Here is a 66,771-nt window from a genome sequence, read left to right on the forward strand (position 1 = left end):
ACAAGTTGAGAGAAGAAGGCTTCAGTCGATCAAACTTCTCAGAGCTAGAGGAGGAACTACGTAACCAGCGCAAAGAAACTAAAAACCTTGAAAAAGAGTGGATGAATGGATAACTAGAATAATCAATGCAGAGAAGACCTTAAAGGAACTGATAGAGATGAAAACCATAACACGAGAACTACTGACAAATGCACAAGCTTCAGTAACTGACTTGATCAACTGGAAGAAAGAGTATCGGCGATTGAAGATCAAATGAATGAAATGAAGTGGGAAGAGAAGTGTAGAGAAAAAAGAGTAAAAAGAAATGAACAAAGCCTCCAAGAAATATGGGATTATGTGAAAAGACCAAATCTACATGTGATTGGTGTACCTGAAAGTGACGGGGAAAATGGAACCAAGTTGGAAAACACTCTTCAGGATATCATCCAGGAGAACTTCCCCAACCTAGTAAGGCAGGCCAACATTCAAATTCAGGAAATACAGAGAATGGCACAAAGATATTCCTCGAGAAGAGCAACTCCAAGACACATAATTGTCAGATTCACCAAAGTTGAAATGAAGGAAAAAATGTTAAGGGCAGCCAGAGAGAAAGGTCGGGTTACACCCAAAGAGAAGCCCATCAGACTAACAGCAGATCTCTTGGCAGAAACTCTCCAAGCCAGAAGAGAGAGGGGGCCAATATTCAACATTCTTAAAGAAAATAATTTTCAACCCAGAATTTCATATCCAGCCAAACTAAGGTTCATAAGGGAAGGAGAAATAAAATCCTTTACAGACAAGCAAATCCTGAGAGATTTTGTCACCACCAGGCCTGCCCTACAAGAGATCCTGAAGGAAGCACTAAACATGGAAAGGAACAACAGGTACCAGCCACTGCAAAAACATGTCAAAATGTAAATTCCATCAATGCTAGGAAGAAACTGCATCAACAAGCAAGCAAAGTAACCAGCTAATATCATAATGACAGGATCAAGTTCACACATAACAATATTAACCTTAAATGTAAATGGACTAAATGGTCCAATTAAAAGACACAGACTGGCAAATTGGATAAAGAGTCAAGACCCATCAGTTTGCTGTATTCAGGAGACCCATCTCACATGCAGAGACACACATAGGCTCAAAATAAAGGGATGGAGGAAGATCTACCAAGCAAATGGAAAACAGAAAGAAGCAGGGGTTGCAATCCTAGTCTCTGATAAAACAGACTTTAAACCATCAAAGATCAAAAGAGACAAAGAAGGCCATTACATAATGGTGCATGGATCAATTCATCAGGAAGAGCCAACTATCTTAAATATATATGCACCCAATACAGGAGCACCCAGATTCATAAAGCAAGTCCTTAGAGACTTACAAAGGGACTTAGACTCCCATACAATAATAATGGGAGACTTTAACACCCCACTGTCAACATTAGACAGATCAACGAGACAGAAAGTTAACAAGGATATCCAGGAATTGAACTCAACTCTGCACCAAGCAGACCTAATAGACATCTACAGAACTCGCCACCCCAAATCAACAGAATATACATTTTTCTCAGCACCACATGGCACTTATTCCAAAATTGACTGCATAGTTGGAAGTAAAGCACTCCTCAGCAAATGTAAAAGAACAGAAATGATAACAAACTGTCTCTCAGACCACAGTGCAATCAAACTAGAACTTAGGACTAAGAAACTCAATCAAAACGGCTCAACTACATGGAAACTGAACAACCTGCTCCTGAATGACTACTGGGTACATAACGAAATGAAGGCAGAAATAAAGATGTTCTTTGAAACCAATGAGAACAAAGATACAACATACCAGAATCTCTGGGACACATTTAAAGTAGTGTGTAGAGGGAAATTTGTAGCACTAAATGCCCACAAGAGAAAGCTGGAAAGATCTAAAATTGACACTCTAACATCACAATTAAAAGAACTGGAGAAGCAAGAGCAAACACATTCAAAAGCTAGCAGAAGGCAAGAAATAACTAAGATCAGAGCAGAACTGAAGGAGATAGAGACACAAAAAACCCTCCAAAAAATCAATGAATCCAGGAGCTGGTTTTTTCAAAAGATCAACAAAATTGATAGACCGCTAGCAAAACTAATAAAGAAGAAAAGAGAGAAGAATCAAATAGATGCAATAAAAAATGATAAAGGGGATATCACCACCGACCCCACAGAAATACAAACTACCATCAGAGAATACTATAAACACCTCTATGCAAATAAACTGGAAAACCTAGAAGAAATGGATGATTTCCTGGACACTTACACTCTCCCAAGACTAAACCAGGAAGAAGTTGAATCCCTGAATAGACCAATAGCATGCTCTGAAATTGAGGCAATAATTAATAGCCTACCAGCCAAAAAAGTCCAGGACCAGATGGATTCACAGGCAAATTCTACCAGAGGTACAAGGAGGAGCTGGTACCATTCCTTCTGAAACTATTCCAATGAATAGAAAAAGAGCAAATCCTCCCTAACTCATTTTACGAGGCCAACATCATCCTGATACCAAAACCTGACAGAGATACAACAAAAAAAGAAAATTTTGGACCAGTATCCCTGACGAACATCGATGCAAAAATCCTCAATGAAATACTGCAATGTATTTTACACGAATCCAGCAGTACATAAAAAAGCTTATCTACCATCATCAAGTGGGCTTCATCCCTGGGATGCAAGGCTGGTTCAACATATGCAAATTAATAAACGTAATCCAGCATATAAACAGAACCAAAGACAAAAACCACGATTATCTCAATAGATGCAGAAAAGGCCTTTGACAAAATTCAACAGCCCTTCATGCTAAAAACACTAAATAAATTCGGTTTTGATGGAACGTATCTCAAAATAATAAGAACTATTTATGACAAACCCACAGTCAATATCATATGGAATGGGCAAAAACTGAAAGCATTCCCTTTGAAAACTGGCACAAGACAGGGATGCCCTCTCTCACCACTCCTATTCAACATAGTGTTGGAAGTTCTGGCTAGGGCAGTCAGGCAAGAGAAAGAAATCAAGGGTATTCAGTTAGGAAAAGAAGAAGTCAAATTGTCCCTGTTTGTAGATGACATGATTGTATATTTAGAAAACCCCATCATTTCAGCCCAAAATCTCCTTAAGCTGATAATCAACTTCAGCAAAGTCTCAAGATACAAAATCAGTGTGCAAAAATCACAAGCATTCTCATACACCAGTAACAGACAAACAGAGAGCCAAATCATGAATGAACTCCCATTCACAATAGCTTCAAAGAGAATAAAATACCTAGTAATCCAACTTACAAGGGATGTAAAGGACCTCTTCAAGGAGAAGTACAAACCACTGCTCAGTGAAGTAAAAGAGGACATAAACAAATGGAAGAACATACCATGCTCATGGATAGGAAGAATCAATATCATGAAAATGGCCATACTGCCCAAGGTAATTAATAGATTCAATGCCATCTCCATTAAGCTACCAATGACTTTCTTCACAGAATTGGAAAAAACTGCTTTAAAGTTCATATGGAAGCAAAAAAGACTCTGCATTGCCAAGACAATCCTAAGCCAAAAGAGCAACGCTGGAGGCATCACGCTACCTGACTTCAAACTATACTACAAGGCTACAGTAACCAAAACAGCATGGTACTGGTACCAAAACAGAGATATACAGCAATGGAACAGAACAGAGCCCTCAGAAATAATACCACACATCTGCAGCCATGTGATCTTTGACAAACCTGAGAAAAACAAGAAATGGGGAAAGAATTCCGTATTTAATAAATGGTGCTGGGAAAATTGGCTAGCCATAAGTAGAAAGCTGAACCTGGATCCTTTCCTTACTCCTTACACGAAAATTAATTCAAGATGGATTAGAGACTTGAATGTTAGACCTAATACCATAAAAACCCTAGAAGAAAACCTAGGTACTACCATTCAGGACATAGGCATGGGCAAGGACTTCATGTCTAAAACACCAAAAGCAATGGCAACAAAAGCCAAAATTGACAAATGGGATCTAATTAAACTAAAGAGCTTCTGCACAGCAAAAGAAACTAACATCAGAGTGAACAGGCAACCTACAGAATGGGAGAAAATTTTTGCAGTCTACTCATCTGACAAAGGGCTAATATCCAGAACCTATAAAGAATTCAATCAAATTTACAAGAAGGAAACAACCCCATCAAAAATTGGGCAAATGATATGAACAGACACTTCTCAAAAGAAGACATTCATACAGCCAACAGACACATGAAAAAATGTCCATCATCACTGGCTATCAGAGAAATGCAAATCAAAACCACAATGAGATACCATCTCACACCAGTTAGAATGGCAATCATTAAAAAATCAGGAAACAACAGGTGCTGGAGAGGATGTGGAGAAATAGGTACACTTTTACACTGTTGATGGGATTGTAAACTAGTTCAACCATTGTGGAAGACAATGTGGCAATTCCTCAAGGATCTAGAACTAGAAATACCACTTGACCCATCCATCCCATTACTGGGGATATACCCAAAGGATTGTAAGTCATGCTGCTATAAAGACACATGCACACATAAGTTTATTGCGGCACTCTTCACAATAGCAAAGACTTGGAATCAACCCAAATGTCCATCAGTGACAGACTGGATTAAGAAAATGTGACACATATACACCGTGGAATACTGTGCAGCCATAAAAAAGGATGAGTTTGTGTCCTTTGTAGGGACATGGATGCAGCTGGAAACCATCATTCTCAGCAAACTATTGCAAGAACAGAAAACCAAATACTGCATGTTCTCACTCATAGGTGGGAATTGAATAATGAGATCACTTGCACACAGGAAGGGGATCATCACACACCGGGTCCTATTGTGGGGTGGGGTGGGCAGGGAGGGATAGCATTAGGAGATATACCTAATGTAAATGACGAGTTAATAGGTGCAGCACACCAACATGGCACATGTATACATATGTAACAAACCTGCACGTTGTGCACATGTACCCTAGAACTTAAAGTATAACCAAAAAAAAAAAAAAAAAAGATAGTTTTAAGAAACATTGAGTTCATATCCTAACGTGAACATTAGGTTTTCTTTCACTTAGACTTATTATCAAGAGCACCATTTTAGCAGACTCTTTTAAGGTTTACTTAGAAGGCATGTCTAGGAAATCAAAAATCTACATTTAAAAAAAAAAAAAAGAAAGCGCTAGATAAAGGTGAGCCATTACCACTCTTTCAATCGTTGCTTGTCTGGGAAGGACGAGGATGCAGGTAAAAATGGAAAATGAGGCAAAGGGATGAGGTCACTCTGAAAAGAAGGAAAAATGTAGAGTTCGTGAGGCCTTAAATTTTGTCAAGCCATTTTGTGATTAGACTTCAGTTATTTAAAAATATCTCCATCTTGTAAACTTCTCTGTATTTGAACCTCTGCATTTTCAGACTTTGTTTTGGATTTTGATTTTGCTTTGCTCCTTGGGGAAGCCTGTATGAAAAATATCAGCATTGATATAAAGGAATTAATGCCCCAGATCATTAATTCTTGGGCTTCAGAGGGTTTCTGAAATAAAAATTTACTGATACTAGATATTTAAGTGCATTTACAGATCTTAGGTAAAAATATTTTCCCCACCAAATTCTGTAAGAATACTGGGACACCAAAAGGTTAAAAATTTTCCTGTAGGAACCAGCTTCTTTGTGGCTTCTTTCTGACCCCACTGTCTATGACTCCAGATGAGCTGGTACTCAAACAAGGGTAGTCTTGACCCCCTCTCCTCTGGAATCATTTGGCCATGTCTTGAGATATGTTTGTTATCACAACTAGATAGTGCTGGTGGCATCCAGTGAGTAGAAGTCAGAGATACTACAAAAAATCTTAAAATGCACAGGACGACCACCCCCAACAATGAATTATCCAGTCTAAAATGTTGGTATTGTTGAGGTTGAGAAGCCCTACCTTAGAGGTAACATCAGCAGAAGTTCATCTGAAGACTGGGGGCAGCTCTGGTGAAGCTGAGCACTTAGTGGCGAGGAGTAGCAGAACTGGGGACAAGAGAGATCATTATTTGATGAGCAATGGCATAGGCTTCCTGTCAGTGCTATGCCAGATGCCAATGGCAACTTATCTTGGTGAATGTAGGAGATACTCCTGCCAGGACCCTCTTTGGGTCTTCATGACTTGGTACTACAGGGGTACACTCCTACCATGTGAGTCTCACCACTTACTCCATTCATAGATGAGATGTCAGGCTCACTGAAAATGTGGATGTTTGATTGAGAAGCAGACACACTTAAATTCTTTTTCTGTAGCACAGACTTTATCAGGGGAGACATTTCCTCACGTGGGTAATGAAGTCCTTATAATAATTAGCACTAATTGAGATCAGGTAGGCAGCTTAAGTAGCAAGGCTGACAACTAAATCACTGATAGTGGTGACCTAGGGGACTAGTCTCACAGGTCCTCATTTAGTCAGAAAGAGGGAAGCAGAATTGAATAACATTAGTAAGTTTTCAGGAAGCATTACATTTGTTATAAACAATTAGCAAAATATTTATTTGAGCTAAATGCTGTGAACAAAACACACACATACACATACACACACATATACACACATCTCTCAAGAAGAGTCTGATCTTTATCTCATCATATAGAGAGATCAAGAGCCAGCAGGATTATTCTTTGAATAATATATAGGTTCTGTCTAGTAGCCTGGGGACAAGATCACAGGGGTCCCAGTTGTGTCCCTAGAGTGTCTTCCTGTGACTCTCACTTAACTTTTCTACAGTCTCTTCATCATTAAAATGGCCTAAACCTTTATTATTTTCTATTCTGTGGAAGCCCTTCCTTACCTCTGGAGAACTACATTTGAAGGTGAGGCTGCATCACAGAGGGCTGTGCAATTTAAAGAGATGAGTTCATTAACTTTCTAGAGTTCTATCCTAGTTTGTGGGATAAATAGAATGAGTATAAGAAAGAAAATCATGAAAAACATTCCTTTTAGATGGATCACAGATTAGAAAAAATTCAACAAAAAAACTAGAAGAGACCTGCTTTGGAAAATAAGGTGTACACTGTTTAGACCTTAGCTTTGTCGTACAGACTTAGGGAATAGAAGCCAATTAAAGTTTGCAGGATTTTGACGTTTCTCTCTAATCTTTCTGCTGAGAGTACAGAATAAAGAGTGATCTAGACTACACAGGGGCGAATTTTCCATAATCCAGGACTAAATGTGGCAGATGCCAAATTTATGAGTGTTAGTAATATTCACCCTGTTGTTCTTGGGATTTTTCCATGAGGAGAGAAAAGAAAGAATTATATGGATTCTAGTTCCAGCCTTTCCACTACCTAAAAATAAAAAAGTTTCTTTATATGCCAAGAAGAAGGAATTGAACCAGTTGACTTTTAACTTCCTGTTCAGAATTATGTTTCTATAAACTCAGCTCCATGATGTTTCAAGAACACTAAATTCAATCCAAAACAACTTTCTATAATAGAAGTGTCGTTTTTTTTTTTTTTTTTTTTAAGTCTTGCTCTGTCACCCAGGCTGGAATGCAGTGGTGTGATCTAGACTGATTGCAACCTCTCCCTCCTGGGCTCAAGTGATCCTGCCACCTCAGCCTCCTGAGTAGCTGGGACTACAGATGCATGCCACCATGCCAGGCTAATTTTTGTATTTTTTGTAGAGATGGGGTTTCACCATGTTGGCCAGGTTGGTCTCAAACACCTGGACTCAAGTGATCTACCTGCCTTGGCCTCCCAAAGTGTTGGGATTACAGGAATGAGCCACCACACCTGGCCTATGACAGAAGTTTCTGTGAAAAACAGAGTAACGTCTCTGTGATCTATAATCCTGGAACTCCTCAATTCTGAACAAGATTTCAAACTCAGATCTTATCCTGGCCAAATATATCATCAGAATTAACTTACTGCTAGTGCTCCAAGCTTGAGCCTACGCTGCTGTCACCTCAGGCCATTGGTCACATCTGCTCCTGTTGGCAAAGCCAAGCCAGTGAGGTCACTCACCAGGAAACTATTTGTACAAGAGACCTATGAACTCTGTGCATTCTCTGTCCAGGCAAGAAATTCTTGGAGAAGAGGGTGCTAGGCACCCAAGCTTGCTCTAACTACTAGCCTTGGTAGTTGAAAGAGCTTTGAGTACATACATAGTAGTGTCCACTATTTCTATTTTCCCGTTTCCACTAATATCTCACAAGACCTGAGAGTGCCTGGCTGCTCTGCTTTGGTATTTGTGTGGCAGAGTGGGGCACAAAATGGGCAAACCCTTCAGCAGGGAGCAAAATTATGGCTTTGGGAAATTGAGGGCTTCAGAATATAGCATCAAAAAGACTCCAGCAGAGTGACATTGTTTGCAGTCAAGATATCTAGGGGCTCTGACAAGGTTCTCTGGCAATGGTAATACCTGGGGTGGTCTTTGGAGCATTGGGAAGCAGGACCCTTGTGGTTGTCTCACTGTGGGTGCATGCTGCAGCTGTGCTAACAGGAATCTCTTGAGTGGCTTTTTAGAGAGTGTATGTGTTGGGGAGGAGATGTGACAATGTGACACAACAATGAGGTACTCCACATGGAGTGGAGAAAGCTCTTCCTTGAGAACTTGTAAAGCACCCTTGGGTGGGATGTTGGAGTGGGACCGGAGCTCCCATTAAAGTAGGTCCTGGGAGGAATCCAACAAACACAGTGCATAACTGTAAATGTGGCCTCCTGTTTTCACTCTTTCTCCTCTGCTCTAATTCCACCCTCAACCTCCTTCTGCTAACCATCTCCATCACCAGGCTGGTACCCTAAAAACCATTCCATCAGACGTCACATCTCATGTTAAGTCTGAATAGAACAGAGCTAAAACCATTGCTTTGCTGGGTACTGCAGTGTTTGAAAGCAATTCTTGTATAAAAGTTGGAAATAGAAATGATTTTGAGGGGTTTCAGGATAACTTGATGCTAAATTTGGAGTGATAATGTCTAGAATACAGGGAAAATGCTAAAAAGAGCACCCAAATGGAGTATCTTGGAGCAGAATTTGTACACATACCACAACTTCTTGGAAAAGAGCCACAGCATATGTTGTGCTACTAACCTTACCTGGTGGTCCTAGCTTGGAATGGACAAATAATCAGCATAATTTCTATCACTTTTCCAGTTCCAAAATCAAGTACAATTGCTTAATTGCACTAAGCTTCCTACCCTGACATCCCATATCTGGACCTCTGTAATGGTCTCCAATATTGATTTTATTTTGCTTCCTGGCATCCATTTACCCTATTTTTGGCAACTGTACTCCAATTTTCCTCTGGTAGACTACTCTATTCACCTTTCTATTCACAGTCTTCATTCCTCTGTAGTTGTCTCCATCTCCGGCTTCAGAGACAGGCAGCAGGATAGAACCCTGGGTAATTAGAGAATTATACTGCTCTGGTCACAGTGATTGGCTCAGAAATATTCCCATGACCCACTGGGATCAATGAGAGGTACTGAGACAGTTGCTGGAACTTGTAAGAAAGAAGCTCTCTTTAGCTTGTTTTCTGCAGCCATCTGGTGACCATGAAATAAGAGCTTGGCTGAACATGAAGCCAACATAGAGGAGAGTAGAGGCAGATAATGGAAAAAGAGGCACTGAGTGCTGGCTTTATCATGAGTTTTCCATAACTCAAGGGACTGGGACTGGCTTCACCATCATGCATCCTGTGCAGTTTGCACAGGGCTCCATGATCAGAAGGGCCTTGTGCTTTGTTTAATGCTCTGCTGTTGCTATGTGGACAATCTTAATACATTTTGTCTTTGAACTTGTATTGTGTAAATAAAATCCAGTGAGATAATGGAGCATGTGTGTGAACAGAGGAGCACATGAAATCAGCATGCCTGCCATTCCTTGCCATGCCATTTGCATATAGTGACCCATGAGTACAGAACTCCAGCTATAGCCCCCAGTGTGCAGAGGTTCAGTGACTCAAAGTAAGTAGGAGGTATGCTGATGGCTGAGTAAGTGGTGTGCTGACAACCTGGAAAGCCATGCTTTTTCTTGGAATCAGAACTTGCTTCAAATGCAGAAAGAAGGCCATGACATTTTAAGAAAAACAAATGGCCAAAGAGCTCTGTTAGAACCTGTCTTTTATATCACTTCTCTATATTACTCAATCCTTTTCAGTGAAATTAATGACACAGATGGAAAGAGAAAGAAAGAAAAACTCAGAGCTGCTTATCCTTTTAAGTCTTTCTTCACTCACAGATGAATGTAGAATAGAGGATGTTGGCAGGATGTGTATCAAGAAGTGAAATAACATCACAGTTGAGTTAGTTTTTGAAGCTTTTCCACTATTCTGGTAAAAATGGTATATATATGTACATACGCATGTATGAGCTATGAAATATAAATTCTGCAATGTTGGTGTTCTGCACATGACTTAAGAGCCCTTGTATTTACATTTAAAACTGATTTTGCACAACATACAGATAAGTGGTAAAATTCATGCTGATAACTAAAAATTTTAGTTTTTCTTTGCTTAGAAACACTTACGTAGCAAAACCAAGTCATCCCTAAACTCCAGAAAACTCGCACAACAAAACCACCATTACAAGTAAGAGCGAGACCGCAGAAGGAAAAAAAAGCCTTATATTTCAGTATCGTGAGTCACACTTTTCTCTTACTTTTCATTTTTCACTGGATTCTGCAAATTTTACAGCTAGCCCTACAAGGGACTTGTATTGATTTGCTCGGGCTGTCATAAAAAATACCATAGAATAGGTGACTTAAACAACAGAAATTTACTTTTTCACACTTCTGGAGGCTTCGAAGTCCAAGGTTAAAGTTCTGGCAGGCTTGGTTTCCTCTGAGGCCTCTGTAGTTGGTTTGCAGGTGGTTGCCCTCTTTCTACCTCTTACCATGGTCGTTTCTCTGCACCTGCGTGCCTCTGATGTCTCTCCGTGTGTCCAAGTTTCCTCTTCTTTAAGCACCCCAGTCAGATGGCATTGGGGCCTCTCCATATAACCTCATTTAACTTTAATTATCTCCTTAAAGACCTGATCTCCAAATATAATCACATATTTGTGAATGAGGGAGGATTAGGGCTTCAACCTATAAATTTGAGAGTAGGGCACAATTCAGCCTGAATGGTACTTTTCAATGGCATGAACCAATAAATACCATTTTTCTTTATGCCAGGTTAGATTGTATTTTTTTAAATCCCTTAGCACTTAAAAGAGCCCAATTGCCACAACTTCATAGTGTAACCCCTTAGCATCTACTCCTCAGTATTCTGCTACCCATGGACAGGATATTTTCAACACTCTTAAGCAACTCAGAAACGAGGAAAAGAGACAGCTAAAGTTGTCAAGAAATGAAACAAGATGCTTGTGAAAGTGTATATTCACTCTTTATTCATGAAGCCTAGAACATATTAGTGCCAGTGAAGATCAGCCCCTTTATTTTCACAGTTTATAGAATTAGGACATGGAGGAGTAAAGTAAAATCTGCATAGCTCGGGAAACCAGTATCAGAACCCAAAGCCCCTGGTGGCTCCGTCAGGGTTCTTCTCAGTCTACTTCATGGTACTTACCTGAATCTTTCCTAGTACGGAGATGAGGGGTATAATTTTAATCTCTGAGTTGGTTCACCTGTTTGATAAAAACTCCTTTGAAGTTGTTTTTGTGTATTTTTTAAACAAAAGGCCATTTATATAAAATATGCACCCATCTACCAAGATCCCCTGGTAAGTCCAAACTTGCAAAATAAGTGGTGTAGAAGAGTGTTTTTTCATTTAAACAACTTTTAAAAAATAGAAGTGATGCAAATAAATGCATATCTCATTCTGGAAACATCACATATGCTGCAATCTAAACTGAGATCTTTCTAGATGTGACTTCAATTATAGGATGTATGAGGTAATCAATAATTATAGAAGGCAGCTTCTCAAAGGCAACAACAGGCCTCAGAACCAGGATTGGGATTTGAAATTTAGAGCACCTTTTACCCATCCCCTAATGCTAATTCCACATTCAGGGCATCAACTTTTAGTCTGAAGAACTAACAGGGAGCAGAAATAACACTATTTTACTTGCACAAATTTTTAAAGAGGAATCACGTACAGGGGGATGGATATTTTTTATTTATTGAATGTTCTCAGTATTTCTCATTGGTGTCTCTAAGCAGCAGAACTAAGATCAATAGGAAGGCATAAAGTTGCAAGATGGGAATGAAAAATGAGATTAAGAGTAATGCTTGTAAAAATGCAAAGAGACCTGCTTGAGAGACAGCAGGGGCTGCGTGACCCAGGCCCTCTTAAGCCGTCTTCTCTTCTTACATGGCAGTCCCAATGTTGCAGGCCCTTGGAAAACGCTCCTTTCAAAGTGTGGAGAAATAGAAGGCAAAGTGGAGACAGCGACAGAGAGCAGGAGACTTCAAGGGAAATAACCATTCGGTTGGAGATGAGATGTTTCTTGCTGCCTTAAGTACACATGACAGTGATGTGGCTGTTTTTGAGTTGTTCCTTATTTTCCCACAACTGTACTAACAAATCCAAATGAGTGTTTTCATTCAGAATAGTCATCTTAACAGTACATGTATTGCAACACAGTAGCCATTGCTTAAATACCTTTGGGATTGCTTTTATCCTTTTAATATATTCAGAGCTAATAAACATTTGTCAGTTGAGTTTTGGGAACTGCCAGAAGCCTACAAGTGCCAAGTTGAATAAAGCCATTATTTGAGTCTCTCCCTCCCTCCCTCCCTTTCTTCCTTCCTTCCTTCTTTCCACAATTGGTAATCAAAAATGGAGACTCGATATAAACTACTAGAATTACTTTTCTTGTATGGTTTATAAAATGATGTGGAAGGCTTAAGAAAGAGTGCAAAATGACAACGTCATAAATAGAGGCTCCCAAGGTAACTATTCTGAAGATTCCAATATTCAGGAACATTTGGTTATGCTTGTAAAATACACACACACATACACACACACACGCACACGCACGCACACATACCAGCTTGTGAGTCGGTGTTTTCAAGTATCTTTGTTGTGTAAAAAGATACTTGTGTAGCTTTATTTGATGTAACTCTACTAAATACACATTCAGAGACACTATTATTCCATGGTTATAAATAATACCAGTCAAGTGAATTCTGAGTCTGCTCTGTTTCTGATCTAAGCTCCATCAAGTCATTAATTTCTCCTTTTTCCTGGTGCTAATCTAAGCTGTGAGATTTTCAGTCTCAAGCAAGTGAAGAGGAGAGTTAGTATCTATCTTTGGTCATTCCCTGTCCTGCACTGGTCTCTCCTGAGATACACAATTCTTCCATTTGGTCCTCCACGCTGCTCCCTGCTGCTTTGCCCCTGCGTCATGACTACAAGCCCATTTGGGGTCACTTGTTCTCTCTCTCTCTTGCTCTCACTCCCACTTTCCTCTCTCTTTTAGAGCTAACTTCTGTTTCACAAAAATGTGGGGAAGGGGGAAGGATCAGTGTGTCTCCCACAGCTTTTAGAGGTGCTGGAGACTTAGGGAACTCTTGGATCCTCTGCCCCAGACATCTCTTGAAGCCATTTGGCTCTATTGCTGCCTTGCTTTAGTGATGTAGAAAAAACAACAACAACCCTGTAAAGGTTCGCCTGGCACACAACAGGATCTCTCTGAATATTTATTGATTGATTGGCTGGCTGACTGAATGAATACAAATGCTATTTCCTAGAGTTCCATGGGGCATATGTTTTCTCTTCTATTACATTCTCCAAATAATGTAAGGATTCTATTATCTTCTCTACTCTCATTGAAACTCATCCTGGATGGGGTGGAGAGAAGAGGATAAGGCCCCTTCACAGGGACCCTGCAAGAATAATTCTAGATCTCTGAGGAGTTTCTGTAGTCATGTAAGGAGGCTGCCAAGTGTCTCACCTCATTTGGTTAAATTATGCTCATCTTTTAGGTGTCAGATGAGACCACCTTGGCTTTTCTTTAGACTGTGTGCTCCATGAGGAGTCTTTTCTGTTCTGTCCTCATCACCATTTTATTACTAGGTATTGTGCTTGGCATATCAGGTTGTCAATATTTTTTTTGTTTGTGTTTTTGAGATGACCTCACCTGTTGCCCAGGCTGGAGTGCAGTGGTGTGATCATAGCTCACTGCAGCCTTGAACTCAGGCAACCCTCTTGGGCTCAGGCAACCCTCTTGCTTCAGCCTCTGGAGTAGCTAGCAATATAGGCACACCACTATGTCTGACTAATTTTTTCTTTTTCTTTTTGTAGAGATAGGATCTTACTGTGTTGTCCAGGCTGGTCTCAAACTCCTGGCCCTAAGCAGTTCTCCTGCTTTAGCCTCCCATAGTTCTGGGATTATAGGTGTGAGCCACCACACTCGATCGACATCTTGGAAATAATTAATGTGAATATGAATAATCGAGCTATTTGAGCTAGGCTTGGTATTTCTGAGTGTTAACTGGAGTTTTCTAGATTTTGCTAGTTTAGCTGTCTCAGAAGACTGGAAATATTGTTTTTTTACTGTCTGCATTTTTGCAAACCTGGAGATAATGGGTTAAGAGGGTTAAAAGTCACATTTCCCAAGTAAACATCCTTTATGCTATCAAAAACTAAGGGAGGTAATCTGGTTTTAAGATGCCATTTATTTAACTTTTCAGATAGTTTCTTAAACATTTTTTTGCACATATTAAATGTCCTGTTAGAGTGCTTTGGGACAAGTTGAGATCTAACAAAGTCAGTAATCATATGTAAATTTTTGGTTTTATAACCAACAGCCCATTTCTTACAATTCAGATTCCTCAGTGACCATAAATGACTTTGAAAGGAAGAGTACTCATCACCAACTAGTACAGGGAAATCTCCACTGGACATTTTGCACAGTGAAGATTAGAAATGGCTGGTAAATCTTTAATGGACAATTGGCTTTATTCTTCATGGGTTTGTGAGAACAGCTGCACCAAACTTACTAAATTAAAATGTTCTATATTCTGCTGAGAAGAGTCAATTTTTCTTCCCTTTCACCCTCCCTTCTTCTGTCACTCCCTTCCTTCCTTCCTTTTCCTTCTTTCTTTTTATTTTACCTGTAATATTTCCTTTTTTTTTTTTTTTTTTTTCGGAGACAGAGTCTTGCTCTGTCACCCAGGCTGCAGTACAGTGGGTCTATCTCAGCTCACTGCAGTTTCCGCCTTCCGAGTTCAAGTGATTCTCATACCTCAGCCTCCCAAGTAGTTGAGATTACAGGCATGTGCCACCACACCCGGCTGATTTTTTTATTTTTAGTAGAGACAAGGTTTCTCCATGTTGGCTAGGCTGGTCTTAAACTCCCAACCTCAAGTGATCCTCCCACTTTGGCCTTCTAAAGTGTTGGGATTACAGGCATGAGCCACCACCCCTGGCCCATTCCCTGTAATATTTCTAAGCCATCATGTCTTTAACCTTCAACTAGATTTGCACAGAAGTAATTGTTTTTATGATTGGCATATGTGGGGGTGAGAAGAATACTTATTTCTGGTTGTTTAAACCTCATCCATATCCAGTTCAGCTATACATAGGAGCAAAATTCTTTTCAGGATAAAGAATAAAATCCAAGAAATATACTTAATAATATGGGACTTCCTCTGGATACATGCCTTCCTTCATCAGACACCAAAGAGTTATTGTATGTCCTCAGGGTAAAAACCAAAATTCATCTGGTGCATGCAATTTTTGCTCTTTATTAACTTGGACTCATCACTTCAAGGCAGCACAGTCAATAGGAAGGGTGTGAGTTAGATGTTGTTCCTTTATCTTAGATTTGGGGAAGATTATTTAACTCTAGTTTTGAAATCTGGGGCAAGCATACATTCAATGTGTTTTTTATTTCTTCTTCCTTCTCCCTTAGTTTTGACAGTGGATATTCCAAACATTTGATGAGAAAATTGGATTATCAAAAAAAATCTATTAAACAACTAATTGCCTATGTCATTGACATACTGATCGCATTTATAGCACACTAAAAAGTTTCTATTATAAAATATCTAAAATATGCAAAAAGGACTGAGGATTTCACAGTAAACTTCTATGTATTCAAATCCTAATTTCATTTATCAATTCACAGCCAATTTTAGTTTATCTAAACTCTCACTCACTTCCCCTTAGGTTAAATTATTTTGAAGCAAATCCTAGACATTGCGGTATTTCTTTCATCAGTGTTTCTATGTGGATATACAAAAGATAAGATTCCTTTAAAAAAGCCATAACCACCACATCATTATCACATCTACAATTATCAGTAATTCCTTAATATTATCAAATATGATCTCTTGAGATTTACCCATCTTTAAAAACATTTCATTTATTAAAGATCTAAATAAATCTAAATATTGGAATTGGTTGAGGTAGTTTTAACTTTCTAAAGATGGCTCTTCTCTCTCTTTTTAAAAAAATGTGTTTGTGACAGAAATTGAGTTTTTCATCTTGTGAGTCTCCCTTAGTCTTGATTTTGCTTAAAGTATCCCTGCAGTGTCATTTAACATGTTCCTACCTGCCCTGTCTTTCCTGTAAATTGGTAGTTGGATCTGGAGGAGGCTTAATCTACTTCTTAGATGGTGGTGTGTGCTTCTATTAGGTGACACCTAATGTCTAGTTTTCTTTCTTTTGTTATGGCATGCATTTTAACACTTGATCATACAACTTATTTTTTATTTATTTCATTAATGAATATTCAATCTGGCAAAGGAGATTTTTAAGTGCCTTTAGGATGAGATTGGTTTCTTTGATATGCTGTGTAGTGCTTTATCAAGGTTAGACTCACAGCATGTGGGCTCAATTCTGTTGATTGACTTGCTGCCTGCCTTCCAAACAAGAATGGGGGCATAACCATTGGCAAGCATGGCAGATAAGTGGACCTAATTTCACTCATTATTAAGAGGCTTAAGAGGGAAGATAGATGAATTCAACATCTGCTGTTCACTAAAGAGGAACAAAGTGAATGCTACCAAAACTTGAACTCTTTTAAAGAACGACTCTTCTGCAAGCATTCAATGTGCAATCGAAAACTTATTTGCTTCTTTGCATCTGTATGTGGTGACTGTATGATGCTCTAACTCCATTTTAAATTTAATTATCAGTGCCAATGAAGAAGAGACCTGTTATTTGTGTATTTGGAGCAATTCCAAATTCCATGGACTGAAGACTTGTTGTGATGAATTGACCAGGACATTTTGTTCTGATAAATAAGATTTCTGCTGCTTCATCTCTTTTAGCCCCACAATTGGATGCACTTAGGGTCTGGTATCAAAGTGATTGGTATTGATGGATAAAAATTTTGTTTGGAGTAAAATAAATAGAAAAGACAGATGCTTTTAGTTTTTCTTAAATAGTAGTAAGAAATATGTTAAAAATTAACATATATCCATGAATGGGTTGGAAGCATAGAAAATATCAAATAAATATTTGCTGATTTAGGAGAAGGAAAAAATAGTAAGTGACTAATTTGTATTGCCAGTCTCTATGTCTGAGGGTCTTTGCCACATGTGTTATGTATGTTAATGTACAAAGTGCTGTGATGGCTAGATTCTTACTTGTCTTTTGCAGATAGGGAGACTACAGTTCGGAGATTAAATAACATGCCAAAGTCTTCCCAGCTGTTACCTGGTAGAGACTTAGTTGAAATCTGAACCTATCTGATTTCCAAGCCAATGCACTTTCCACCCTACCAGCTTTTCCAAAGTGTCTAGAGAAGGCCAGTGCTGAGAAATGCTCCCTGAGTAAAGGATTATGTCGCCCTATGAATTTGGAAGACTGTGAATAGCAAACCCCTTTCTTAGCAAATTCCCAATGCATATAATAAAGTTTCTGAGAAGTCCTATGGAAATTAAACTAAATTAAGTTTGTTAAATCCAGCATTGGATTATGAAAACTTTTCTTTTTTCCTTATAATTCTTTGGGAAATACATACTTTACTGAGTTGTACTGAGAATCAGTGGTCCTGGAAGCTTTACCAGCTAAGTAGGTAAAACTGTTTACCTGTGGGTAAGTCACATTACCTCTCTGGGCCTAGAATTCAACATTTATAAAATAAAACTCTGGCTAGATGTTTTCTAAGATCTTCTTGAGTATAAATGCTTGATGACTCCAACCCATTTCCATATGAACAAAACCCATTATGCTTTGTTTAGATTACCAACAAGATACCTGAAATCTCCACTCAATTTCCTACAGACATCTCAAATTCATTATGTACAAACATGTTCTTATCCATTCTGCTTCCCCATCCTCCTGCATTTCTTTATCTCTGCCACATTACCAGTCACTTAAGTTGTTTAATCTAGAGACCTAGTAGTGATCCTGGACTCCTTTTCCCTTTGTCACCATCACATCCAATCAGTACAGCTTAGTAATTAAATGTGTGGGCTTCAGTACTGGAGTCTACAAACCGTGGCTCTACTTGTAGGAAATTGTGAAAGCAGCTTGACTTCTCTATGCCTCAATTTCTTTATACATAAAATGCATACGATAATTCCAAGTTATAAATTTATTGTGAAAATTATGCAAGAGATAATCACATGCAGAATGGAAATTCAATAAATGGTGCCTTCCTGTTATTCTATCTTTAAATCTCTTATGCTCTTCCCCTCTTCTCCATCCAGAGTAATACCATCCTAACCCGGACCTCATTGTCTCTTACTGATATTGCAATAGTCACCTAATCGGGCTCTGTAACTCTCGTCTAGTCCCTCCCACGTTATCCTTTGCATTTTTGGCTGGGTGATCTTTTTGAAACAAATTCTGTCATATTACTCTGCCCTTGAGTCTTGTGGTCCAGTGACAGCAAATGACTCGAAGGTCCCAGAAGAAGCTGTGCCACTTCGCGCTTTGGTATTTTGCTTTGTTACTTCCTAAGGTGACCCGGAGTCTTGCCACTGCCCTTCGTTTGGCTAGCAGATATCTGTTCATCTTTCAACTTAAATAATGTTTCTGGTCCCAGATGAATTTCTAGAATCTTGCTGCTTCTCTGAAGAGACAGGACTTATTTTCTCTCCCTTTAAATCTAGATAGAGCGTTCAGATTGCCTCAGCAAATAGAATGCAGTGGTAGTGATACTGTTTAGCCCCTGAGGCTAGGACATAAGAGGCAATGGGATTTCAGCCTGGCTTGCTTTCTTTATTGGGATGCTTGCCCTTGCATACCAACCACCAAGCTTGGAAGAAGCTCCAAGGAGCCCATCTAGGGAGACAACATGAAGAGACCATCTGGGATGCAACTCCCATGTGGCGAGTCTTCTAGATGATAGCCAGCATCAACTGCTGACTGGGACTTCATAATTATACATGTGTGTGTATCTGTATTTGTGTATATATATGGATATATGTATATACATGTGTGTGTGTGTGTGTGTGTGTGTGTGTATCTTCACAAAAATCTCTGCCTTCATGGACCCTACATTCTCTGTAGCCTTGTGGCCATGTATTGGAAAGGTAGTGAAAGAGACATCTCTGATGAGGCAAGAGGACAGACCTCAGGAAACTGTACTATTAGGTAGACTTACTCACTAATGTGAAAATCCATTTACTATTTAGCATGAATTAGAAGAGAAAGCTTGAACGAGAGGGTCCCTTTGAGTTGTTCCACCTGCTTATCTAGCCAGTGAACTTCACAGCCAGTTCTACATTCAGGCTTCTTTGTAATTTAAACGTTCTCTTGTGTGTTGCATACGGCAATCTGGGCTAGCCGTCTGGGATGTGACTCCTGCTTCAAGAGCAATGAAAAAGTTTCTAGCACTCACTGTTGATGTGGGAAGCAGACTGTTGTTGAAGTGTTATTATTAATGAGAATTACTGCTGGACAGCTTGAAATGGAGGATAATTTATTCTCCGTGAACTTCTAATTGCGGTAAAATGGTTTATTCACTGCCATGCTTGTCCATCTTGTTTGTTCCTGTCTTTCAGACATGGTTGGCTGCAATGAAATAAGGCAGAACTGCACAAGCTGCACTAGAAACAAAAGTCTGTATTTCTGGAGACACAGTGGAAACTGGTCATGCAGGGTTAGCTCGTGTAAGAGATGCTTGGGAAAATGGTCAAAGCAATATGGCATGCTCAAGGTGGAGCCAGTCATAGTCAACTCAGACGAAGCAAGACACCTACTGTGTGCTATGCCTTATGCCAAAATGGGAAATCAGTATTTCCAGATGGCTACTCACTGCTCTTACTTTTGAAGTTCTCATTTCCCCTCTGGCATTTCTGACAGAGAGCTCTTTCACTTCTTTTAAAATTCGGCATGTCTTCTCCTCTCTCCTCATTTTGCTTCTATTGATTGCTTGGGGAATACAAAAACTGACCATGATGAGGAGATGTAGGTTTTCCTGGTAATATCTTTAACGTTCTGGTGTCTTCCCCCCGATTTTTGCCAAATCTCTTTCTCCCATTGATCTCATTCTTCTCCATTTTGTTTCCCTGGTAGAACCACTGCCTTTCTCATTGCATAAATGTCATTAAATGTGCTCCTGATTTGCTGCTACCATGGTAATAGGCACTTGTCATAGGCTATTGACTCATTACTGTATTTATATGAGATTTGGTCACTTGTGGTTTAGCAAGCTTAAGAAACAAACTGACTTTCAGCCAGGAAATGGATTCAAACCTGTCTGTGATGAATGAATGATTAGGATTTGGGTGCTATTATTATTTAATAGTTAGTAAAGCCTCTGAGTGGACTAGGGATAGTCCATCACCTGGGGAAATGGTCCTGGCTGTCACACAGCATCTTTTCTACTATAGACAACATTAGTGGAGCACACAGCCAGAGAGAGGGGGAAAGAGAGGGTGTGAGAGAGAGAGAGGGAGAGAGAAAGAGAAAGTCTTATCATCACTATCTTTGAATATCCCTGGAGAACGGGGCTGGAGGACAGGTCTGGAGGAAGCCAGGAAATGTCAGGAACGTCTGCATAGATGTTATGGAAGCAGAGAACCTAGTTAACCTCTTGATCTAACTGTGACTGTTTCAGATGAGAAACATAGGGCTTACATTGTGATTTGAGGAACACTAGAAAAGCATGCCTACAACAATTCTTAAACAGATGTGCCCACTCACTGCTACAGAACCTGACATTTTACCCCAAGGGCCGTGCCTTTGGGTTCCTTCTTGAACTTCCTCACTGTACACACCATTTAACAAACTCTTTTCCTTGCCTTACAATAACAATTCCCACTGCAGATCACCCAACCACGTGTCTTCTCTCATCTTACTGAATGTTGCTGGTAAAATATTTCTTCTCAGAATATCTGTCTGCTTTCACATGTAAGCAGGAGATAGTAATTATTTTTGAAAGGGGAGGAAAGGGGACAATATAGGAATGTTGAGAATCAATGTTGTTTCAACCTGGTAATTACCAATGGAAGAGGTCATATTCTTATGTGTTGAGACAGAAAAATACTGAGATCGATTAAGCTTAGGCACTGTCTTCCCTGGAATTCAGTTCCCCTGGGAGAACAGAAAAACCTCCTATAGATAACAGCTATACTGAGAGGCAGTTATATAGAGAGGAATGGCCCCCAGATTTTGTAGACAAATGTCTTGGGTCCAAACCTTGACTCTGCCCATACTGTCTGCATAACCCTTGGAAAGTTATTAGCTCCTATATCTTTCATATTTCTTGTCTATAAAATAGAATTAACCATTGTATTTAACTCATGGGATTACTGTGATGATTAAATAAACAAATGCATTGAAAACAGAACAATATCTTGAACTTAACAAGTACTACAAAAGTCTTCATAAATATTAATACTACTTTTCAGGGTACATTTGTTTTTCTCAAATTGCCTTTTCTTTTCTTTCTTTCTTTCTTTTTTTTTTTCTGACACAGAGGCTTGCTGTGCCTCCCAGGCTGGAGTGCAGTGACGCGATCTTGGCTCACTGCAACCTCCGCCTCCCAGGTTCAAGTGATTCTCTTGCCTCAGCCTCCAGAGTAGTTGGGACTACAGGCGTGCGCCACCACACCCGGCTAAGTTTTGTATTTTTAGTAGAGACGGCGTTTTACCATATTGGCCAGGCTGGTCTTGAACTCCTGACTTCATGATCCGCCCACCTCAACCTTCCAAAGTGCTGGGATTACAGGCATGAGCCACTGCATCTGGCCCTCAGATTGCCTTTTCTAAGGCAGTTTGCAGTTGACTGTAGCACAGCCAAGTCAGTTTGATGAAAAGAGAAATAAAGGATGGTTTTGACATTGAGAACCCCTCCCCTGCCATGGTGTTCAGTCTGGGTAGGTCTTTTCAGGGACCGTTTCTGATGTCCTGAGGTCCATGTCGGGACACTGTATGGCTCCACAGGGAGAGCTGAGTGAGGGAGAAGAGATGCTAAAAAGATGTTTGCTTTTTGTTACCCGTTTTGTCAGAGTCTATAACCTTGACATAATCTTTCCTCCCATTCTTGTTCCCTTTTGAATGATGTAGAAAGTGTTTCACCTAAGTGGCTGGGGAATGATCCGTTGTTGATGACATTATGAGTATTGTTGTACAAGGAGCTAGCACTTTAGCGACAGACAGACCAAGGTTCAAGTCCTGTCTGTGCCACCTACTATCTCTGTGACTCTTGATAAATCACTTAAGGTGTCAAGAGTTGCAATTTCTCATTTACAAAATGGACATGCTAAAGTGTGCCTACCTCCCAGAGTGGTGGTGCTAATCAAATGTGATAATATGTGCGAGAGCAACTTGTAAACTGTAAAAGGCGACATAGATGTGAGTTACTATTAGTGGTTCTTTTAATTTCCCTGCTCTCTACAAGCAGACCTGAATTCTAGCAGCACCTGTGTGCTGTCATCACTTGGCTGCTGATTTTATTTGAGGGCTTTACTTACAAGCCTGGGACCAATAATTGTACGCTGGCTTCTCTTGTAGTGAGAGAATGGTAGATGGTAGATGCCTATCACCTGACTGGCTCAGAATACCGGTGTGGAAGCTTTGTTTTCATAAAACAAGGGATCCTGACAGTTTTCAGAAGGGATTATTTTCTCTCCTTCAATTTGTAAATCGTGCAATATTATAATAGAAAACTTTTTGGAATTATGAGCTGTTATTTGGTGATACTGTTACTCTGATAGTTGATAAAACACTTTCAGAAACCAAGAGAATTAAAGGTTGGTTAGGGTGGAATGAATGCTATAAATCAAGATTACCTGAAGGGGATATGTATGAGAGATAAGGGATTAAACTGAATAAAGAGGAAATAAGGAGAAATATCCACGGAGCTTGGGAACATTTACCTACTTTCAGGAGCAGATCTCTGCATGTTATTTTGTGCTATTAAAGAAATGATGAAATCACTCTGATGAAAACCATGTTCACTTATAAATTTATGTAGTAAGAGTATGATTTTCTTAATTTTGTATACAGGGTCAATGTAGTGACTTTTGGCTACGATGGATTGAAGTGTTACAAAAGAAAAAGGAAGAGAAAAGAGATGTTACTGTCCGTTGTGAACAGAATCAGATGGGGTCAGACCTGTGCTCTGCGGGTCACAGAAAACATTTTCAAATACCTTGCATTTCAGGCCTTGATCATGGACAGAAATAGAGCACAGAAGGTGCTTCTTAGGGAAGTCTTCACTTTTCCAACCTTTTGCCACAAGTGAAAAATGGAGCAAATGAGTGGCTGGGTACAGACCCTTGGCACCAAGTGGCTGGAGTAAATGGAACACTGCAGGGACACAGAACTTCGCCCGCCACTGAGCATATTAATGGAGAAATACAGTACGAAACCCAGCAGGCTTCTGCAAACAACGCATCCCTTTAAGTTAATTGGTGTTATATAGAAGCTGAAATGTTCCGCTTATTTACAAAGCTACAGATTTATGTAAAGCAAAACCAATTACACTTAATGCCTAAACTATTCCAGGTGCTCAATGATAATGTTGCTAGGCAGTAGAGAAGAAACTGCTGTGTGAATGCATCCTGTTCCGAATGGAAGCCTGTGTAGTTACTGCAATTTAGCTAATCACGAGTGTCAACGCCAATGTGAGGATTCTAAGCTCTTTTGGTGTTTGCTTTGGGTCAACTTTATAATTCTGTAGATCTTTCAGCTCTAAGGACAAGTGAAAGCATAATGAGCACCTTTTTCTATTATGGTGTAGAAATTAAGGAGATGAAGGCAAATTTGTGGGGAGGGAGAGAACAAAATAAAGCAGGCCCCTTTTCTAACAGTAAGAGTGTCTAGAGCTTCCCATTTGTACTGAGGTGAAGTGTTTAAAGATTTCTGGCTCTTTTGGGTGTTCATTAAACCCAAATTGCAAACTTGGCATTTAACCTTTTGCGGCAAGGAAAGCTTCTAAGGAATATCAGGGGTCTGCCTCACTGTTTTGCTAGGAAACAATTGCTAAACAGAAAGGATTTGAAAAAGTTGCAGGGAAAGAATTTATGCCTGTACCAGCAAGTCTTTTCACTTGTCCTCAAGCAAAAAATAGTTTGAGTAACAGAAACACCTGGTGCTTTACAGCTCTTTTGCAATTAAAAATGCATAGCGTACCTAATCAAGTTGAATAAGTCTTTTATTCTACAGACCTAAAATATTTTATGTATACACAAGCGAGGTGCATAATTGCAGAATAATTTGCAGTTGGCTGATACACTCACTTGTCCTATCCAGCACGAATTGTCCTGGAAAGCAATGGCTTTTAAACTTTAGGGAACATGAGAATGATTTGGGTGTGCTTATTAAAACCACCAATTCCTGGACCCCAATCTGAAAAAAGATTTGGGTTAAAGCAGTCTGTGTAGGGGCCAGAAAGATTCACCTGTAGCAAATTGTCCTCAACCAAATTTTGACAAATACTGCTACTAAGTAACAGACATTAATTTTACTTGATTTCTTAAAAGATGAGTTTCCACATATTTTTGCTTGTAAAAGAAGAAACTCTTAGAAGATAATTTTCTGAATGCATCTGAATTGGCAGTGGAGACCGAAAGATGTTATTCGTATAATTCCTTTAAGCATCTCTATTTATTTGGTTTGGTCACTTACCCTCCTCTCAGCCCTCATTTTATCTTCCTGAGTTTCCTTCTTTCCTTTAATTCCAACTGTTCCATAACTTACATCTATTTTTCAACTGTTTTAGTGTGTGGACATTCTCTTTGTTAAGGACATCTATGTTAGTAATACTGCTTTTAAATTCAGAGAAAATTTCCTTAATGAAGTCATATCTTGACAGCATAATATTAAGAGCAAATATAGTAAATCATGTATATGTTTATTATTTACTCAGCTATATACAGTATATGGTCACAATGCTTGGCATGTAATAAGGGCTCAATAAGTATATTGAAACAGAGTATATTAAAATACTGTCATTTTGCTTCTAATGACTCATTAAAACTCCAAAAAAAGGTCATATGCTTTCAATGGCTGAACCATTGTAGAAAGCGGTAAGGTATTATTGGTGTATAGAAAACTGTCATTTTTTTTTTATCATAGAGTAATCACCTAGGCTTTAAAATTATTTTATTAATTTTAACGCTCTAGCATGTTAATGCAAAAGCATGACAGTTTACTAGAAAGGTCATAAGTAGTTTTTGTAAATAAAGTATACAGATGATATTTATAAAATCACCTCCATATATATGGCTTTTACACTAAAACACATAAAATGCTCAACTGAAGAAGAAAACAATGAATACTGTTCTCATAAGACAGGTAGACTCAAATACAGTTTCATAGGGCTGTCTCCCAAAGATCAATACTTGAAGAAAATTCCTGTATACTGCCATAAAATTTCAGAGGCTTCTCGTGGAGGAGAAGTGTTTCTTCAAGATTACTTCCACGGATGTTCTGGGCATTAAAATGATTTAGATTACAATATCTAAAAAAGAAAGAAAGAAAGCTTTTCTTAGGACCAGATGTAGATGAATTGATAAATCACTTGCTTCCCTCCTGTGCTTGTCTACCTTTTATGATGGGCTCATAGATACTGGCCCAACAGTGACGATTATTTAAGAGCGCTGCTCACCAAAATAGTCTTTTTAAAAGTACAAAAGGAGTTTTGTGACTTAGTAAAGTGTCTCATAAGGACCTTTAGATGGCGCTTTTTTACAGCTTGCTGTGCTGTCTTCAATGCTGACAGAGAGATGATGAGAAGTCTGAAAGCCTATTGACTTGACAGATTTCATAGCGGTCAGGCTGCGTAAGACGTTTACTGGGGGTTTGTAAATTCAGTACTGAGATTATGTGTAAAGCACCATTGTCAAAGAAGAATCCATGAATGTATTTCTAGAATGTGCACTCTCCATCCCCGACCTCCAGAAAAACCAACCTTTTCAGTGTCTTCTAAGTACCAGCCCCATGCAAGGGTGGGATAGAATCATCCCATTTTGCAGATTGAGAAATTGAAGTTTCCAAGAGGTTAAATAACTTACTTGAGGTTCATAGCAGTAGTAGTTGGCAGAGTTCGGATTTGGAACCAGAACTTGATTATTCTGAGTCCTGGTCCTCTATGGCACACTGCCTCTAAAGACAAATTACTTTCTTAAATACTGTTGGGTGAGTTCCAGGAAAGTAGGAACTTCAACTTGCTTTATTCACTGCTTTATTCCCAGTGATTGGTACACAGTAGATGTTCAATAAATATTTGTCAAATGAACAAATGAATATCAGCTATAAGTTTAATTTTATTACATACACATAAGTTTCAAATATAGATGGAGTCAGTCATCTATTTTTGATTTGTGAAGGTGTCAAAAGTTAATTTTACCTTCTTTTCCTTTTCAATACATTACTAAAAATAACTGTGGCTATACGAGAATGAATACTGCCTGAACAACTCTGGTCATTTGTCTCTGATTTATGTCACTTTCAATAATTCCTACAGCGTAGACACAAAAGATTACTGGAATATTTCACAAAACAAGTGCAATATCAACTTATATGTTTCACAACACTGGAAGGACAGTGGTGTTAGTTATAAAAACAAACACTGTCTGCCCCCTCCCTCTCAAAACACCTGAAATTTCTTTTTATTTTAGCACCCAATGTGGGATAGGATACATATTTATATAAAGCACTGTAGACATATTTACTTTCATCTACCTACTTCCTTCACCCCTAAACTGGAAAGCCTCGAGTATGACATGTCATCAGTGCAGTATTTCAAATTTGATTGTGGAGGGATTGTTTTCAGTTTCTTTGATTTGGTACATGTGACAGGTAAGTCTGGCTTTATATTTATGGATAATTCCTAGCTTTATGCAGCTGGGGATTTGAGATAATGTCCCAGTAACCCTCACAAGATTGGTTTGGCTCTAGGATTTAACAATAAGATCGTATCAGACTAATATGAACTTGGCTGTGGAGGTGTCTAGGGTGCTAAAACAGACCTCATCCTACCTGTATTTTGGTGAGGAGGTTGTTTCATAATTAATCCACTGTCCTCAAGATCTTGAGGACAAGAATAAGTTGAGACTGCCTTGTTCTTGATAGATTTCCACTATTACCTGGGTCTGAACAGATACACCTTTGGGTTTGATAAAAAATGGGATTGTGTTTACATATGTGCTGAGATTAGATATGATTTGACTTATACGTAATGTTTCAATAATGCTGTCCCTGGGACATTGGTACTTTCCCCCATTTATTTTCATGCTTATTGTTCATTAGTGTTTGACAAAAACAATCAGTACAGAAAGAATCGGAATCATGAACTCCTCACTGCAGGCACTCATCTTTCTCTCTCAGGTTTCATACTGTGTCTTGCTTAACTCTTCTGACTTGGACTGTCCAATCCCAATGGCCAACAGGTCCCCAAGGCAACATGTGCCTTGGCGTTGATGTCATTGGTTCTAGCTGCTTAATCTCTGGAGGCAAATTTTCCAGACTCTCCCTACTTCTGACATGTGACATTCATTCTTTTCCTGTGGAGTGCTGGTCAACAGGTGGTAGTGGGTAGAGTTACTTTAACTGAAGGAAATAGTTTTCTCCCAAACCAAGTTAGGAATTGTCAGAGAGCGAGAAGACAGCTCTTCTATGGCACTTGGAGGCAGCATAGTATAGGAGTATAGAAGCGTGGGCTTCAGAGACAAATTTGGGGTTGAATCCTAGTTGTGTGAACTTGGTCAATTTATTTAACTAGCTTTGCACTTTAGTTTTTTGATTTATAATGTAGAATGATAAGATCTATATCCCAAGAAGGTGGTGGGGAGTAAGGGCAGTTGTTTGTGTGTGTATAGCATACCACCCAACACACACAGGCTGCTCAACACATAGAAAATTAATTTCCTTCTTGCTTTGTTTCTTCCTCTCACTCTATCTTTATTCCCTCCCTAAAAAAGTATGCAGAAGAAGAGAAAGTAGATAGGAGATGGAGAAGATTTGGTAAGAATCAATTTATCTCTGAATGAACTTTACATTTTTACTTAGTCCCTTCTCATCTTTGGTTCCTCCAATCTCTGGTGTGTTGTATGTTTTTATTCTTAACTCCTCCTCTGCACTCCACACCACTATCTCTCACTTCTTTACAGGAACTCACTAGTTCCACAATCAGAGAGAAAGAATCACACTTGAATATTTTAATTTGGGCCCTAGATGTTAGCTCCATGTAGACTACGAGTTTGCCTGTTCAACTCTATTTCTCTATTGCCTGGAACAATGCTTAGCATATTGGTTGGGTGGATATATTAATGAGTCAATCCCTGGGCTAATGGATTCTGGGTCCAGTGCTAGTTCTACCTGAACTCTATCCATGACTGCGGTCATCTTGGCCACACCTCAACATAAGTCTAGGAGAAGCATAAAAAGGAGGAAGAAGACAGCATATGACTAGGTATGAGACCATTCTAATTATAATTGCTAACACTTTGGAGCATTTACTCATCCTCACAAAAGCCTTATGACACAGTTACTCTTTTTATCATTTCCATTTTTCAAATGAAGTAACTGAGGTTTAGCAAAGTTAAACAGCTTGCTGAAGTTTGTATAGCATATAAATTGTGAAACTGGACTCAACTGGGGTGACTAAATTACTTCATGTAAAACAAGGATCAAACCTTACTACAGGATACAAAGTAAAAATTGAGAGATGGTGCAAGTTTTTGAGAATTGCTGGGTGGGCACCACTTATGTGTTTGGAGGCAGTGGATGGAGGGGAAAGAGGCCATGCCTCCAGCTTCCATTTCCATTGTGAAATCTGTTTTGCTACAATGCTGAGAACATTCCTGTTGGACCTTTCTGCAAAGCTGTCTGGTTCTCCAATTTGATTTTCAATCTAAGAATGAGAGCAGCATTCAGGAAAAGTATACACTGCGAAGGATCAGTTTGATAATTTATACACTTTGGAGTGTAAGAAATATAAAAATTCAGGGAGCCATTAAGGCTTTTAATTTTGTCATCAATTCTGCCTTGCATGAGGTTTGATTCTTTCTTATACTAGACCATAAGCCCGATGAGAGCAGAACACTGGTGAAAATAAACCTTTGTTGACTTACTGACTTTGTATCTTTCTAGTTTATGACACCACCTATCACATGACTGATATTCAAAAAGAGATTTGTTAGGTTAATAAAATAATGACCTAGGCAAGGGTGAAGTGACAATGGATGAGATAATATATGACTAAATGACTAAAGAGGTAAATGGATGGAAGGAAGTAAGGAAAATGAAAATCTGTTTAGTTTCTGCTTCGTGACAGACATTGTGATTAGCCCTTTATCAATATTTGTCCCCCTAAAACCCACAAGAGGTTTTGTATTTTACAGGTGTAAAAACAGAGGCCCAGAGAGGTTAGAGAATTTTCTCAAAAGTACACAGTTGTCCAAGAATATGTCAAGGGGAGAGAGAGAGAGAGAGAGAGAGAGATAGGGAGAGGCTGGCAATGGATGGGTGGGTGGATGGTAGATGGTACATATTAATCCACTCTCAGGTGGTCTCAGGCAACAAGCTAAGGGATTTTGTACAGTTTTTTTTATTGGCCTTGAAATGGTCACTGCTGATTTAAAGGCCTGAATAGGATCCAAATCTCAAGCATCATTAGATTTCTAGCTATTTGTTTAATGATATTTGCTTTTAATGGTAACGATGCACTCGTTCTTATTATCAATATGCTTATTTCTAATTCTAAAGTAATGCTACATAGTGGAGAGAAAAATCTTGTGTTGGAACATACTTTAGAATTTGTAAAGCACTATTTTATTATGAGGATCGATGGAAAAAGTGAAGTCTAAATCGAAATTTCTTGCTCTGAATAATCTGTTGAATTTCTCTAATATGCTAATTTGTCCGGTCATGGTGTACAGAATTCCCGCTGGCTCAGTGATGGTTCCCAGACCAATATTTCACATGGACTCAGAAATTTTTCATCTTACCACACACTTACTTACCTTTGTGAAACACTCCAGAATCCCAGGACGTTCAACAATGTTAATGATGCCAGGAAGAAGAAGAAGTTTTCTAAATTGCCTTTGTTTAATGTGTTTGGAAACCAATTGCCTGTTTGGAACAAATGTAATTGTTATTCAACTGCAGAGTTGTAAGTTTCTGTGAATATTTTATCATTCCACAATTCATAGAGCTTTATTTGCTTCAGTAATATCCACAAAGCAAAAACATTCATATGAAACTTGATTGTCAAAATTTATTTAATTCTGTAATTAATAGTAAAATAAGCAAAGCCCTCCAAATATTTTGAAGGTCACAAAACACTCTTAATTTGCATCACACAATATAGGTGTCAGAAGAACTGGTTCGTAAAGGTAATCCTGACTATTCCATTAACTTGCAGGAGCCATGTGTGTATCTTATTTCTCCTTATATTTCTAGTATTTAGAACAGTGCCTGGCATGTAGGGATTATTTGGCAAATATATAGTGAATGAATGAAAATTATTTTCTATGACCAGATAGTCTGTTTCATTTGCTAATTGTAAGGATAGTGAGATAATGTATGTAGGTGATAGGTGTTAAATTATTTTCACAACTTTGATAAATCCAGGGCTACTTTATGATAATATCACAGACTTTATTGGTCAAATTACTTGCAATCTCTGGTTAACATGGAGATTTTCTTTTCACCTAATAAGTAAATTCTTCAATTTAATACCATCAAATAAAGGATCTCTACTTCATTATGATGTCATACTGGGTATATATGAAACTATTCAAGATTCAAGGTAATTACTTTAATTTGCTTCTAAGTTTTGACTTTTGCTTTGGATCTGTGCTATAACTCTATCTCTCTATCTCTGTCTCTGTCTCTGTGTCTGTCTCTGCCTCTGTCTCTATCCACACACATACTTTCTATTTCTTCAGTAAATTTTGGGGTATTGTTTAATGTATAAAATAAAATGCATTATATTATACATATTATATATGTGATACTTATTTTTAGGCAATACATTAAAAACAGCAAGGAGATCTGTTATTACCAAATGTATTTACATAGCGTTACAGAATGCTTCAAAGGGAAAAATCTAACTTAACAGAGAGAATTTAACTGTCTCTCTGAATGAGTTGAATTGTTTTAATGTTATGCATTATGAGAACAGGAAATGATCATCTTTAAACACACAAATGCCAAGGTTTCATCATTTTCTTGCGTTTTTATAGGAACAACTTCTACAGCGGGAGGTGAAGAGGGTGTGGGATCAGTGCAATCAGTCTGTGACCCAGTAGGACTGGGCTTCAGTACCATCTTTGGCACACGGGTTGTAGGGTTGCTTCCTGCAGTAGAAAGTGGTTCTTGGCCTCTCCCTTGACAATGCATACTTTTAAATGGGATTTAACTTAAATATTCTGATCACAGTCAGCAAGTGCATAAGTATGACCATTGTGATTAATAGTGCCACTTCGCATTTAAAGCTGTTTGTCTTCTGTCTTTTACCTACTCAGTGACTATTACTATGGATCAACAATGAAAATTAGCTGTGTCTGTTATATTCTGGGACCTATATTTGAAAGCTAGCCTAAATAAATTATAGGACGAATAAATAAAATGGTGAAGTGCAACTCACAAAATAGGTATTATTTTATCAAAAGAACTGGGTTGTAAAGGTAATCTTGATTATGCTATTAATTTGCAGGAGCTGTGTGTGTCTTATTTATCCTTATATTTTTAGTATTTAGATCAGTGCCTGACAAATGGGGATTATTTGGCAAAATAATAGCAAAATAGGTATTATGATAGGTATAAATAAGCATTACCATACCTATTTCAGAAGTTTCACTTTACCATTTCATTTGGGTTCTATTATAATGAAAATTTATGGTTTTATTGCTACAGTGACATGATGCCTTTATCTGGTGTTTAGATGAGTAAATGAAGTTCGCTAAATGTTTCTCTATAAGTCTGCCTGTTGGATATTGTGTAGCCTTTTTGATGTGTATACGTGTGCTTTTGTGTGTGTGCATGTGTGTGTGTGCCCATGTGTGGGTGCACACAGGAACTACACATTTGATTGTACTTGAATGGGGAGAGTTGAGGTGGAGGTCAAGATAAGGTGTGATAACATCCTACGTATTTTCAGGAAGAACTAAACCATCCTTCTAAGCCTATTCAAACAGTGCTGTTTTTTCCCCTCTTGAATTAATGTCCCAATAGTATTTCCGACCTTTTCATTTCACATCAGCACTTTGCATGTCATGTGATTATACCTTTTTATCACCGTGTTTCTCTGGCTAGTGTAAGAGGAGTTTGCACAGAGTATGTGAAGCCTCAGAATTAACATGACATTAATTCTTCTTGGAGCATGAATTCTGGTCCATAATAAGTAATTGAAAAGACTATCTTTATATTATAAGAGAGTCAGATGAGGAAGAAGAATATAAATTTTCTGAGATCTTTAAAGGTAAAACATAATATTTTAAAGAAATTGTGTCATTATGGCAAATGCCAGCCTTTGAGGAGATACCACTAGATCCCCCTGGGCTCACCAGAGCATTCTCGTCACTGGGGAAGCTGTGGAAAACAGAAATGAGAAGTATTGTGACGTGGTATTTGGGAGTTTGGGGTGACAGGAGAGAAAGACATTTGTACTAGAAAAGTTAGAGAAAGATAGTATAAATCTGTGGATATGGACAAAACATTTTGTAAGTGGGATTATCTTAAAAAAAAAAAAAGAAAGAAAAGAAAACCCCAAACCAAAGATTCCCATATCACGTATTCGAACTTTCTAGAATGCTCCTGTATTCGTTCTTAAATATCATTTTTAGCACGTGGCTTTCTAACGCTCATCTTCATTCTAGTCCCATATTCTTGCCATATTTAGATATGATTTAACATTCTCTGTGTAGCTAATTTACATGGTAAAGAGAAGCATCGCCTGAATTGATAGCATGGGACAAACACTTGTGTCAAGTCAGACAGAAAGATTCTTCAGGATACCTAAAATTTGCTTTATTTATATGGAGATTTTCTGTGTATGTGAAGAGACAGAACTGGGTATAAAAATATATAGAAAGATCATGGGCTTTGGAGTCAGGTAGACTTTTAAAGTTAAATCTTGCCTTAACAGTGTAGTCGTTGGGCAAATAACTGGACCACTTAAGCCTCAGTTTCTCTTCTATGAAATGATGATAACAGAATCTCCCTTACTGAGTTGTAATGAGAAGTTAAAGAGATAATGGTTGTCAAGGGCTGGACACAGAGGAGACACTCCACAAACCTCAGATTATCACTTCCTCCTGTCCCCTTTCCAGGTAGCTCACACACCATCATGTAGCCTGAGCTTCATCTTGGTCTGTCTTCTGTCAGATATTTCTTCTTGTTCTGTGTGCCTTTTTTTTTTTTTTATCATTATCCCAGGACTGGTTGTAAAATGTTCCATTTAGCATTGTCAGTTGACTCAGCTCGTAGGTACTATAACTTTATTTTAGTAGCTTATAAACTTTTATGGTCGTAATTCACATTTGTGCCATTTTTCATCTGACATTTCCAGTAGCTGATTGAAATCAGGAGCATCCTTGCATAGGAGACATAGTGAAGACTTGAGGTCTAGAATGAGACTAACTAAACTTCTCCAGATTACAGGATAGCTGAACAGGAGCATGAGAAACAGTGTGCCACATAGAGTCTGATGAGTCATTCATTCACTGCCATTCGTAATGCCCACAGTGCACCCTAGTTATTATTTTCATAATATAACCAGTTAGTTAGTAATAGTGTTCAACGGCTGAAGTAGTAAAGGACTCAAAATATTTAGCATTGTCCAGAATTTCCCCAAATATCTCTTGCTTAGCTAGATGTATTTGTTCATTTGAAAGTCATTTCTTAGAATCATTTTGTGTACCAGGAAATGTGCATTCCATATTGCTTAAGAAAAGTGATTCATAAATTAGTAGGGTAATTATTCTGGAGCATTAGGCCTTGTAGACAATAAGTAAAATGTTTATATTTATCTGAAATTATCACAGTCATTTTAGAGACAAAGGATTGTAGAATCATCTAGACTCATTCTTTATTTTATATATTAAGGAGTAAAGGAACAGAGAGGTCAAGTGAAACATCACTCAGCAGAACCCTCATATTCCTGCTGTTATATCAAATGTACAGCTGTAGTTCACCTCTTGGTGTTTAATGCAACTACCACTTTTATGCCTTTCTTTAACATCGTCTCAACAGTTTTAAAATGTCTGGATTTCGGTCTTTGAAATCACTTACCCCAAATTCTTTCTAAAATACCTAACGACATTTCTACTCCGGTCTTGAGACTGGCATTCAACCTACTGTGAGATTCTTAGAGCAATTTACACTAAATTTAAAGCTTTTGAAATTGGATTGAAAAACATATATGGTGATGCACACATGCTATAACACTATACACAAATTTGCTAATATGAAAGAGAAATACAGTTTATTTCTCTTCTCCTTAATGCCCTACATTGTAAGGTTCAAAATTTCATTTGCTGCCTTGATGCCTTTGAGCCCCACAGGCCCCAAAGGTCTAACCACGTGTTTCCCTGTTTTCATTAGATAGGCTCCTCACCCAGCTGGAAGAGCTCCCCACCTGGCTAGTTTCCCTATTAGTCAGACCAGCTGCACTCCACCCAGCTCTCAACCTAAGAGGTTTCACTTCCCTGCTAGCTCTCAACATTATTCAAACCAACCAATCACATCCAGCCTACAGGAACCAGCCTGTCACCACAACCCTTTGTTATTACAAAGCCTGCCCCCCACAGACCCTGCTTGTTCACTGTATGCCTGAGTGCAACCCCAGGTGACCCTACACATATCCGGGTATTTTCCTTTCCCAGACTGTGAGTGTATGTGACTAATAAACTACTGTCAGTCTCATGTGTAGACTCTGTCTCAAAAAAAAAAAGGATGCATGTTTTCCATAATCTCATACTATTTAGAGTAAGAGGCACCCCTAGGTCACCAATGTGGTGAATCGGAGATGATCAGAACATGCCCTCACCACAGAAATCAAGGTCAGTTCTAGAAAAAATAGTAATAGCTTTTGCTTTAATGCATAATTACTGTTTATTTTTCTTTTGGAAGGAGGAGAAAAGAGAAAGGAACCCTCCCATTCATCCTTCCATACCACTTCTCAGAACCAAGCACCTCTACTTCTAAACTACATCAGGGAGTGCAACTCCCACAGAATCACAGGACAAGAAGTAAAGGAAACAGATATTTAAGGTAAAAGATATCCAAATTACCTTGATTTGACTATATCAATTTATCAAATGATCACATGTATCCTGAAAACAAGTACACCTAATATGTATCAATAAAAAAAGTTAAAAAATAATACATAAAAGAAGTAATGGGAACAAGACGCAGTCAGGTTGCACTGCATCCAAGAAGTATTGGCCTGACCAAAAATAAAACATTATAGGTGAGTATGAGTTCTGGGGAGTGCCAGATAGCCATGTATGCTTGACACTGCAGTCTGTAATCACTCCAGCTAGTCAGAGTGTTAGAAAACCTAAAAATGGTGTAAAGTTCTCACTGTAGCCTAGCAGTCTTGGGTTTAGTGGGGCACTTTAAATGCAGACTTTAGCAAAAATATTCACATATACTCTGAGTTAGTAAACACTACCTCTCAGCAAATCTCTTCTTTTGAGGATGAGTAAACATAAAAAGGGCCAATATGGGTAAGGAAAAGTGACTACTATACATATTTGTTGCTTACTGGAAACACCCTGAACACAGAATGACAAAGCTAATAATAATAATAATAATAATAATAATAATAATAATAATAATATAATGAACGAGAAACTCGTAAGACAAAGACAAAAATACTGTAAAATACTAATCTCCGCAAAGTTGAATTCAAAGGAAAAACCATTTTAAAGGAACATCAAGAATTTTTTTATATTGATAAAAAACACAATTCAAATTGAAGATATGCCAGTGGATTTTCCTTAAGTAATGAAATCATAACAAAATCTGTTGTCTTTTGGAAATAACGATATATAAGTAATTCTTATCAATGACTATAGCACATTCTTGTCAGTTTTTGATCAAATTGGCAAAGAAGGGATGTAAAGAATTAATGTGATTGACAAGTGTTTAATAAAGATCACAACATTGTTTAGTATGAAGAAAGATTATTTCACCCTCTTACAGAAGTTTCAATAACATTAGTAACAAACCAGACCTCCAAGAAATTGAAGATATGCCTCTTGAATAACTTAACTGGTCAACAAAGAAATGAAACCCCCAATATCAGAGTATTTAGAAAATGAACAGAGTGAGGAAATTGCATTTACACATTTAGAGATACACATATAAACTCTACCCAGAGGCACATTTAAAGGCATATACGCTTTCATTTTTAAAGTCAGAATTAAAATAAATGAAATAAACATTCAAGACAAAAAAGTTAGGAAATGCATAAAACAAATCTAAGGAAAGTAGGAGTAAGGAAATAGAGATGAGAACAGAAAATCAATATATTAAACTTTTTTAGATCTAATAATTCTAAGAGATGATTCATTGGAGAAAATATAACAAAATAAATAAAACTGACAAATCCAATCAGAATATGTAACAACAGATACAGAGAAGATAACAATGTTTAGTTGTGAGTATGCTATTTTAGAGTAAAAACTCTTATGGAAATGAGGTATTTAGATAAACATTAATTACCAAAGTTGAATCAAGAAGAAATGGAAATACTTAAAGACCAATAATAGTAGGAAAAAGTTACAAAGAATGATTTTTTTAAAAAGAGACATTAAGATCCCTACCAAAATTCCAATGATACTTTTCACAGGAGTAGAAAAAAACATCCTAAAATTTATATGGAACCACAAAACACCACAAATAGACAAAGTAATTGTGAGCAAAAAACAAAGATGGAGGCATCACACTACCTGACTTCAAAATATAATACAAAGCTATAGGATCAAACCAGCATGGCATAAAAAGAGACACATAGACCAATGGACCAGAATCAAGTCCAGAAATAAATCTGTGCATTTACAGACAACTGATTTTTGACAAAGGTGTCAAGAACAAACTGATATGATTAGGCTTTGTGTCCCCACCCAAATCTCATCTTGAATTGTAATCCCCATAATCCCCATGTGTCAAGGGAGAGAGCAGGTGGAGGTAATTGAATCAGGGGGGTGGTTTCCCCCATGCTGTTCTCATGAGAGTGAGTGAATTCTCAGGAGATCTGATGGTTTTATAAGGGGCTCTTCCCCCTTCACTCAGTATTCTCTTTCCTACCGCCTTTGAAGAAGGTGCTTTTCTTCCCCTTCACCTTCCACCATGATTGTAAGCTTCCTGATGCCTCCCCAGCCATGCTGAACTGTAAGTCAATTAAACCTCTTTCCTTTATAAATTACCCAGTCTTGGGCAGCTGTTTATAGCAGTATGAAAACAGACTAATACCCAAACAAAGGAGAAAGTACAGTGTCTTCAATAAGTGGTGCTGGGAAAACTGTATATCTACATGCAGAAGAATGAAATTGGACACTTATAGCAGATATGAAAAATAAACTCAAAATAGATTAAGGGCCTCAGTGTAAGACATGAAACTGTAAAACTACTAGAACAGGGAAAAGCTTCATGACATTGGTCTAGGTAATGATTTCTTGAATTTGACAACAGAAGCATCGACAATAAAAGGAAAAATAGGCAAATGAGAATGTGTCAGACTAAAATGTTTCTGCACAGCAAAGGAAATAACAGAGTGAAAGAGATAACCCACAGATTGGGAAAAATATTTGCAATTATATATCAAGTAAGGGCCTAATATCCAAAACATGTAAAGAATTAAAGCTACTCAATAAGAAAAAAGCCCAAATAGCTAATTGAAAATTGGGCAAATGACCTGAATAGACATTTCGTAGAAGAAATACAAATGGCCCACAAGGATATAAAAAACTGTTCAATATCACTGATCATCAGGGAAATGCAAACTAAAACCACCATGAGATATCACCTCACATCAGTTAGAATTTTATAAAAAGGATGAAGATGAAAGATAAGTGTTGATGAGGATGTGGAGAAAACAAAACTTTAGTACACTATTGGTGAGCATGCAAATTAGTACAGCTATTATGGAAAGCAGTATGGTGGAATCTTGATAAACTAAAAATAGCATTACCATATGATCCAGCAATGCTACTACTGGATATATATCCAAAGGAGTTGAAATCAATATATCGAAGAAATGTTTGTACTCAGTTTGTTGCAGTACTGTCCACAATGGCTAAGATATGAACACAACTGAAGTGCCTATCAGTGGATTAATACATTTTAAAAAGTGGTATATATACACAATGGAATATTCAGCCTTAAAAAAGAACAAATTCTGTCATTTGTGACAATATGGATGAATCTAGAGTACAATATGCTAAGTGAAATAAGCAAGACACAGAAAGACAAATACTGTATCATCTCACTTATATGTGGAATGTAGGAAAGTCAAACTCACAGAAGCAGAGAGTAGAATAGTGGTTACCAAAGGCTGAGGTGGGGAAGGGAAGTGGATGGGGGAAGGGGAAATGTTGGCCAACGGGTGCAAAGTTTGAGTTAGACAGGAGGAATTAGTTCTAGTGATCTATTATACAGCATGGTGACTATAGTCAATAATAATGTATTGTATATATCAAAATTGCTAAAAGAATGGATTTTAAATGATCTCACCACTAAGAAATGGTAATTATGTGAGGTGATGGATATGTTAATTAGACTGATTTGAGCATTCCACAATGTATGCAGGTATTGAAACATTACATTGTACCCCATAGATACATACAATTAGTATTTGTCAGTTAAACATAACATGCAATTTAAGAACAAAAGAGAGATACTAAGCATTTTTTAATTTTCACAGAAAAAATAAATCTTTTCTCTGGATCTTTCCAGAACATAGTGAAAGAATCATAATTGCCAACAAGTATTGTTTATTGCACATATATAAAGATGATTTAATATTGAAAAATTTATTAATTAAATGCACCCTAATGATAGGTCCAGTTTCTTATGATTAAGAAATAGCATAAGGTGATCTTAATAGTTACTTAAACATTTGATAAAATTTAAACTGATTTGTTTACCTCTTAGAAAACAAGAATAAAGTTTTTATATAATAAGGAATATTCTTTAAGATCACCTTTATAATCCTGCAGATATACTTAATAAAATAAAAGATGTCCTCATTAAGATCATGAGCAAGATATAATGTGACTGTCTTCTGGTATTACCATTGCCCTGTAAGTTCTGGGTCCTGAGAAAGGATGCAAAGCATAGGAGTAAATATTGGAAATAAGGATAAAAATTATATGTGTTTGAAGATTAATTTTGCTGAAAAAGTAAAAGGATCAACTGAAATACTCTTACAAATTTACTAAGAAAGTTTATGAAATTGGATGCAGATGAAGACATACACATTAATAAACAGTAATAATCTCCCTGTATAACAGTGATGACCTCAGTGAGTTGTAATAAGGGAAAATGATTCAGTTCAAATAGCAAAAAGGAAAAATGTATAAAATGTCTATGATAATTTCAACAAGAAATGTTCAGGATATATATGAAGAAAAAAACTTCCTGAACTCAACTTTGAAATATTAAATTTAAAAAGTATGTTATATACTTGGATGGACCACTACCTATTGCAAAAACTTTAGTTTTTCTAAAATTAACTTACAAGTTTTACTCATTTTATTAAAATAAAAATAGGATTGGGGGGCCGGGTGCAGTGGCTCACACCTGTAATCCCAGCACTTTGGGAAGCCGAAGTGGGCTGATCACTTGAGGTCAGGAGTCGAGACTAGCCTGGCTGGCATGGTGAAACCCCGTCTCTATTAAAAAATACAAAAATTAGCCTGGCATGGTGGCAGATGCCTGTAATCCCAGCTAGTTAGGAGGCTGAGGCACAAGAATTGCTTGAACCTGGGAGGCAGAGGTTGCAGCACTCCAACCTAGGCAACAGAGCGAGACACTGTCTCAAAAAAAAAAAAAAAATTGGAGAAAAAATAATAAAAATGTGAAATTCATCTAGAAGTATAAGCCATGGAGAATATGGTTTTCATAAATAAAAAATAACCAAAAAGATAAGTATGAGTAATAACTGATATAAACTATATATCATAAAATTATTATAATAATTAAAAGGAGAGTGATACTAAGCTAAAACAAAGAGGCAGCTGAAGGGAGCAGGCCAGAAAGCCCTGAAACAGTCCCAAGATCACCTAAAAATATGTTAAAATATGTAAAACTGATTAGTTTCATTTCACTTACTGTATCGTGGGAAATATTTAAAGTTTAACAAACTTTTCACAATGTATATTAAATACTGTTGTGAATGTTGGTTATTTGAAGCAAATAAGTATTTTCTTTAATGAAACCAAAATGAAATCCACATGAATAATAAAATTAATCCAAAATGTGAAACCATTAAAATTCTACAACCATAAATGCAATGAAATTAATCATAATGAAAAAGGTGGACAGATTTGATTACATATAGCAGCAAAACTTGTATAAAATAAATTTATCTATGAAATAAAATGTTGAGTTACAACTGGGAAAATACTAGCAATAAATATGACATAAATCACAATATTCTTAAAGTATAATGAGCCTATGTAAACAGACAAAAAAAGACCCAAAGAAAAATAGGCCAAGACTAAGCACATCATAAAAAAGATAAAAATGTTCTATAAACATTAAATATTTCAATTTTACACTCTAAAAAAATACAAATTAAAGTATTTAAAGTGGAATATAACTTTTTCCAATCAAATAGACAAAGATCAAAATATTATGCTAAGGACTGAAATTCATATCTTGAGGCAAGTATTATCATTTCGCAATGGCACATAATTGCAGTCTTTTAGAAGTCAATTTTGCTTTAATTCTCAGTAGTCTTTAAAATATTTAAAATATTTATCCTCATTGAAGGAATAATCCCGTTTCCAGGATTCTAGTCTAAGGAGGGAATAAGTTATGTACTTAATGATTATAGAAAAGGATGCTTACCTTAGTAATATTTATAGCATGAGAAATTAGAAATAACCTAAATATACCATAAGAAAGGAAAGGTGCATATATGTACACACACACATATATATGTGCATATATATGTATATATGTATACATATATAAATACCTTTCCTCACTTCAGCAATATGTCACTCCATCTACCACCAAAATCAGAGCTTTACTGGATACTTCAAGTATATGTGGCATTAAGTGCTATAGCATTTGCTTTTGATTCAAGGCAGATTTCTGTTATCTCTCTTTGGAGAAAGATGCAATATTTCCCCTCTTTACAAACTACTGTTTTATTTTGAATGTAATGGAACTATGAAAATCTTAAAATGTGCCTTTTGGAATCTCTTCAAAAGATAGTTAGAGACAGTGAGCAATTATTTCCCTCAGACTTCATTAGATTTTTTAAAGTTATTTTGTAGTGCTGGTGTTCTAGCAAAAGTCCAAAATTGTCGAGACAAAACTGAAATGGATTTTATATTCTGCTTTATTTGAGGCATGCCTTCTACTTCACTATGTGCTTTTTGCTTGGGAGCGAAAAAGGGTGCAATTAAAAAGATGTAGCAGTCTGTCTCCAGGGTGGATGTGCTTCTGTACCACAGGAAATAAAACTAGTGTAGTAAAAAGAGCTTTGGAATCAGGAATCCACCATTACTATGTGATTTGGACAACTTATGCAACTTTCTGAGCTCATTTTCCTCTTATATATGAAAGGGCTACAAATATCTACCTCCAAAGAAATGTTGTGAAGATTTAATGAAATAATATCTTCGTGAAATGCATATAGCAAGGTCTGCATATAACTGACAATAAATGTTAATTTCTTTCCTTCCTCCTTTCAGTAACCTGATTTAAATGCTTCATTTGAGATTCATAGCTCTCCTACCTGAGTTAATTTTTAAAACACATTAATTTTCATGATACCTGAAGGAAATAATACCTAACCACTGTATTCTAACTTTGACTTTTCTACCAGTTTTTCATATTTATCTAATAAGGACTCAAATTTTTATTACCCTCAATTTATAAACAAGGAAACAAAGGCACAGAGCAGCTGAACCGTTTGCCTAAAGTCATGGAAAGGGGACAGAATAAATACTTGTTGAGTGACTGGATGAACTGAGATTGGGCCTCAGATCTGAACATGCTCAATACTTTGCTCTAGATAATAATGCCTGCATCATGACTTTAATTTGCATTTCCAGATCTTGGGAATTGTGGATAAAAATTAAGTCAGGCTGCTGTTTCCAGGAAGGAACACTGTGTCTTTCAAAATTGTAGGGAAATTGCTAGGCATTGTTCACCTGAACTGCAGAGAGAACAGGCATGGGTGATATTTGGCATAACCAGCTTTCTTATAAGGGTGAGTTCATTCTCTTGAAGAGCATTGGGAGGTAAAAACCCATCAAGATAGTGTGTTCTCATGATGATTTCAATGAATTATCATGGAAATGAGTTTTAGAAGAGAGGTAATGCTTTGTGATAATAGCCCGATAATGCCATTAGCTATGAACTGTAATTGTAATAGCATTAGTCAAATGAATATATCTGATATTAATTTGAGTGTCAAATATCTCTATAAGGTTCTTCTTATTAATTAAACATCAGACTTGGTATTATTAATTCAGCGTCTAGCAGTGCTTGCACATAGTAGGAACCCAATATGTATTTGTGACTGAATTAATAAATCAGTCTATAAGTGGGGTTATTTAAAATAGTAAAATATTGAATTTAAATAATTTCATGGATATAACAACACTGATTTTTGCCCAGAACCTGCTTATTTGTACAGTCGGTTCTTCATTTGCAACTCTACTAATAGTGTAGATATATTAATTTCATAATTTTAGAAGAAAGCCTTTCTTATCTTTTGCATATTTGGAGGAAAATAAACCTTTACCCCAAATTACTTTAAGAGTAGAGTTTGTGCCTTTCATCCTGTGTCTTGTGCTCTTTAGGCTATTTAAAAATCTATGAGACATCTTTATGCCTGCATTGAGCTTCTGAATATCACTGGGCAAATTCATGCTTTAGGTAGTTTGGGATCACTCTTCATGATCACCAACATGATTGGGGCCTTCAACACCACCAGCGATGTTTTTTTTTTTTTTTTTTTTTGAGATGGAGTTTTGCTCTAGTTGCCTGGTCTCCAGGCTGGAGTGCAGTGGTGCAATCTTGGCTTGCTGCAACCTCTGCCTCCAGGGTTCAAACGATTCTTCTCTCTCATCCTCCTAAGTAGCAAGGATTACAGGTGCACGCCACCACTCCCGGCTAATCTTTGTATTTTTAGTAGAGACAGGTTTCACCATGTTGCCCAGGCTGGTCTTGAACTCCCGACCTCAGGTGATCTGCCCACCTCGGCCTCCCAAACTGCTGGGATTACAGGCGTGAGCCACTGTGCCCGGCCACCACCAGCGATCTTAACATTTGTCTTCTAAATCATCTTTTCATACCTTCATAATAAGTTTGTAATCCTTGCTCTTCCAACTCCCCATTCTCATCCTATTCCCTTTGCTCTCACAGTTGGCTCACTGCATACCTCATAAAGAAATGGAGAGTGCCAAAGGAAGGCTCCAGGATCTTCCCAATATCAGAACTGTGCATCTGTGTGCACCTGAGCCTATCTTCTCCTTTCTCTCTTCTGTTTCAGTGCAGGAAAGAAGTATCCACCTTCCAATAAGAAGTCACCCTCTCTGGGTTGTCACTGACCGAGTCCTCCATTCCTTTCCTTAAGTCTTTAGCTCCATCAATTCTCTCTTCTTTCACTTGCATTTTTAACTTCTCCATTTACACCAGGTATTCTTATCAGAAAAATACACTCAAATGTCTCTCAGAAATAAAGTATTAGGTGTGGTGGCTTTTGCTATATTCCCATCTACTGGGGAGACTGAGGTGGGAGGATCATTTGAGGCAAGGAGTTCAAGACCAGCTTGGGCAACCTAGTGAGACCCACATCTCTAAAACAATGAAAAAAAATATTAGCCACGCTAATATTTTTAGCTGTGGTGTGTGCCTATGGTCCTACCCTGGAGACTGAGGCAGGAGATCCTTTGAGCCCAGGAATTTAAGGCTGCAGTGAGCTATGATCTCGCTACTGCACTCCAGCCTGGATGACAGGGCAAGATCGCATCTCTAAAACCCCCCACAAAATAAATAAAATAATAAAAAAGTATCTTGAACCCACACCTAAGGTTTTAAATACAGGGTTCCCACTTAAATTTGCATTTCAGAACGAGGAATTATTTTGTAGTATAAGAAGGCGTATGTATTTTTTAGTATAAGGAGGTATGTCCTCAATATTGCATAGGACATTCTTAAAGATCAAAAAGTTATTTGTTAACCTGAAATTCAAATTTAACTATGTATCTTGTATTTTTATTCACTAAATCTGGCAACTCCACCCACATCCCCTTCTAGCCATCACTCTCTCTCTTAAATCTTCTTCAGTTTCATGTTCCTCAAGAGTTCTTTAAACATGAGGCTTTTTTTTTTTTCATTTACTGGATATTCATCACCCTAATTCAATCTAGTTTTCATTTCACCACTGAAATAGCTCTTATTAAAGGTATCATAGTGTTGCTAAATTTTATGAATACCTTCCATTCTTCATCGTACTTGATTTTATAGTAGCATTTGACACAATTTACCATTCTCTGCTTGAAATCATCTTCTTTCTTATCTTCAGTGAATATACTTATATGCATATACATATATACATACATATACACACATATATGTGTGTATATGTACATATATAATTCCCTCCTCCCAGCTTTCTGACTGCTATGTATTTTCTGTGGCAAACTAGTTTCTTTCCATTCAACCTCTAATGTTGGGGCTTCTTTTTCTCCTCATTCTTAATACTTAGGCTAGGTAATTTCATTCACTACCATGGTTTCAAAGGTTATTTTTGTGCCACAGAGTTTCATAGTTATATATCTAACAAAGACCTTTTTTTCTGGCCTCCAGATATTTCTATCTGGATGTCTCACAGGTGTGTCAAACAATGTGTTAAAAAGCAAATGGATGGCAACTTTTAAAGTCTATTCTTCTTCCAGTTTTTTCCATTTAGTAAATGGAATCTTTGCCCACCCAGTAGCTCATGGGCAGAACCTGGGATGCTTTCCTGATACTACCTCCTCCCTCTTGCATCCTACTGTCTCCTGACTTTCTCAAAGCCATTGCTAAGACTTTGATTCTACGTCTGTAATATAGCTTATATCCATTCACTTCGCTCCATCTGCCTACTTCCTCTCTAGTTCATTATTATTTCAGACTTATCTGGATTACTTCAATTGTACTTCCTTGTTTTTCCCAAATTATTCTTTCTTTCCTCAAAATCATACTGCATCCATAATGATCTTCCCAAAGCACCAGTAGGTCATTGCTGTTTTGAATGTTATCATTCTTACAACATTCAAGTAAACATAAAATCCCTGTATTAAAAGGTCCCACGTGGTTTTGCCCCTACCTAACTCTCCAATGTGACTTCAGGCCATTTCCTCCTTTTTTGAATATTTTCAGCTTACTGGCCTTCTCTGGGTTCCTCTTATGCACCTATCATTTATTTATTTATGGGCCTTGATATATGTGCTCTCTACCAGAAATCCTTCATTCCTGTGCTTACCAAGCTAAATTGCACTCATCTTTCCAGTTTCAGCTTCAATACCATTTCCAGGTACTCCTAGTGTCCATGTTCATGTGTCTCTAACTCCACCTAGACTTATAAATTTGCCATGTGTAGGAGGCTCCATTCATTACATGGGTACATGAGGTCAAGAAGAATCTCAGAGCACTTTCTAATTTCATCGCCTCCCAGTCTCCACCTGGAATTGAAGTTGAACAGGACAACTGAACTCTGCAAATATGGAATCTATTCTTTTCTGAAGAATTAAGTGCCATACCAAAACATCATATCTATAATATATCTAGCCCACTTGGAAGATGTTGAGGTCCCACTCAAATTAAGATAACAACAAAATCATTCTTTTTTGTGCATCTGCATTTAGCTAGTGATTTTTATCTATTTCTTCTAGTCCTCATAAAAAGCTTGAAAGGTAGGTTACTAGTGAAGACTAGAAAGAGAACCAGACTCCATTCTAGAGAAGGAGAAACTGAGACTCAGTATGGTTAAGTGATGAGCTCAAGATCTAGGAGCTCATTGAGAGCTGAGTTGCATTTGAATTCAGGTTCATCTGACTCAGATGTCTGCCTTTTCTACCTCTCGTGACAACAGCAATGACTGTTGCTTTCCACAGTCTAAAGCTGGCTCTTTCCTGATGCTGTTATAAACTCAAAAGACCTCTGTGCGGCATCAGGGGTTTCTGTGGAGTAAAAAGTTAAGGATATAGAATAAATTGTATCTGAAATACATAAAACCATTGTATGAGGGGGGCTTTGCTTCAAATTCTGACTGAGGACCAAGAGCAGGGTTTGCCTGTGGGAGTTGTTGGGGCCCTGCTGACTTAGCCACAGGAAACACTGGCACTAAACCAGTCGACAAGTAGAGTATGGGCCTGGCTAAGGGTGAATTATGGCAGTGGGCCACTTATTTTCCCCTCTGAATCTGAAAATCTATAAACCCAAATCCCATATGAAGTTGGACCCGAGGCATAGATCTGAATTTGAAGAAGCGTATCTCTTAGATAATAGGCATGAGCCCATGAAATGCAATTGGAATACTTTTCCAGATGCATAAATATTTTCTTCTTTCAAGTTTGCTGCAACTGCAAATTCCTGTTTCAAGAGTGACTCAGTGATTCATGCTGACATAACTGCCAGTGGTCTCAATAATCATAGATATTTAAATGAGTCTTTTAGGTAATCTCATTTTTAATTTAAAATACTCTTGATGGAAATTAAACAGCTACATTATTTACCCCTCTCCTGAATTTTGAGGAGAAAGAACTTGTAGAGACAAGAAGATATACCACTTGACCTCTTGATTCTGCCCAATTACCCCTTTTTGTCTTAAATATTTTGCTTTGGATCTTTCAATCACCTGCATGTCCATAACTAAGATGTCACTTTTTTACTGAATTCTGTTTTGTTATTTTTATGAAAAGGTAAGTTTGAATTCAGGAGTGTGAGGAAGTTGATCTTGTTGCTAATGGGATAGAGTCGAAATAAGCAGTTTGACTGACTTCTTCATTCCCTTATATTAACATTGCTACTTTTAGACAAACTATTCCTGAAATGATTAGTGTAGGAGGATGAGTTTAGTCTTGTATCTTCTCCTTTAAAGCACTCAGAGTTAGAGATCCCAGAAGGATCAGTTTTCTCACTTGTACTGAAAATGTCACTCTAGCAGTTATCTGTCTGCACAGTCAAGTTTTGAGAAATCTTTTGAATTTACCGCATTCACACCATTCTCCATCATGGTGCTAAAAATGACTAATGCAGCTTGGAGACTGGAAGACTGTGATAGCTGATCTTCGTTTCCAGTCGTATCCTAACACTCTCACACACTCACACGCACACATGCTCAGCTGACATGAATCCTTAAAGGTTGAAAATATCCTATATACTAAATGAAATGCTGAAGGATGTAGGGTGCCTAAATATATAGTTATAGTGTTTGTTTCATTATGGTCATTTCTGTCAAAAAAATTCGTCTGTTTGTTTGAGTGGACTGATCTTGTTTTTGGCCAAATGAACCATTATAATGTATGACAATTTTATATTTAAAAATAATCTCTGGCAGAGAAAAGTTTCCAGTGTCTTATTTAATTTTATTCTCTCATCCTCTCTGAGAAAAGCAAAGTAAAATTTCCTTTTTTAATTAAGAAAATCCAGTTTTAGAGGGTATGATACTGACCTACCCAAAGCCATGCTTATGGCCACTCTCTTTTAGGGCCTTTATTTGTTACACCAGTATAGGATTACGATAACCACATCATCTAAATGAACCTCATTTCTTTCATTGAGGAATACTATCCTGATGGCTAAAGGGATTGTCACAAAGAGACTTATCCTATTTCCAGAAAAACCTATGAAAAGTCTCCTGTGATGTCATTTAGTGAATGATGGAGAAGTATGTGGGCTGAATGATAGTAATTACGTGAATTGGGAACTGATTATATCCAAAAAGGAGAGGATTAATGGATTGTCATTAACTTGCAATGGGGTCTAGGAATTTTCTGTAAGACTCTTTTTTGGTCCTGTCCAATTCAAAAATTTTGTCAATTACCTGGAAGAAGTCTACGAACTTGCTTACCAAATTTGCAGATGACACAAAGCAAGTAAAGATTAGTAATTCCCTGGATGACACAGAATCAATTTTCAAAAATGTCTATTACTTAGGATGATGGGTTGACATTTATTAAAGATAAAAATAAAGTGCTGCATCTAATTAGGAAAAAGAACTGTGATGAGTAGAACTGAGCTGAAAGCAACTCCTGAAAATTAAAAAAAGTTTCAAGTTTTAATTGACCATAAGCAGGATGCAACTATGAAAAAGTCAACAAAATCTCTGTTGACATTCAGAGAGAGAGAGAGTCCAGGTTGATAAAAGTAACATACTTATCTTGATTGTACCCATTTTGTAACCTGGTTGTACCCATATTATCTTCAGTTTTGGAAGCCATATTTTAAGAAAGATACTGATAAGCTGTTGTTTGTTTAATGGATGGAGGGGCTTGATAGTGAAAAATCAAGGAATCATGCAATATGAAAAGACAGGGGTGGTTTGTCTATAAAATAGAAGGGGTCATGATTGCCGTCTTTATTGAACACTATGCATATTAATTGCTTAATCTTCAGGACAACATAATGAATTATGTATTGTCATTACTGAAATAGAAACTGAGAACACATAGCTAGACTACCTGGATTCAAATTCAGGTGGTATGACTCCAGAACCTATTCTCTTAACCACTATACGATATTATTTCTCCAAGTATTTATCGAATGTTTGAAGAGCTGCTATGTGAATGGAGAATCGGACTTGCTCTGTGGAACCTAGTGATCACTAGATGGGCACACTCAGGTTATATCTCAAAGTAGAGAATTTTTCTCAGCACTAGATTATGCTACTACGTCTTCTGTGTTTGGTACAATGTTAGACTAGTTGAGATCTAAGGCAACATTCAACTCTATGATTGTAATTTATTGGGATTATAATTTGATATAACACACTATTATTATTAACTGGAAAGAATACACTTAAAAGAAGATGTAGCTTAAATTGATTAGTGGTAATATAAATGGTATTCTCTTGAGCACAGTTTAGAAAGTGCCCCACCCCACAACCCATCTTGCTAAGATGTCCTCACCATGTGTCCCTGGTAAATTTCCTTTCATGGGCACCAAATTGTGCCAAAATTATATAAACTTTTTGTTTCTGCACCTTTGTACTGTATCTAGAATATTATCAATATTATACAGACCTCCATCCACGGAGGTTATATTGCAAAAGTAACAAAAGTCTTTAAAAACCTTTACATCTGGGGATTCCTACAAGTTGCTTGGTGTATTGAAATCAATGTTGGAACTGGTTTCAGAATGCCAAGAGAATTAGATCTCTGTCAGCTACGGGTTGTGATGACTAGAGAACTTGACTTCATTTTTTTTCTGCCTGAATCATTACATTTAAAAAACGAGAATAATAATATAAGGTTGTTGTAATAAATGAGATAATGCATGTAAAAGCTCCTACTATACTATATAGATTGCCAGTAAAAATTTAGATTTTCAGTGAAATGCTTTTGTAAGAATAGTTGTGTGATTAAAACATTTGCCTGGATTGATTTCTGGGAGGTAATCTAAATCCTTTCAACTTCTTGAGTGGTTGCAATGTCTGTTACTTATGGTGGGACCCTCAACCCCACCTGATAGTTTTTGCTAATGAAGCAACTCAGAATGGAGAGGGCCCATAGATAATTTATGCTAATCAGATGACCCGGAATGGAGAGTGGGCAGCCAGGAAGAGCAACCACGTGATCAGACTTCGAGCTTTGAGCCACATATACCAGCCCAACTTCTGTGGAGCAGAAGGAGGATGGAGATTGAGCTCACAGTGATTTAATCAATGGTGCCTATGTGATAAAGGCTCAATAGAAACGCTGGGCACTGAAGCTCAGGTGAGCTCACCTAGTTGGCATTATTCTTTTTTTTTTTTTTTTTTTTTTTTGAGACGGAGTCTTGCTCTGTCGCCCAGGCTGGAGTGCAGTGGCCCGATCTCAGCTCACTGCAAGCTCCGCCTCCCGGGTTCACGCCATTCTCCTGCCTCAGCCTCCCGAGTAGCTGGGACTACAGGCGCCCGCCACCTCGCCCAGCTAGTTTGGCATTATTCTTATATTGATGCGGGTAGTGCATACCTGAGGATGAAGGAAGCTCCACATTTGGAACTCTCCCAGACCTTGTTCCATGTGCCTCTCTCTTTAGCTCATTCTGATTTGTATTCTCTGGCCATAATAAACTGTAATTATAAGTATTGTACTTTTCTAACTTCTGTGAATCATTCTAGCAAATTATCATACCTGAGGGAGTCTGGGGGGATCCCCACATTTATAGACAGCTTGTCAGAGGTGATGACAGCCCTAGGAATCTCCAAACTTGTGGCTAGTACCTAAAGTGCGGGTAGTGGCCAAGTGCGGTGGCTCACACCTGTAATTCCAGCACTTTGGGAGGCCGAGGTGGGCAGATCACGAGGTCAAGAGATCGAGACCATCCTGGCCAATATGGTGAAACCCCATCTCTACTAAAAACACAAAAATTAGCTGGGTGTGGTGGCAGGCACCTGTAGTCCCAGCTGCCCAGGAAGCTGAGGCAGGAGAATTGCTTGAACCTGGTAGGTGGAGGTTGCAGTGAGCCGAGATCGTGCCACTGCACTCCAGCCTGGGTGACAAGAGTGAGACTATCTCAAAAAAAAAAAAGTGAGGGTAGCCTTGGAGAGAACTTAGCCAAGGATGTTTGGTCTAACTCTGGGTAAGTTGCTTAAGCATGCATATAAAACATTTAAATTTATATAAAAGATAAATGTAGTAATATTTGACTTTGCAGTTCTTCATGTATATGTCAAATGTGATTTGATTCTAGAAATTTTGTTTTAGCAAATTTTTGGAAATATCTTCGCTGAGTAACGTAAAGAAAGGAAACACATTCAACACTGGAAATGTTTCAGGTGTGAATATATGTTAAGAGTTTGCAAGATTATCTTACAAAATCTTAATGCCAGTGCTTTGTCTCTAGCTTATGTACAAAGAATCTGAGCACTAGAGAAGTCAACAACTTGCCGCCGTTCACACAGTTAGCTATCGCAGTTTGAATTTGAGTTCTTTGAGAACTGGACCATATCTTACACAATTCCATGTAGCACACGACCTAGTACGTAGTAAATACTCAACACACAGTTCATCTTAATTTTCTCAGATAACTGAGGAAAGGGCAGAGGGTGACCTCGTCAGTCATCAATCAAGGATTAGTAGGTTTCTCCCCAAGAACTCTGCTATTATATGTATCATTGACTTTCTCACTTTTAATTTCATTGCTTACTTGTACCCCTGGAAATTTCCTGAGGGCTTGCAAGTGTTTATTTTGCTTGCCATGGTATCACCAGTGTCCAGTATGGTGCCTGGAACAGAGTGGGTCCTTGATAAATATTTTTTGAATGGAGATTTAGTGTTAAAAGGAGTGTCTCATTCATAGAAGTTGATTTTTTCCATGGTTTGAAAGCAGGTAAATTAAATTTGTTTGTTATAAGAGAATAGAAACTAACACTTTCTTTACATCATTTTCAGTGCACAACTATAAGTATTTTTGAAAGTAGAGAATACATTTGTGATAATTTCCATAAAATAAGCAAACATACATTAAAATTAAATTAAAACTATATTAACATTTTAGAACAAAATTTCAAAAGTCCGGATTTAAAATACAGCCAAAGTCATTTCACTGTGATGGCTGATCATTATTGTCATCCTGTCTGGCTGTTGTTTCTTCAACACATGCAACCAAAGAGTAGTTCTTTAAAATTTGCTTTAATCAAATATTTGCTTTAGTAGATACTTTAATGTTTCAAATAATGTTTGAATTTTTCAGATTAGTTGTTTCTCCTGACCAAAATCTCTACTGGGAAAATTTTAAAATATCATTTATTATTCAATTCACAATTTCTCTTTGATTGCATAGACAAGAATTGTGGCAAATCATGAGAAAAAAAGATCATTCAGGTACCCTATCCCCTATATTTACACAGGTCTTACTTTTTCTGAGGACTGTCTGTGCCAACTGTGAGGCATTATTGCATACGGCCTCATTGAAAGATCTAATAAGAATATAATGACCAGTTTGTTTTAAAATACACTAAGGACAGCATGACATTCTGTAATTACCTCCTCCTATCAAAAGAAAAACAATTCCCAGAAATTAATGAATACAGCAAGAGTGTATTTCCTATCTTAATTCTATCTTAATTGCAAAAGTGGATCAATTAAAAAAAGACTGCACTGGCAAAGCCCCTCTCTTAAGGTTTGGTCTCCCCGTTCCCTAGTCATCAACTCAAGTGTATATAAGCATGCCACGAACCTATTTTTACCTTCTGAGATGAGATATACCAACTCCACCAGCAGTGCCCCTGTGAAACAGCCAAATCCATTGAACAGTGTCAGAAAATTCATGGAGGTTCCTCTGACGGTGCTTGGAACAAATCTGTATGATATTACAGAGACTGAGAGAAAAAGAGAGGTCAGAATTTAGAACTTTCTCCTGAAAACTCTTTCACAGAGACTGTTCAAATTGATGTTGATCATATATCAAAGAAAATTTACTGATACAGTAAAAATTTGGGTTGGACTTTGCTAAGGTTATTATAGTAGGATACACTGTGATACAATTTACAGATGTCTTCAAGGAATAAAATATGACAAAATATACCTTGACCCAGTTGCAAGGAGAATTTGATTACTTAGTAGTTGAGTGTCCTAATGTATTCACCCTAATTTCACTCCAAACTGAATATTTCTGATAAATTTTGGACTGAGGTGTGACCTCTGTTAGATAATATGACAATCTATCAATTCTGTGATTCTGTGTAATTCATTAGGTTCCTTATAGAAAACTTGTATAAAATTTGCATCAAGGTTAAGAGCATGGGCTTTGGAGTTGGACAAGATAGTATTAAAATACCATGTCAGCCATCTACTATCTCTGTGATTTTAGGTAAGTGACTTAAACTTTCCAAGCCTCAATGTCCTCCTCTATGAAATGGGAATAATATCATTATTCACTTGCAGAGGTGCTGGGACACTGACCTGCAATACTACATGTTAAGTGCTTAGTCCAATGCTGACTTGTAGGTCCTGAATAAGGGTTAGGCATTTTTGACAGTATTAATATTATCAAACTGAGTAGCTCCTACTCTACAAAGCCCTTAATATGCATTATCTCACTTCAGGAGAGGTGCTCAGAGAGAGAGACAATAGCTTAAGCATTGGGTCTCCAAAGTGGTTATCTTTCCTTCCCAAGTCATTTTTTGGGTACCAGTAATGATGGCAACAAGACGTTAAAAAAACCACAAAAAATTTTTTTAAAATTTTCAATTGAAAAAATAGCTTTCTTTTGAAATCAGAATAGATGAAAATAAGTATATGAGATTTTGTACACACCATATAAACATAATATATTAAAATGCATGACAATCTTAGGGATATGTCTTAAAATATTTGATGTTTATTGTAATATGATATTTGGGATTGCTTCAAAATTATACAACAAGAAGGAAAAAAGATGTGAATGAGAGTAGAGATGAAACAAGTTTTGGCTGTGAGTTGAAAATTACTGATTCTAGAAGATGGATACAGGAGAGTTTATTATACTAATCTCTAATATAATGTGTGCCAAAAAATTTGTAAGGAAATACACCGAATAATATTAACAGTCTTAGCTTTGAGTGGTTGAATTACTGGATTTCTAATATTCCTCTTACTCTTTTGTGCTTTGCAAATCTTTCCGCAATGAAATCATCAATAAAGAAAAGTGATGATAGAAAACAGATGTGCGGTCATGCGTGGCTTAATAATGGAGATATGTCCAGAGAAATGTGTCATTAGGTGATTTTGTTGTCGTGCAAACATTGTCGAGTGTACTTACACAAACCTATGTGGTCTAGCCTACTACACACCTGTGCTATATGGGCAGCCTATCACTCCTAGGCAATGAATCTGTACAGCATGTGACTGTACTGAATACTGTTGGCAATTAGAGGTGGTAAGTATTTGTGAATCTTAACATATCTAAACACAGAAATAGTACAGTAAAATATGATAGTATAATCTTATGAAACCGCTGTCATACACCTGATCCATCATTGATCAAAATGTTGTTACGTGTTGCATAACTGTACTGTAAACACTAAACTTTTCGTTTCCTTCTCTATGAGAAGTAAGAGATCTTCTTATCTCCTCCCGCTCCTCTCTGGAATACTTACCCCTGTGTTTTTTGTTTTTAATACTTTGCCACAGCAAAACTCTGCATTTACCAGAACTTTTCCATGATCTTACTAACACATGATGTAAATGTATTAATGCTCCTTCCTTCGTTAATGTAAAATTTCTGTTTTACTTTCGGTGTGTCCTCCACATGTTTTGATTTATTTATCCCATCAACATTTAAAGGAGTCCCGCTTTGTGCTTCAGGAAAGTGGTGAGTGCTGGAACTGATAGGTGGGAAAAGGCATCAGTTTAATCTTTCCTGGACTTTAAACTCTGCAGCAGAAACAGCACATTATTTAATACAAAGGGCAGTGCTAAATGCGCACTTTTCCCACAGATGCTGATTGGAGATGAAGATAATAATGGTGATAAGTAAAATACTGTGGAGAAGGGCTTCAAATATTGGTGGCAAGGTAACACAGCTCTTTGTGTAGTACCAATCACCAGCAGGAGCCTTGGAGTATTTTCAGAAAGGTCCAAATAGGAGTATGAGAGGAAGCCTGAATAGGCTTGTAAACTTTCCTTTCCATAAGTACAAGGAGACAAGCAATGAGCAGAAAGAGTAAATAGGCCTATTTCTTTCACTAAGAAAAAGCAGAACATACAAGCCCATTATTACCTTGCTAGTTAATTATTAATCCTATGCTTTTCTCTTGCTAGAACTTCTGGTATGGTATATAATTCATGAACACACTTTGCCAGCTCTCTGCCTGCTGGTTAATCTCTCTTTGGTGTCATTTTAGTCGTTTTTGAAAACCTCCAGTTCCCTTTTATAGGACTTAGCTTTTCAAGTCCTCGAATCTTCATTTTTAGGCATCTACTTGCATGTTCTGATCTTTTGAAACTTTAGTGATCATCAATTTGATTTTTTTTTTTAGGCTCCGAGATATTCCTTTTAGCCCATTACCATGTAGATAACATCAACAAGTCTGTCACTATTCTAAAGTTCTCATTTTACTATGAAAACACAATAAAAAATATTCAATGTGTATGTGAAAGCTGGTCTTCTTGCCAATGAGTGCTAAAAATGTGCCTCTAGGTAGTAGCTGGTTAGTGCTTGAAAAGATGCCACATCACAGCATATGCGGAATCTTCAAAATATAGGGCCATAACCACCTTCCTAAGGCACTTGGTACTGGGGACTTATTGCTGGAAATTTCTTTTACTCTAGTAGTTGTTAAGCAGTTGAAATGTGTTTATTTTGTTTGGTGAAAAGTTATTTTGAACATGTGGAGAAGAAGTAGCACAGTCCCAGAAAATAGAACTTTATCCTGTTGCCATTTTTAGACCATTATATCTCCCTTAACTCTAAAAAAACTTCAGCTTTCAACCTTATATTATCAGATTATATCATCTACTTCTCTTTCATGCTGTCATCTGCCAATCCATAGGACGTTTTCCTCTTTTTCTCAAAGTTGTCAGTTCCTCTCTCATTGTCATACTCTCTGGTACTACTCCTGCCTTAATGCTTGGCGATTTTACTATACATATAGATCATCCTTCCTACCTTCCATCCTTTCAATCTTGGTTGTCCAGTTCCTTGACCTCCAATGTCCTTGATCTCCAATCTACCTTAACTTCCACTCCACTCACACCGAAGGTCATGACCTATGCCTTGTACCTCAGCCAGTGGTTGGCCAACTATGGTCAGGTAATATTCAGCTGGTCACCTATTTTAATAAAGTTTTATTGGAACACAGCCACACTCATTTATTATATGTTGTCTATGGCTGCTTTCGTACCACAATGACATAGCTGAGTAATTGTAACAGAGACTGGCCTGCAAAGCCATGTCTTGGATCAATAACTATACCCACTCCATAATCACAGTTTTGTGCACCCTTCTCTGATTAGAGCCTTCTCTTCTTCCCAACTTACTCTCTACTACTCAACCACAGAAATGCTGTAAGCTCTACAACGGCAGAAATTTTTGTCTTATTTTTTTTTAACTGATGTGTCTAAAGCTTTGAGAGCAGTATAGGCACATTGTAGACACCCACACAGTATTTTTTGAATATACAAACATAGGGTATGAGACAGATGAGATGTGCACTACTACAATTAAAACATAATTTGAAATGTTTTCTACTGCTTTTTTTTTCTAGCTCGTCTCCAATGTATAACATGTCTTAGTAGGGTAGACTATGTCTACTGTCATTTATGGAGTAATTCACTGTGTTTCCTTGCTCAATGCCATCAATGTAGGACATTGTCAAAATTTTGAATCATGTATTTTTATTGTACCATATAGAAATAGCCATAGACTTCATTGATTTGTTTCTTCAAACAAAATGTATTTATTGATCACCTATTTTGTACATGCACTTTTTGGGAAGGAGAAACATACATTGACATCAGGAGTGTATATTCTTACAGTGTGAGGCAGGCAATACAAATATAAATAAAGTAATTTCAGATTCTGAAAAGAGCTATTTAAAAAAACCAGGGTAATTAAATGGAAAGTGATGGAATGGTCAAAGAAAATCCCTCCAAAGAGATGACCTTTGAGAAAGCTCAATAATGAGAAGAAGCCAGTCATTTGAAAACAGAGGAAAGGGAATTGTCAATAAAGGAAAAAGAAAGTAGAAAGGCCTTGGGGTAGACAGAAATCTGGCAACTTAGAAACACACACATTTCTGGGATGTGGTCAAGGGACAGAATGTAACCAAATGTAGATGGAACAACCCGCGGAGACCAAATAGTGTGGAACATTATTCACCATTGTGAATAATTTATCTCTAAAACCCTACTGTGGAATTTCAAGCAGGGAAACGATAGAACCTATGTTTTGAGAACACCACAGCTGTTTTGAAGAGAATGGACTCACGGGGCAGGAGAGGAAGCAGGGAGAAAAGTTCAGAGGCTCTGGTCAAATTGGGGCTGGAGATGATGGTGTTGTAGGCCAGGAGGAAAACAAAGGGGATAGTGAGATGTGGCCAGATTTAAGTTCTATTTCAGAGTAAAAACGAGGACTTGCTGTCGGATTGGAGAGGAGAGGTGAGAGGAAAGAGACGGCTCTAGGATGACTCAAGTGAGAGACAGTTCTGCTTATGCTGCCAAGTGGTTTATGGCAGAAAGAGCTGGGAACAGGACACCTGTACTTCTGTTCTAAGTCTGATACTATTAATTCATGTGAAACATGGTAATAATATTAGGTTCGTGAAAAAGTAATTGTGGTTTTTGCCATTACTTTTAGTAATGATAACTTTTAGTAATGATAACTTTTAGTAATGATATTTAGTAAATATAACTGCTAATTATTGAATGCTGTCTATACACGGGGCACTATGGTTTTTGCTTTACGTAAAATCTTCCACTTAGTCCTTTGAACCACTCCCTGTTTTATAGATGATGAGAAAAGCCTAGAAATGAGGAATGATTTTCCCAAAGAGAGTTAGTCAGTGACAGAACTGGGTTTGAATTCAGGTCTGTCTGACTTTAAGACCATAGAGCCTAATCTCTATGCTGTACTGTCTCCCAGAAGGGTAATACTTGATTTTATAGTTCGAAATACCCTTCCATATTTTATGTCATCTGATTTTCAAGGAGTAGTCTCTCATTCCCATTGATTCTTACCCTATCAATGCTGTGATATAAAGAAGAATAAAATTATTTCTATTTTAAATATCAGAAAAATGAGGATTGGAGGTTAAATGAGTTCCCAAGTTTATGTAGGCAGTAATGGAAAAGCTAGATAGCAGATCAAATTCTTTCAGTCCCTGGCCCGTGACCCCAACAGCAGATGAGTCAAGTGACTTAGACCTCAGTTAGACCTGATTTCCTGAAGAGTAAATCAAGGAGTAGTGGAGTAAGTGATGTACAGTACATGATCTGCCTTTTTCACAGTCATTGGTTTTTCTGTACCTCTCTGGCTTCTTTAGGTTGAACCACTATTGCTAAGCTGGCTAACAATTTCCTCCACATAGTCACTAATTACCTTTACTCATTATTTACTCTAATCCAGCCGAGAAAATTGTGGCTGACTACTTCCAACACAGTTTGGGAATAACATCAGAGAACATCACAATTTTTTGTGCAGTAGCATTGCTTTACACCTCTTTTGTCTTCCTTGCAATGTTGAACAGTGAGGTCCCCAGTATAAAATCACATAAAGTAATTTATGTATGTAAAATATATGGAATGAAATGATATAAAATTATAGAAAGAAGTCTGAGACACACATATATATGAATATACTCCAACTTAATTTTATTTTCATTGTTTAATGAATTGCCTTGGTATCATAAGTATGTATGTGTATAAATACATATTTATTAAATATTTATCTTTAAGGAGTTTGGAAACAACTTTGAAGATAATAGAATCATTGAAGATTATAGACACAGATGAAATGGTTAGAATTGTTATTTAGGATGATTACTCTAAAATCCATGTGCCGGTTGATAGAATGGGAGAGATATTGGAGGTCAGAAGATAGTTAGAAGTTATAAAAATATTATCCATAAAGTATAATGGGGGCTTGAGTTACAATCATGACTCCTACTACATGAACATTTAAGGAGGATAGAAACAGATGTAATCAATTACACTGATAAATATATGTACACACACATTACTGTTTTGCAAGAAGTCACTGAAATACTGTGATAAATTGTAAAGTGGCTAGTTTAATTAATATAAGCAATCTAGATAATTCAGAAACCCTTGATATTTAATAAACTTATTTTGAACCTGTCTTATGAAACATTAGTGATCTCATTTAATCTAGTGTAATTTAATTCAAAGACATCAAGTTATCTGGAAAACTGGCTTAAATTTTCATTTCATTTGCATGTTTATATACTCTCAAAGAACATTAAGTGTCATTTTTGGAGGGGTATATATGTGAGTTTTTTTTTTTTTTTTTTTGAGACGGAGTCTCACTCTGTCACCAGGCTAGAGTGCAGTGGCGCAATCTTGGCTCATTGCAACCTCCGCCTCCCGGGTTCAAGTGATTCTCCTGCCTCAGCCTCCTGAGTAGCTGGGACTACAGGTGCCTGCCACCACGCCCGGCTAATTTTTTGTATTGTCTGTAGAGATGGGGTTTCACCATGTTGGCCAGGATGGTCTCGATCTCTTGACTTCGTGATCCACCTGCCTTGGCCTCCCAAAGTGCTGGGATTACAGGCATGAGCCACCGGGCCCGGCCCTGTGAGTTTATCTATGAGTGAGAATGGGGGAGGTGAGAAGAGGGAAGGGAGAAGAGAAGAGAGTTTTCATCTTAGTGTTCTGGAGTTGTCTTCTGGGTTTTAGCAGAGGTTTTCCTCCTGTGGTGTGTCTGACAAAAGGGTTATTGCCTTTAACCAGGTTAAAAATCTTTTGTTCCATCTGCATCCAGGCAGAATTGATAATTGTTCTGTGCATGGTAGAGGAATGAGGAGAAATGAAATGTTTGTGAAAATGAAAGTAATAGATAAATTTGCTTGAAGTGTTGTGGGAACTCTCTAGGGGGTGAATAGATGACCTACCACTTTAATTGTTCTGGTTGAGGTGATGTGTTCTGTGTAAAGGTTCAGTGCATTCTAACATTAGTTGAAAAAGTGTTTACTCACGAGCTGGGTTTACCAGTGTTTCCGCCACTCCAAGTAAAACATACTGAAGAATCAGGTAGAAACAGGGCATGGAGGAAACAGTGAGAGCTTTTCCTGAAAGGGGCGGCTCCACTGGAGGGAAACGTTTTCTGTGTATTTCAAAGAAGCCAGCTATCATCACAGACAATGCAGCAAAAAGATTTCCAGCAACTGAAGGAAAATCATGCAAAAGAAAAAAAAGTTAAAGGAAGAGCTAGAGATTCATGTAATAGGCTATCACATTTCCTACCCATTGACATCAGATGTTTCCTCAGCATTTGTTTGCCCTCGGGATATCCAGACTCCAGTGAACTGTGCTGTCCGGCCATCCAGTGCTTAGGCTCTGGCCTCAGAAAGGACTGAATTGACTTCCTATTCTCTGACTTCCCGCTTATAGGACCTCAGGTCAGTAATATAACCTCATTATCACTTTCTCAACTCTAAGGTGGGATTAATGACGCTTACTTTGTAGGGTGCTTGTGACATTTAAATAAGACAGCTGATACCTGCTGGGGATTGGTTCCAAGACCCCAAAGACACCAAAATTCCTGCTGCTCAAGTCCATTATATAAAACAGCTTTGTATTTATTTGCACATAACCTACGCTCCTCTTCCCCTATTCCTTAAACCATTTCTAGGTTACTTATAATCCCTAATACAATGCAAATAGTATGTAAATAGTTGTTACACTATATTGTTTAGGGAATAATGACAAGAAAAAAGTCTATACATGTTCAATACAGACGCAACCATCTATTTTTTATTCATGGTTGGTTGAATCTGCAGATACAGATCCCTTGAATTAGTAGCAATTATTATTGAAGATAAAGCAATGTTTCAAAACTTTTATTCCCAGATAAGAGATATCATCCTAGATAACTTTCATAAAAAAGATATGAGTCAAAAATGATTTGGAGGAAGTTCAAATATAGAATTATCTTTATATATAGTTTTAATTATTATTTTAAACATGTTTTTGACATAAACTTAAGGTATTATTGATCCTCAGTTGTCTGTCATTTCTCTGATTTTCACAGAGAAGGTAAAACAGCTATTAGAGAATTATGGACTAGAAACTTTTGTTTAGAAAAAAATTCTTAAAGAGGTAAATTAGCTAAGTGAAGAGTGTAAATGCAAACAATTATAGTAGTCAAACTCTTCTCTTCCTTTTACTTTTAAGGAATTATCTAGAAGTTTTTTGTTGAAATTGAGTAGGGAATTTGTTACAGAGTCTATATCTACTCTAACCATTCCATTTCTCCATTTAGCATTCATATTACTGGACTTAATCCTGTCGTTAGAGTGCAGGCAAACTTTAACTTGATGGAATTTATTTGAAATTTACAGATAGTCACATTTTGCTAACTTGCATAAAATTTTAGATAAGGCAAAGCTTTCAATTCGGAAAAATCAATCTAATGTTTAAATAGCTTAGTGTTTGTTTTGGTTGATAGAGAAACTGGTAGGTAATTTTTTTGATTATATCTCAGAATTTAAATATATTCATAAAGACTGTTCTTTCCAGGGTCCCCAAGAAATCAAAGGTATAAAAAGGAGGAAACCTCAATAAACTTCAGTTCAAAAATTTGAGGAATTTTTAATTTATTACTATTTTAAATTAAGGCCTATAAAGGCTTATTTATAGTAAAGTAGAGATTTTGGTTCTGTAAACAGCTCACATAAAAAATATACATTTCTCATATTACCTGACATTAAGGCCAAATTCATTATATAATCACATTTATCAAGATTATTGCACACATTACAAACTCATCAGAAAGAGTGCTAATATGTCAATTCAATTTAATATTTGCTCTGTTCCTGTTATATGCAAGATAGTATGCTCAGCACCGTGGGGGATAAAAGATGAAAAAAGTCCGTTCCATTGCAGACTCATATTCTATTGGGGAGCATCAGGAGAATAACTTATTGCTAGTTGGAGAAGTGAGAGACATCATTTTATGCTTTTAAGAAAGAAGGGTTTCAGTATGAAAGGTGAAGGCAGCACACGTGGCATGAGCAAGGGGACAGTGTTGCGAGAGCATCAGACAGATTTTCAGGATGACGATATGTTCAAGTTATTTGGGAATCAAGGTAGACAATAGATTGGGGTCAGATCATAAGAAGCATTTAATACACTTTTAAGAAATTTGAAAATTACTCTGAAGATAAGAGAATGAAGATAATAGAATCATTCAAGATTTTAGACACAAGTGAAATGATTACAATTGTTATTTAGGATGATTACTCTAAAGGTCATGTGCTGGTTCGTAGAATAGGAAAGATACTGGAGGTAGAAAGATAGAAGTGATAAAAATAATCTGGTAAAGTATAATGGGGGCGTAAGTTACAATCAGGGCTTTCACTTCAGGAAAATATAAGGAAGGTAGAAACATAAAATGCAATAGAGTGCACTGATAAAACCATAGCAACTGAAGCAAAGAGCAAGGAGGAAGCAGAAGTTAGTGATGAATACGAATCCAGGTGACTGGAAAGATGGTAGTGGTAATATAAGTAAGAACCATAGTAGATATGGGAAAAACATGAATTTAATTTTGAGTTGAGTTGGAGGTACAAAGGGGTCATCTAAAGAGAAACGATCAGAAAACAATTGAAAATGTGTCATAGCCCAGAAAATTGGGTGAATCAAGAGAGAAAAACTAATGAGTCATCTGAATAGAGTCGGGGTTTAGGGCCAGGTGAAACTGAAAGAGGACTGGGGAGGGACAGTAGAGAATATCTAAGCAGTGCCTTCAAACATGTTTGCATTTGGAGCAAGACAATGAAGTGAAACGGCTGAAAGCAAGGTCAGAAAGATAGGTCATGTGTAAGAAAAGGTTTCAAGGAGGAGGATATACAAAGTAGAACTTTTGATCTTTCTCTCTAATTCTTCTCCTTTACTCTTCTGATCTCTTTCTCATCTGTGGTCCCCTCTCTTCCCCCTACCTCCAAATACATCATTAAGTTCTGTAGATTTGTTTCCAAAATACACTTGACCCTTGAACAACATGGGTTTGAACTGCTCAGGTACACTTATATGCAGGTTTTCTTCTACTTCTGCTACCTCTGAGACAGCAAGACCAACCTCTCCTCCTGCTCCTCCTCCTCAGCCTACTCAGTGTGAAGACAGTGAGGTTAAAGACCTCTGTGATGATCCACTTCCACTTAATACAGAGTAAATATCTTTTCTCTTCTATATGATTTTCTTAATAACATTTTCTTCTCTGTAGCTGACTTTGTTATAAAGAATACACTATGTAATACATATAACAAAAATATATATTGTTTAAGTTATTAATATGGCTTTCCATCAACAGTAGGATATTAGTAGTTAAGTTCGCCGGGGGTCAAAAGTTACATGTAATTTTTTTACTGTGTGGGGTTTGATGCTTCCAACCCCTGTGTTGTTCAAGGGTCAACTGTGTATTATAAATCAGTTTGCTTCTATCCATAGCCACTGCCATCATTCCAACCCAAGCCATTCTCATTTTTAACTCAGATGATGTGCAGTAGCATATTAACTGGTCTTCCTGTTTCCACTCTCGTCCACCTCTAACCTATTAAGCACCGGGCAGCCAGGTTGAACTTATGTAAATGTAAATTGAATATTACTCTTCAGCTTAATTCCTTCTATGGGTGTCCACACAGTTAAGAAGAAATCCATAATTTTTAACATGGCCTGTGTGATCTTGCCTGTGCTTGTTACTCCAGTCTAATTGCCTGCTGCTTTCTACTGTCTAACCAGGTTTCAGCCACAGTAATCTTTGTCTTTCTTGAATATCTTAAACTCTTTATTTTCACTTTAGGGACTTTGATTTGCTCTTCACTCTGTCTGAAACTGTCCTGTGCTTTTTACCTGTCTAATGCCTCTTTGTCTTTTAGATATGCACTTTATAATCTAAATTAGATCCCATAACACTCCATTTTTCATTCACTATACATTACTACAATTTGAAATGAAATATTTTTAGTGTGTTCATTTGTACCATGTGTTTTCAATTACTTAATTGGAAAGACTCACAAGAATGGATCTAAGTTTGTTTTGTTTATTAGTTTTACTACCAAGAAAAGGGCCCAGGTTCACCGTAAGACACACACACACACACACATACACACACACACACACAAATAAATAAATGCACACATTTAATATTTTAAGAGATAGAGGATAATAAAACATGGGACCAAGTCAACTCTATTGAGAATGGATTATCAGTTACCCTTTTTACACTCAACAGGACTTTCCATGATGAAATCAGAAAGCAAGGACTGAACAATGAGTAGGTGGTGAGTATGTGCAAAGTCGTGTCATCTAATCTTCTAAGAAGTTTGTGTGCAGAAAAGGAGAAAGCTACACCAAATTGCTAGAAGTTAGCAGGATCACAGGAAGCTCTTTTATAAGATGTGAAAGGCTTAGTCATGTTTGTATAGATGGAGTCAATGGAGATGGGAAAAATTAAAGATATGTGAGAAAAAAAAAATACAGAAACATCCTGAAGTAGGTGAGAGAGAGAAAAGGATTAGGGGCCCGAGTTTAATCCCAGCAAGGAAAGAATAAAGTTATCCTCTAAAGGAAAAGTAATGTATAGAATGTTTAGAATGCAGAGAATATTGACAAATAGAAAAGTGAATTTGAGGACATATTTACCATATAATCTTATTCTTGCAATTTAGAGAGGCTAGTCACTTGGTGAGAGTGAGTAGATGGGAATGAAATTGAGAGGATAGCGGGGTAAGTTTCAACAACCACTGTTGATGAGTTTAAACTAAAGACAGAGTCTACAATAGAGCTGGTTGCTGAGGTTTGCAGCTTATTTTACTGAGCTCTTCCTTTTTTTTTTTTTTTTTTTGTCCTAATAATGCAAGAGCTGAACCAGCCCAGACAATAGAAGCACAATTTAATGCTTGTCCCATAGGCTTTGCTTTTGACAGTTAAAATGATGTTAAATTATTCAATTTGTTTACAAAATTTAGATGAATTTTTAAATATTTACACCAAGAGAATAAGACACTTGAGTATTTTTTATTTTTTAATTCTTAAAAAGACAAGGCCGGGCTCAGTGACTCATGCCTGTAATCCCAGCAGTTTGGGAGGCTGAGGTGGGCGGATCACGAGGTCAGGAGATTGAGATCATCCTGTCTAACACGGTGAAACCCTGTCTCTACTAAAAGTACAAAAAAAAAAAAAAAAAAAAATTAGCCTGACACGGTGGTGGGCACCTGTAGTCCCAGCTACTTGAGAGGCTGAGGCAGGAGAATGGCCTGAACCCAGTAGGTGGCGCTTGTAGTGAGCCTAGATCGTGCCACTGCACTCCAGCCTGGGCTACAGAGTGAGACTGTCTCAAAAAAAAAAAAAAAAAAAAGACAAAAAACTTTACATAATTATGTTCTTTAAGGTTTAGGACGTAGATAATGGCCAAGTATTTTTCTAATTAAATAGTCTCCACCAGTGGGATGAATATGATTCTTTTTTTTTTTTTGAGACGGAGTCTTGCTCTGTCGCCGGGGCTGGAGTGCAGTGGCCGGATCTCAGCTCACTGCAAGCTCCGCCTCCCAGGTTTATGCCATTCTCCTGCCTCAGCCTCCAGTGTAGCTGGGACTACAGGCGCCCCCCACCTCGCCCAGCTAGTTTTTTTTTTTTTTTTTTTTTTTGTATTTTTAGTAGAGACAGGGTTTCACCGTGTTAGCCAGGATGGTCTCGATCTCCTGACCTCGTGATCCGCCCGTCTCGGCCTCCCAAAGTGCTGGGATTACAGGCTTGAGCCTCCGCGCCCGGCAAATATGATTCTTATTAGTTATGTAACTGTGGACCAGTCATACTACCTTAAAATTCTCAAGTATCTTACAAAATTTGGTATTAGATAATGCATAATGGTGAAAATTCTTTGCAAGCTGGAAAAGAAAGTTGTAAAGAATTATGCAAGTTTAGAATACTTTTAAGATCCTGTTCTACAAAAAGAAGATTTTTATCTACATTTCAATATCTAGAGCAGTTTAGGGACTTCCAGTTAAGATGGCTGATTGACCACACAATTTTATTTTTCTTTCTCATGATTCTAATTAAATGATGGCAAAGAAATCTGGAAAAGGTAAAAAGTCGGAGGAAGAGAAAACATTGGTGGACAAAAATTGAAAAAAAATTTAGAAATTGGAAAGAGAAGTGATAACTGATTTAGAAAAATAAATGAGGAAGCTACAGTCTAAACTGACAGCTGAGTGAGAGACTGAAAAAGCATGACCCTAATCCCCCTAATCCCCTGAGGAATCATTTAGAAGCTCATGACTTGAAGGCACCAGGTATTTCAGAAGGTGGGGTAAGACTCAGAAGGAAAACTGCAAGGACTGGTTGAAAGTCTGCGCACTGAACAGTGAAACTATCAAGTCTCCATTTCTATCCCCATGAAACAGGT

General features: G+C 37.4%; 1 protein-coding gene across 1 annotated transcript; it reads right to left on the reverse strand.

Annotated features, from left to right (window-relative positions):
- Positions 1 to 25,635: 25,635 nt before the first annotated feature.
- LOC104663736 (solute carrier family 15 member 5) lies at positions 25,636 to 60,690 on the reverse strand. Its single transcript, XM_030938950.1, has 5 exons — positions 60,612 to 60,690; positions 60,344 to 60,532; positions 52,898 to 53,029; positions 30,288 to 30,396; positions 25,636 to 25,783 (listed from the first exon to the last, which is right to left on the reverse strand). Exons 1-5 carry the CDS (start codon positions 60,688 to 60,690, stop codon positions 25,636 to 25,638), a joined length of 657 nt encoding a protein of 218 aa, XP_030794810.1.
- Positions 60,691 to 66,771: the final 6,081 nt, after the last annotated feature.

The sequence above is a fragment of the Rhinopithecus roxellana genome, chromosome 10 (genome assembly GCF_007565055.1).
Source record: "Rhinopithecus roxellana isolate Shanxi Qingling chromosome 10, ASM756505v1, whole genome shotgun sequence".
Lineage (NCBI taxonomy): Eukaryota > Metazoa > Chordata > Mammalia > Primates > Cercopithecidae > Rhinopithecus > Rhinopithecus roxellana.

Bases quoted from the DNA above. Each gene is read 5' to 3' on its own strand.
- LOC104663736 (XM_030938950.1), bottom strand. From the start codon at position 60,690: ATGGCCGGACAGCACAGTTCACTGGAGTCTGGATATCCCGAGGGCAAA. The intron at 53,030-60,343 runs GTGAGTAAACAC...TTTTTCTCTCAG, and splicing joins AACACTGGTAAACCCAGCTC to TCTCTGTAATATCATACAGA. The intron at 30,397-52,897 runs GTAAAAATAGGT...TGTTCCAAACAG, and splicing joins GGTATATCTCATCTCAGAAG to GCAATTGGTTTCCAAACACA.